We start from the raw sequence: 72,089 nt of genomic DNA on the forward strand, positions 1-72,089 counted from the left end.
AGAAACCCATTCAGGGCCACACGTTGACGACGACTAGAGAGGAAGTCCGCCAGCCATGCGTGGAGATTTCCATGGACACCAAAGGAGGAGAGTTTGGTGAGCAGAGCGGGGTGCCAGACCGTGTCGAAGGCACGTGATATGTCGAGGGAGACAGCTCTAATTTCCTGTTTGGCATTGAGGACCTCCATCCATTGTTGAGACAGCAGAAGCAGCATGTCCAGAGTAGAGTGACCTGGTCTGAAACCAAATTGATGATCAGAGATCAAGCCATGGAGAAGAGGAAAGATTTCATATCCGAAGCAATGATGGATTCCATGACTTTGCTGATAATTGGGAGAAGGCTGATTGGTCTGTAGTTGCTAGGATCTGTTTTTGCACCTTTTTTGTGCAAAGCGGTGATGTTGGCTGATTTCCAAGCAGATGGCAGTTGACCTTGAGCAAAAGAGAGGGTGAAGAGAACAGAGAGAGGGTGAGATAGAGCAGCAGAGCAGGATTTTAGGACCCGTGGGCTGATGCCGTCGGGTCCAGTTGCAGAATCAGAGTCGAGGGTTGACAGAAACTTTTCCACCTTGTCAGGAGGAAAGGACACGGAGTCCAGGAGCAGCAGGGTACGACTGGGTATGGTGGGTACAGAGAGGGATGGGTTTGGGACACAAGATTTAGAGGCAAACACAGAGTTGAGGCATTCAGCTTTTTCACGTGCGGAGTCAGCTGTGTAGCCGTTTGAGGTAAGGGAGGGGATGGAGGGGGAACAAACACCAGAAACGGATTTGACCAGACGCCACCAGGATTTGGAAGAGGGAGACAGATAAGAGAGTTCGGTCTTGAGAACGGAGAGATATTGTTTCCTGGCTCTCCAGAAAACTCAGTGATACTTCTTTGTCAGACTCTGAGATGACAACACCAAATAATTCAAGAGATCGACTTGTGATGTCGGTGTCCACTGAGTCAGAAAGCCTGAAGGCTTTAGCATCTATCCTATGAAGATTGTTTGGCTTTGGAGCCCGCTTGAAGTTCTACACCATCTTTGCCTTTGTCTCATCATCCACCCGGCTATCAAAAAGAGCTAATGCAGCAAGGTGTTCTGACAAATACCAGAGGTGTCTAGTGAATGCTTTGACAGCAGTTTCACGGACAACCATATCTGGGTAAGAATCAAGGGTTGAAAGAAGAAGCAAATCATAGAGGTGCCTTTGTGGGTAGCGGTGCCTCATGCCAGAATCTCGCATACACAAGTGCAACAAAAAGAGCAATCTGTGTGATTCCCTTCAATTCACGTGATGTTAGCTTTATTTGGTCTTTGAAGAGAACCATCTTGAGAGCATACGTATATGGCTTTCATCATCCAGCGGGCATTGTGCATAGCTCCTGGGGCATGGAATTTCACCTCTCTGGCCTCACATCCACTCAGAAATGTATGGCATAGTCTTAGAAGTTCTTCATAGTCATCACGTGGGTGTTGTTCTTTGAGTGCAAATGCATAAAAATGTATCATATTCTGACGTTCAACAAGGTTATCGGAAAATATTTTATTTTCTCCTACTTGGAACCTCTTCTTGTCAATTAAAGGCCACCGTTTTTGAAACCTCTTGAACAGTCTGATCTCAGGCCTGCTAGTGGGTCCTATGACTTTAGTTGTAACATCAGAGAGCATTACTTCAAACATGATGACGACATGCAATCCAGACAAGCTTAGCATCCAAAGCTGCTTCAATGAGGGTTCATGCTCCGTTTCTCAGCCCTGTTGTGGATGCAGTGGTGTCAAACACTATGCCTTTCACCAACTGTTTGACATTCCACTCCTCAAGAAGTTGTATGCATGCATTTGCTTGTGCTACACCAGTGCCTCGGGGAATTTTTGGGACTCCAAGCAACTTCTCGGTATTCATACCAGTTACAAGTATCGCTACCTGATCAACAGATTCTTTGTGATTGCCAGTATAATCAGGGAGCAGTTTCCCATCCCAGTGTAGTAGGAGTGGGCTATTACATGAGAAATTTGCCTTTTCTTCAGTGGCCATTATTTCCCTTCCACGAATTCGAGCACGACGAATTCCACTGCATGACAGAGAAATGTCTTCAATGGTATGACCAAGAGATTGTGCAAAAGCACTGGCCACAAACATAGCATGCTGATCTGAGAGATTTACTCTGTCCAGAGTTGCCACTATTGCTGGAGTGATCACCTTGATGGGAGCCTTTTTCGCCTGTTTGGCAGAAGATGGACTTTGGAGTTTGAATTCATTGTCTTATTTACAAAATCCATTTGGAAAAAAGATTTACTCGGGGTGTCTGATACCTTTAAATTGTTTATTCTTAATCTGATTAACAGGCCTGCTGCTTTCTCCTGAATCAGCTCTCTCAGTTGAGCCTTCTTTTCAACCAAAAACCTGTGGTCTCTTCTGATATTATCTTTAGCCAGTTTACACTCTAACCGTATAATATCAGCTTCTAAACAAGCCATTGTTATATTTTTTACGTCAGTATCATTTGAAACAAACTGCTGACAAAACACTCTAATCTGAGCTTTTGTGTTATCCCACCATAATGCTAAAGAAGAGAAAGAGGGCTTTCTTGAAAGTTGGATGACCCAAAAAGCACGGAAGGCATCTTTAAACAAAGCATCTTCGAGAAGACTGGTATTGAATTTCCAGTATGCACTTTTGCGTAAGGGTTGAGGGAAAAAGAGGCCCATGGTAACTAAATGATGATCAGAAAACAAAGATGGAAAATGATTTGGAGAGATAACCGCATTCCTGAACTGTGAGTTTATGTACCAACGGTCAGGTCTAGCGAAAGTCATTCTCCCATTGGCACATCGTCCCCAAGTATACTCAGATTTGTTGGGGTAATGCAGTCTCCATGCATTAGCACACCCACTGCCGAAAAATAATTTAACAAATCAGTACTACCTTCGGGATGAGGTTCTGCTGTGTTTCGGTCTATACTGGGTTTAAAGGTGCAATTAAAGTCACCCCCCATGCAAATACAATTATTGAGATCTATCGACTGCATGTGTCGAATTAAAGATGAAAAGAAAGCTCTTCGTTCCACACTCTCACTTGGTGCATAAACGTTGAATAGTGTAAACCGAAAATTATTAATGACCAGTTCCAATGAAATAAACCGGCCTTTAATCACCTCCTGGAAGAGGCATGACTCAGGTACTAGGCCTGGTCTGAGTAAAAAGGCTACACCAGCAGAAGAAGAAGACATGTTACTAAAAAAAACATTGTCCTTTAAAGAGGCGACACCAGTCGTACTCCCCATTTTGAATTATATGGGTTTCCTGGAGTAAGAGTACATCAATTTTCTTGCACTCAAATAAACTTTTCACCTGAACCTGGCGGTTTTGGCTTGCACCTCCGCCATTCATATTTAAGGTTCCAAAGGTGATTTTTTTCATGGATTATCAAAAGGCGTGAGCGGTTCTTGGGAAATCTCGCTCCCTGCTTTTGTAACAGCCTTTCTAAGCCGATGAAACAGCGACCTTGTTAAATGAAATTCATCCGGCCTCCTAATTATGTCCTTTGCAGCCTGGATGAATGAAATTAAATCAGGAAAATGATCTTTTACAATCACATTTCGGTGTCGGTAGGTGTCATTCAGAAAAGAAATAACGAGTTGAGGGGCTATGGATGACTGATCTGATGAAGATTGAGACAACTCAGTCATCTCAACTTCATCCTCTGAATCTGACAAATCAGAAACAGCTCCGCCCGGGTCACATATATCAGTCTGCCCAGTCCCCATTTTGATTCCAGCCAAGTCCGAAGATTTGCTGGAATGTTCTATGGTAGAGTCATCCTCACTCTGGTACCCGGGACATTCAGCAGGAGCTGAAATCTCGGCTTCACCCTCCTGCAGGGAGATGTTCACTGGCTCAGTTGACGAACCAGTGTCATGATTTAGATTTTGCAGGGGTAAAGAGGAGCTTGGGGCTGAGACATTCCCAATCCGCTCGGTCTCAGCAGGTAGTGAAGGTGGCGGCTCACTAATGGGCTCACCATCATCTTTAGTCTCACCATCTACTTTTTCTCCCAGGTTTTCGGTGCTGCCCGATAATGTTTCAGAATTAATTAATTCAGGTTCCTTCTCCCTGGTGTCAATACAGCTTGTGGACACCTGAGAAAGACGTTCCAGGGCGTCTGCACCCACACTGTCTTTATCCAACACTACCTTTTTCAAAGTAATGTTGGAGTTACAAGCACCAGGTGCTCTTCGTTTCTTTGTCACCACAATGGGATTTTCTTCCATCTCCTCACTGCACGTAGCATCTGCCACCACAGGTTGGTTATCTGGGGTTATTTCATTATTTACCGAATCAGCGGTGTTGTCGTTTTCACTAAGACGAACAGGAGTATTATCCCTACTTCTCGAGTGCGAGGGAGCGGCGGTAGGAACCGTTCGGGTATTTCGGTTTACGTTGTTTCGTACGTTAGAGACCGGGGTGTTATCTCTTTTACAATCAGCGTCACTATGACCTGCTTCACCACACCTTACACACGATACCTTCGGACAAAACCTTTTCACATGGCCAAAAGCTCCGCACTGAAAACATGTTAATGAGGCCGATGACGCATACATCTGGTACTCATGGTTGTTCACCTTTACCTTGAACGTGATGTTTAACCCCGTGTCATCGCCTCGATCCGGAAGCACCATATACACCTGCCGTCTGAAGCTCATCACGTGTTTAACACGTTCATCCTGAGACCGGAGCGGAAGCATTGTGATTTTCGACACAGCTGTTCCGTATCGGGACAAAACGGACATCAGCTGGTTGCAGGTTATAAATGGGGGTACGTTAGATATGACGACCCTCATCGACGGAGTGTCCATAGGTGACGCCAAGACAAAGAGACCTGTCTCTGTGGTTAAACCCGCACTAACAACATCGTGAACGAATTTTTCATCGGACACAAATACAACAACTTTTTGATTCATTCTCGACGCTGCTCGTACATTTTCACAACCGATTATTTTCCCCACCGACAAAACAATGTCCTCAGTGTAAGTTCCTTCGGGTGGAACACACACAAATGCATGCTTCCTTGTTAAGTTTTCGAACGCCTCTAACCGAGAGCGTGCATTCGCCATCCCAGCGAATTAACACCAGCCACTTGTCCGAACCGGACAAGTAGGTACCAAACCGAAATAAATCAAACTAGAATAAATAATAAACGTGCATTACAAGCACAAAAAGGCTTACAAAGCGTCGTCGAAGCCGGTAGGCCGCACCCAAAATGGGTCCGCTCTCAAACCTCTCTCTCTTGAAGACAAAGGTATAGAAAGGATGAAAACAAAATACCAAAGTACACAGGATGGAAAGGAGAGGGAGGGGGGGGGGGGCAGGAGAGGAGGAAAACTCACAAAGAACTCACTAAAACACAGAGCAGTTGCTCACAGCCGCCATGATGCCACGCCCACCACAAACGGCCTGCAGGGGGCGAGAGAGAGAGAGAGAGAGAGAGAGAGAGAGAGAGAGAGAGAGAGAGAAAGAGAGAGAGAGAGAGAAAGAGAGAGAAAGAGAGCGAAAGAGAGAGAGAAAGAGAGAGAGAGAGAGAGAGAGAGAAAGAGAGAGAGAGAGAAAGAAAATAGGGAGAGAAAGAAAATAGGGAGAGAATAGGGTTCTAGACTGGGGGAGAGGTGGCAAAAACAGAGTTTTACAGGTGGACATGACCTCTGCTCATTTGGTCCTCTTCTTACATCTGTGAAACGACATTCCTCGGTATTTCCTTTTATATTCTTCCATCGAGTCCATTCGTATGGTGACGCACTGCTATCCGATATATCAGCCCTCCATCCCGACTCTTGAGTTTTTGTTCTCTCTCCAACATTATCTTGAACGATTATGCCCTAAATATTTTATTACAGGCAGCAACGGAGAAGCTAAAGGAATGTGATAAATCTGTCACTGCGAACAAGATGACGTTGGTCGAGAAGGAGACTGAACAAACGAGTCGACATCATGGCATATGCCCTGCAAGGGTGTGTGTGTGTGTGTGTGTGTGTGTGTGTGTGTGTGTGTGTGTGTGTGTGTGTGCGTGTGCGTGCGTGCGTGCGTTCGTTCGTTCGTTCGTTCGTTCGTTCGTTCGTTCGTTCGTTCGTGTTCGTGTACTGAGGATCCTGAGCTCATATACTGAGCCAAACTAACACATCCGCCAAACTAACACATCCATCAAAGCAACACACCAGCCAAACCAATACATCCATCAAATCAACACATCTGCCAAACAAACACATCCGTCAAAGCATCACATCCGCCAAACCAACACATCCGCCAAAGCAACACATCAGCCAAAACAATACATCCGACAAACTAACACATCGGCCAAACCAACACATTCGTCAAACTAACACATCAGCCAAAGTAACACATCCCCCAAACCAATACATCCCCCAAACCAATACATCCCCCAAACCAACACATCCGTCAAGAGAACACATCAGCCAAACTAACACATCAGCCAAAGTAACATATGCCGCAAATCAACACATCAGCCAAACCAACACATCAGCCAAACCAACACATCAGCCAAACCAACACATCAGCCAAACCAACACATCAGCCAAACCAACACATCAGCCAAACCAACACATCAGCCAAACCAACACATCAGCAAAACCAACACATCAGCCAAACCAACACATCAGCCAAACCAACACATCAGCCAAACCAACACATCAGCCAAACCAACACATCAGCAAAACCAACACATCCGTAAAACGAGCACATCAGCCAAAGTAACACATGCCGCAAACCAATACATCCCCCAAACCAATATATCCCCCAAACGAATACATCCCCCAAACCAATACATCCCCCAAACCAATACATCCCCCAAACCAATACATCCCCCAAGCCAATACATCCCCCAAACTAACACATCAGCCAAAGTAACACATGCCGCAAACCAACACATCCGCAAAACCAACACATCCGCCAAACTAACACATCTTCGAAAACAATACATCCGCCAAACCAATACATCCCCCAAACCAACACATCCGTCAAGTGAACACATCAGCCAAACTAACACATCAGCCAAAGTAACATATGCCGCAAATCAACACATCCGCCAAACGAACACATCCGCCAAACGAACACATCAGCCAAACCAACACATCAGCCAAACCAACACATCAGCCAAACCAACACATCCGTAAAACGAGCACATCAGCCAAAGTAACACATGCCGCAAACCAATACATCCCCCAAACCAATACATCCCCCAAACCAATACATCCCCCAAACCAATACATCCCCCAAACCAATACATCCCCCAAACCAATACATCCCCCAAACCAATACATCCCCCAAACCAATACATCCCCCAAACCAATACATCCCCCAAACCAATACATCCCCCAAACTAACACATCAGCCAAAGTAACACATGCCGCAAACCAACACATCCGCCAAACTAACACAGCTTCGAAAACAATACATCCGCCAAACCAATACATCCACCAAAACAATACATCTGCCAAAAAAACGCATCCACCAAACCAATACTTCCGGCAAACTAGCACATGCGCCAAACGAACACATCTGCCAAACTAACACATCCGCCAAACTAACACATCCGCGAAAGCAATAAATCCACCAAACAAACACATCCACCAAACCAATACATCCGCCAACCCAACACATCCATCAAATCAACACCCCCCCCCCCCCGCCCCACCCCCCCTCCCCACCCCAAACCAACACATCCGACAAACTCACCAAACCAACACATCAGCCAAGCCAATACATCCGCCAAACTAACACATCCGTCAAACCAACACATCCGCCAAACTAACACATCCGTCAAACCAACACATCCGCCAAACTAACACATCGACCAAACCAACACATCCGCCAAACTAACTCATCCACCAAACCAACACATCCGCCAAAGCAATACATCCACCAAACAAACACATCCGCCAAACCAATACATCCGCCAAATAAACACATCCGCCGAACCAACACATCCGCCAAACCAACACATCCGTCAAATCAACACATCCACCAAACCAACACATCAACCATTCCAATGCAGCAGTCAAACTAACACATCCACCAAACCAACACATCAGCCAAGCCAATACATCCGCCAAACCAACACATCCGCCAAACCAACACATCCGCCAAACAACACATCAGCCAAACAACACATCAGCCAAACTAACACATCCGCCAAAGCAATACATCCGCCAAACCAATACATCCCCCAAACCAACACATCAGCCAAGCCAACACATCCAGCATTCCAGTGCATCAGTCAAACCAACACATCCACCAAACTAACACATCCCCCAAACCAACACATCATCCGAAACAATTCATCCGCCAAACTAACACATCCGCCAAACCAACACATCCGCCAAACTAACACATCCGCCCAAACCGACACATCCGCCAAAGCAATACATCCGCCAAACCAACACATCAGCCAATCCAACACATACAGCATTCCAATGCATCAGTCAAACCAACACATCGGTCAAACTAACACACCTGTCAAACAAACACATCCGCCAAATAAACACATCTGCCAAATAAACACATCCGCCGAACCAACACATCCGCCAAACCAACACATCCACCAAACCAACACATCCACCAAACCAACACATCATCCGAAACAATTCATCCGCCAAACTAACACATCCGCCAAACCAATACATCAGCCAAACCAACACATCCGCCAAACTAACACATCCACCAAACCAACACATCCACCAAACCAATACATCCACCAAACAAACACATCCGCCAAACTAACACATCCCCCAAATCAACACATCAGCCAAACTAACACATACGCCAAACCACCACATCCACCAAACCAACACATCCACCAAACCAACACATCCACCAAACCAACACATCCACCAAACCAACACATCCGCCAAACTAACACATCCACCAAACCAATACATCTGCCAAACTAACACATCCACAAACCATTACATCCGCCAAACCAATACATCAGCCAAACTAACACATCCACCAAACCAACACATCAGCCGAACCAATACATCCGCCAAACTACACATCCACCATTCCTTTGCATTAGTCAAACAACACATCCGCCAAACCAATACATCCGCCAAACCAACACATCCGCCAAACCAACACATCCGCCAAAGCAATACATCCACCAAACCAACACCAAATGTTTTATTTTCTTTTTATTTCTGTCGATTTTTTTTCTTTGCTATCCTTTTTCGATCCAAGTCGATGCTCATGGATGTGTATTTGCTCAGAAAATGTGAATCATCGATCCTATTATTTGGCAGAATCCCATACAAGTGATGAATAATTTTTTTCTTTGCAAAAAAAAAACAATTGGGGGGCGGGGGGTTCATGTGCAATGTGTTATGGGGTGGGGGGGTTCAACTCCTTTTTCTCCAAAAAGTTGAGGCTCATGGAGGAGTATTTGCTCAAAAGAAATACGATTCACATCCTTTTATTTAGAATGTATATGTCCACAACATTGTCAAAAATCCTATACCAATGCAGTCCTGGGAGGCCCGGGAATTTTATTTACTTATCGTAAAATGTGTAATTTGTAATTTGTAATGGGTAATGTGTTGTGGGTAATGTGTTATGGGTAATGTGTTATGGGTCATGTGTAATGTGTCATATGTAATGTGTTATGAATGAAGGTTTGTTATGAATGAAGGTTTTACGTCGAATCAGAACGAAATATTTTTATATTTATTCCATCGAATTATTTATATCCAAGTTTATCACATGCTTGCATTTATATCCAAGCATACAAGAAGGCTCATGCAAAACAAAAAAAATTATATAACATGGTTATAACACAAGAAAAATTATGAGGCACCTCTCATGCCCCAGGCCTGCATTAGTGTTATGATATGAATGAAGAATTAAGCTTTTCCCACGAACCTGAATGAAAATTTTCATATTTTTGTCACTGTATTATTTGTAACCAAGTTATCGGAGTATATAATGAGGCTCATATCAAGAAAATAATGATATAACATAGTCGTACAACAACATTTATGCCTGGTCTGTAAGGCTCTGGCCTGCATTCGTGTTATGAGTGAAGAATGAAGATTTTCCCACAAACCTGAATGAAATTTTCATATTTTTGTCACTGAATTATTTGCAACCAAGTTATAGGAGCATATAATGAGGCAGCCGAACTAGGCTGTTTTCTAGGCTGAACTCGGCGAACTAGGCTGAACTAGGCTAACTATTTTCATATCAAGAAAATAATGATATAACAGTCGTACAACAACATTTATGCGGGGCCTCGAAGGCCCCAGGCCTGCATTCGTGTAGGATTTTTGTGTTATAAGCGAAGAATGAAGATTTTCACATGAGCCTGAATGAAATTTTTTTTTTTTAATGTCATTACATTTTGTGTAACAACATGAAAGTCGGTGAATATGAGGCTCATTCAAAAAAATAAAAAATAAAAATAATAATAATAATAATAAAAAATAATAATTGTACAGCATAGTTTTTGCAACCAACAAAAAAAACCTTGTGGGCCTCCAAGGCCCAATCACTGCATCCAAGGGTTAATAAAAACTTGGCTTGTTTGGCGTTCCCATCTGAGCACTCGTGAAACTGAGATCCTCATTTCAAATCCCATGTATTATGTCTACTGATCATTTGTTTGTTTGTTGATGTATTTGTTTCCACCGTACCAATGAAGGATGGAAGTTAGGTTTTCACCCCTGTCTGTTTGTTACTTGTGAAAATCCAGGATTTTTCAAGTATATTGGTTGGTTGTGTGCATTATTTTGTCTGTTTGTCTGTCTTTTTTTAATGTCTATCTGACAAACGGGTCACAATTTAAAACCGGTCTTCATGAAACTTCACGAAATGGAATAGTTGGTCATAAGAAAGAAGCCTTTTGAGTTTGAGGTCAAAAGGTCAACACAGGCCAAAGGTCGACAACTTAGGCACAATTTCTAAAATCTTCAATTTTAATCCGATGGACTCAATTTGAACAGGATTTGGATATTTGGTCTTTGCATACAACCGCCAATTATTTTTTCGGATTTCGCCAGTATCTCTGCACGACATATTTCCTGTTTGTTTGTATGTCTGTTTGTAAAAAGGATATCTCAAAAAGTTGTGGATGAATACACCCGAAATTTGGTGGAGAGGTTGGGTGTGTGACAAGGACGATATGATTATATTTTGGTGAAGATCTGAATCAGGACCTGGATCCGAGAATTTTTAAAGTGATTCTTCACCATTGAGCAATAGGGCAAAAAACGATATAGAGCACGGCATCCCAAAAGTTTTTGACCAAATCCAGATGAAACTTGGTGAATTGGTTGGGTGTGACGAGGACAAAATGATTCATTTTTGGTGAAGATACGGATCCGGATCAGAGGGTTGTTAAAGTAATTATTCACCAGTGGTAGGGCTAAAACCGATATATCAAAAAGTTGCAAAGGACTTGTAACAAAACTAGGTGTACGACTTGGTTATGCGAGCGGAACAAGCCAATTAGATTCGGGTTTTGGTCCGAATCCAGATCTGGCCTATCAGTGGATACAAAACATAAACTGTTGGCAGATGTTTGCTCTCTACCGAGTGCCATTCTAGTTTGTTACTTGCGAAAATCAAAGATTTTTCAAGTATATTGGTTGGTCTTGTGCGTTGTTCTGTCCGTTTGTCTGTATGTATGTCAGTTGCCTACAGGTCACAATTTTCAACCAATCTTCACGAAACTTCACCAAATGGTAGAGTTGGTCATAAGGAAGAATCCTATTGTTTTTGATATCAAAAAGGTCAATATAGGCCAAATGTCACCAATTTTGTCAAATTTCTAAAATCCTCAATTATCATCCGATTGACTTGAAATTTGAAGAGGATTTGCATATCTGGTCACTGAATTCAACCAACTATTTTTGGGTTCAACATAGGCCAAATTTCAAAAATCCTCAATTTTCATCTGGTTGACTTGAAAGTTTAAGAGGATTTGCATATATTTTCTGAATTCAACCACCAACTATTTTTCAGGTCAACATAGGACAAAAGGTCAACATAGGCCAAAAGGTCAACATAGGCCAAGTTTCTAAAATCCTCAATTTTCATCCGATTGACTTGAAAATTTCAGAGGATTTGCATAGCAGGTCATTGAATTCAACCACCATTTATTTTTGAGGTCATCATAGGCCAACAACGTATTTTAGGGATTTCACAAGTATCGTGTTATGCACGACATATTTCTTGTTTGTGTGTTTGTTTGACTGCTATGCACTCCTGAACTCCTGCATGCATGGAACGAGTTGAAACTTGGTGGATGCATTCACAGGGTTATGGGGACGGGAGACGTTAGGTGGTAAAATTATTTTAATAGTCCCGGGAGTTCAGGGTGGGGAGTGGACCCCAATTCTCTGGATGTAAATGTGTATCGTATATCGCCATCTGGTGGATGCCGCTCATACAATATGGCGCGATGTCATAAAAGTGGGGCAATTAATCTGTTCGGAAGGATGGGTTTATTTTCTAGTGCCCTTTGTAATTCCTGTCCGAGTACACTTGTGCCTCCAAATGTCTGGTGTTTCATGTCTGTACAGGATCCTCCATCTCTAAGCCTTGGATCCTGGGGAGAGTAAAACTGCTTTAACGCTTTTGTACATCATGTTGCACAGTGATCGCCTTTATGATCCCTTGCTTCCGTTCAATGTGAGGGTGCTGCATCCATCACATTACGACCTCCCAGGAAGCTCATTACCAACATAAAAAATATACTGTGACTTATCTTGTCAAAAACCCATTGTGGATTCGTCAATTAAAGAACCAGAATTGTGCAATCATGAATCTGATATCAGACAATGGCAATGGCAATAATCATAAATTGATTACATAAAGATACACAAGGAACCTTGGTGCAGGAGGAGACCATTCAGCCCATAATGCCTATACTGCACCAACCCCAGTATCGTTACCCACCCGCATACAAACTACCTCCCACGCACACAAGCTAATATCCCCATACTCCTCCTCTACAATGCATCCAGGTACCCATCTAAATCCCGTTTAAACTTATGTACCTCCCCCACCATATTGGGATTGGTACTCAAAATAGGTCTAACACAGACCTCCCCCTAGTGGGCTTTTGTACAAATTGGGTTGAAAAGCAATACTGGACTAGGTCGAGAATAACCTCATCTGCTCTGCCCTTTCCATGTTCCTGGACCGAATCTATCCCAGGCAAGTTCAAATCCACCATCATCAAAATTCTTCCCTTATCACATGCCCTTCTGAATTATTCACACATCAATCTTTAATGTTCTTCCTTCACACCAGGAGCCCAAGCATCCGACAAGTATCTTACTTTTCTTACAATCTCCAATCTGTATTCACACAGACTCCGCTCCATCAATTGCCTGCTCAATGTCGTGCCTTTCTCTCGATACAATAATGTCTTTCACACAGAACGTGCCGCTTTGCGGGGAAAAATGGCCTCTAAACGGTGGGGGGGGGGGGGGGGGGGGGGACACAGATTGACACACCTCCTCCCCTTTTCTCTTTCCTTTCCTGTAAACCCCTGTAGCCTTGAATGAATGTCCTCCAGTTGGATTGCTCACTACGCCACGTCTCACTTACAGCAACTATGTCGTTCGTACCCCTCGCCATCCATCCTAGCTTCCAGCTCTTCCATTCAAGCTCCTGGCATTCATGCACAACACCTTAACCTTTCCCTTGCATTAACCACCTCCTGTTGCCCCAACCCTCCAACCTCATCCTCGGTTTATATTGTAGAAAAAAGTCCTAATTTTATTCTCAAAAACAGCCACAAGTCTTACCGCCCCTTCTATTAAGCGCCCGACCACCTGACTGCCATAAACTCACTATGACCATGCATGGAACCTCAAATATTCACAAACCCAAACCCCTCCAACCACTGGTTTGCATCCATCACTCTACTACAGAAATACACACTGACTCCTGAAAAAGATTATTTCACACTCCAAATTCTTCAAATGCTCCCCCAAAAATTACACCTCTTCTTTAAAGGTTTAGCGTAGACCCTCATCACATGGTTACCCTCCGGATGCACCACTGCCAATGTTCCCAGCCCACAAACCAACAACACGTCATCCAACATTCCATTAATATCCCCCACGCCACCCCTCCAAAACAACACAAAATTATATTTTTCACATCATAGTGACAAAATGGAGAGTCCACATATTCAATACCCTAACTCCGGTCAAAAACTATATCAGTGGTCACACTCCCTTCCCTCCCCATTTGACGCCCACCATCACGCGCACATGCACCATCGCTCGATCATCTGCACGACCATACTCGTGCACACTCACAGAACTCCCATCACTTCTTCCACCCACAGCATTCATAACACCGACTGCACCAACCACAATAACCACACCCCAGGTTTGAACCTCTTCTCCCCCCACAACCATAGTACAGCACACAAGCACAACAAGCACAGCCCTGCACCATCACCCACACTCTCACCTGTCTGTACCCATCACACCCAGATTGTCACAAACCCCCTTTGCACATCCAACGCCAGCTGCACCCTCAGTACTTCCATCATCACTCGCACACTCCACACCAGCCATACCACCCCCATGCCACCCACACCCACAGCAACGCATACAGCAGCACCTATCATAGACCCACCTAACAAACACAATGGACTTTCTTCATCCAGTCCCCACCCTCTCACAAGTATAGTAAAGATGTTAACCCTTTCCTCATTTTATCCACTAAAGCTCTTAACCCTTTGAGGACCACAAGGAGATAAACCACTTTAAGGTAAAGGGACACATGTGAACCTTGGTCCTTAAAGGGTAAACGTGCCACCTCCAAGCATTTGTAACAGGAAGGACCCCTTCCCCTCCACCCTCCATAGCACCCCGACATCATCAAAATTCAAATAATATTAATCAAATTATAATTATAATTAAATAATGATAATTATTTAATAATATTAATTAAATATTAAATAATCAAAATTCAAAATTCATCATCAACACTAACATCACCCACTTACAACATCCAATACATTGATGTACTGGTATTAATAATCGATTGGTCATGTATTTAAGATCAATCCAAAAAATTGATTGATAACACTGGTCTGCGTCATTTCAGAGGTCTAGGTTTTCTCAACGGTCCTTATATGCTTTTTGCATGCTGAATTTAGAAATGTATCTCATTTCGTTCAATCAGGTCAAGTTTTTAATTTTAAGGAAAAAAATAATCAAAATTTTTGTTTTTTTAATTAGCATTTTTTAAATTCAAAATCAGACTTACATTGACAGAAAATGTACAAACTATATATAAAATGACGCACAAGTACCGATAATGTGAAATTCAACATTAAAAAGACGAAGGAAAACAATTAATGCGGAATAAATGGCTTTCGCAAAGATTTTCGTCTGTGTGTCGCATCTGTAACATCTCTCTTGAGGCACCAACAGTAGTCTGCAAGCATGTTGACATCCCATCGGCCCTGGTACCTCTCTTCCATCACTCGAATATCCTGGTGAAACCGTTCTCCTTGCTCCTCGCTGACATCACCACAGTTTTCCGGAAAGTAGTCTAAATGCGAGCTGAGAAAATGCATCTTTATGGACATGCGTGCACCAAGAGCCTGGAAGCTCTGCAGGAGCCCTTCCACAACACATTCATACTCTGGACTTCGGTGATTGCCCAGAAAGTTCGTCACAATGGATTTGAATGAGAGCCAGGCATTCCTCTCATTGCTCTCCATACTTTCGTCGAATTTAGGATCTTTCATAAGCTCCCTGATCTGAGGGCCATCAAAAATGCCTGCTTTCAGTTTGGCCTCACTTACACGAGGAAATTTATTGTTCAGGAAAGCAAAAGCTCGACCTTCTTTGTTCAGTGCTTTGACAAAATTCTTCATAAGTCCGAGCTTGATGTGCAGTGGTGGAAGTGGAATCTTCTGAGGATTCACAAGAGCGTGTGACACAACGTTGTGGGAACCTGGTTCCAGGCCAGATCTTTCTGGCCAGTTGCGTTGTACATCGTGCTGCTTGTCTGCTCGGCTGTCCCACAGACAGAGAAAGCAGGGGTATTTGGTGTAGCCGCCTTGTAGACCCAGCACCATGGACACAACCAATAAATAAAAATAAAGAACACACATATTTGTTTTAAAATTTGTTATTCCAGTTTATTAAAAATATATATTTTAATCCATGTTAAGAATATTTCAATAAATAAAGCAGAAAAATATATGTAACTAGGTTGACACCAACATACCTTTAGGTCTCTGCAAATCATCCAATTGTGATCTTTGTACTTCAAAGCAGTTAGCAAATGCTCCATGTTACTATAGTTCTCAGTCATCTGTACCGAGTGACCCACTGGAACAGACGCGATCTTGTTGCCATTGAAGAGTAGTACTGCTTTCAAGCTTTTACTTGAGGAGTCGACGAAGAGCCGCCATTCTGTAGGATCATATGCTAAACCCATAGCTGCAATGAGGCCGGTGATGTTGCTACAGTAAACCAGAGAAACTTCATCGTCCGAAATAAAATATTCTCGAAACTCTTCTTCACGGCTGCGGTACCAGGAGAATGTAGTTTCAGGAGCTAACAAACGATTTTCACGAAGTCGTGACCCAAGCAACTGAGCAGATTCTTTGGACAAACACAAATCTCGTGTCAGATCGTTCAACTCCGCTTGGCTAAAGAGTTTGGGTTGACTTGTCTCGCCCATAGGTTGATATGTACCAGATATGTCACCATCTTCCATTTGTTCATCGGAATCGGACGCCGAATGTCTGCAATTTTCGGGCGGTGCTGGAATTGGAATTCCTGGTCCATGAGGCATTGGTTTAATGGCAGATGGTACGTCTGGATACTTTAAGTGTTGCTTGTTTTTTCGATTTATGCCTAAAATGAAAGAGATAGACATACCGTCAAGGGGGTGACATGATATATAAAGTTAAACAATTTAGAATGTTTGGGAATTTATTAAACATAAAGTTAAACTCAAACAAAATTGATAAACTCACCTTGTAGGTTTGTCATACAGAAATAACAGTCATTAGTATGATCTCTTCCCTCCCTCCACACCATTGGGATACCAAAAGGCAGACACTCAATCTTCTTGTGGCTCCAGCGCCGCAGACTCTCAACGCACGTTTTGCATCACATTCAGAACTCCGCTGCCCGTCTACTCACCCATTCCCGGACCCGTGACCACATCACCCCCGTCCTTTACAAGCTTCACTGGCTCCCCATCTCCCAGAGAATCCAGTACAAAATCCTCCTCTTGACCTACAAAGCCCTCCATAACCTGGCCCCATCCTACCTGGCTGACCTCCTCTCCAGACACACTCCCACCCGCAACCTCCGCTCTGCTGGTACCAACCTCCTGACCCCCCCCCCCCATCCGGACCAAATTTAGATCCTGGGGGGACAGGGCCTTCTCCATCGCTGCTCCCACCCTCTGGAACTCGCTACCTCACACCATCAGAGACTCCTCCTCACTCACCACATTCAAAACATCACTCAAGACCCACCTGTTCAACACTGCATTCAACATTTAACCCACAGCATCTAACCCCTGACTATCTCCTCTCCTTCTCCCTCCTTTGTGCTTTGAATATTTCCCTATTGATTCTTCTTTTTTTTTGCAATTGTTTTTATGTTTTGCTATGCATTATGTTTTGCACTCTGTCAAAGCGTCTTTGGGCTTCCTGAAAAGCGCTATATAAAATAAATGCATTATTATTATTATTATTATTATTATGTGAGGGGCAAAGGCTTTGTCCTGGTCACCAAGTTTCATTCCAAAGTATGCGTGATAGCTTTTTCTTACAAAACGTGTGATGTTAGACTGCCGGTCTGGCATGGTCACTTTACCACAGATATAGCAGAACTCGTTTGGGTCATTCTTGCACTTTCGATTCATCGATTCATTTGGTTTACATGGTGTAAGGCTTGTCGTGCAGCTGCGTACACAAATCACACACGCACACAGCATGAACAACTTGATTTTGAACCTTCAAACAAACAGCCCTTGAGCAGTGGGAAAGTGACGTCACTTCCCCCAAAGCGCTCGAGGTATCAGCAAGGCCATCGGTTTTCTGTCCACACTGTGGGGCAATTAAGGAGAATTTCAATCCCATAAATCCTGAAATTGCTGAACGTCACGCAAGGAAGTAGCACATGCACATTCAGAAATGTATCAGTGATGGATTAATCAGAAAACTCATCATTTTTTAATTAATGAATCCAGAATCATTAGTGCTTAATGTGATATCTGGCATTATTTAATTAAATCGGATATCTATTCATTAGTTCAAGAATCAAACCCCAACCACGAATCATAAATGAGAATTTCATTGACAGAACAAATATTTTAATTGAATAGAGTACAGTACATGTTCAGTCCCCTCCTGGCTTCACTGGAGGGGACTGACTACAAGTTACACTCGTGGGGTGGATTGTTTAATGATGGTACACTCGTGGGGCTGGGCTTGCAATGACGAGAAGCTGTGATCGTTAGGGTGTATCTTATGTGAAATGCCAGGCAGGCTGTGAAACCAGATTTGCTCTTTTCTTTTTTCCTTCCCTTTCGACTTTATTTTTTATTCTTTTGTTAAAAAACAAACAAAGATCTTCCTTATCGACCTTCTCCCTCCCACCGGAGCTCTACATAATTGAATAGAGAAAGAACCTCTGGGGAAAAAAAGAAAGAAGAGGAGAAGAGGAGGGAAGAAGAGTGCGTCGGTGGAAAAAGGCGAAACCGAATGCAGGACGCGCGGTCCAGGTTTTGACAAGAAACTCGGCCTGTGTGAGCTTTTTGAGGCTTTGATTAATCTCTCTGAGGACTGCCTGTTTGAGGGACAGTCTGTGCCGGAGAGATTGGGGTGGAGGGGGATTTTCTCGGTGCATGTGGGATCGTGAGGAAAAGTGAGAGAGGGAGCAGAAGCGTTTGCTCCTCATCAAGTTTCGTCTGAGCCGACCGGAGACAACGTGCGGCTTCATGGTTTTGCAGAAACTGCTCTGGGCAAGTCGTTCGTGGAGTTTGAGGACACCCACTGAGAAAGAGAAGAGAAGAGTGGAGGGGAGGCGCCATCCTCGGGACATGTGTCTGGGGCGAGGCAGCCAGAACGCCACCTGAAACAGGCCTGAATTTCCCTCCTCCTCTCCCGGTTTTATTTTACCTTTTATTTTTTTTATAATCTGGCGAATATTCCTTTGTTATGTTGCTTCCCCTCTCTCCCCTTTGGGATTAGCTAGGGATACCGGGTGGGTCATTTAATTGTCTCGTCTGTTTTGTCTTGGTGCCTGTCTGTACTTTAATTACTTGATCTTTGCCGCTGCATATCAGCGGGATGTCTTTTCCTTATGATTGATCTATTCCTTGGTGATGTACCCTGTGTTTTTTTTTCTGGATTTTTGAGTAAAGGATTTGCATTTATTCCACTGTTTTGAATTTGCACTGCATATCTGGATTGGCATACTGTGTGTTGAAGAGTGGGGGTGTAAAACTGTATCAGCATTTGGATGGCAACTTCGCTCAGTCACTTCTGACTGCTTATATGGCGCGACCCGCCCGCGGGGAACGTATTGGCCTCCCGAGCACATTGATTATGATCTCCAGAGCAATAGGCAGTACCCCGAGCCCTTCACACAGGGGCCAGGTCGTAACATGTAGGGTTACTCCCTGTATGTCTGTCCATCCGTCGGTTCATCCCACCTGTGGTTTTACAGACTTTTTTCCCTTACCCTTTAACATTGAACTGAAACTAGGTACATAACTCTGTTATGATAAGTTACCGAACAAGTTCGAATTTCAGGTAATTTTGTCAATGTTTAAAATTTCTTATGGCTTTACTATGCAAAATATTGGGACCGGTAGGGGACATATATTGCAATGCAATTCTCTCTCTTGTTGTTGTACAGTATATTGGATGTTGTTATAAAAGTTGCACTTTTTTTTATTTATAAAAGTTGCACTTTGCATTTGTTTTGCAGCTGAGATAAACCACTTCCACAACAGCCGTATTTATGATTACAGGCAGGCCATGAAGGAATTCCTGAGCAAACAAATTTGCTTCCATCGGAAGGTAAGGTGACGGAAGAATAATTTGATCCGGTCACTAATTTATAATTGTGGATTGACAGGTTGCTTTTGGTAAGTTTAATAAAATGCCGATGTTACACCTTATAGATCATGTCTACAAATTTATTCTCAGATTTGCACATCCTATTGGAGAGCCTGGGTGTGGGGGGTGTGGGGGGGGATGGAGGAGGGGGGGGGGGGTTGTGGTCTCTGCTGCACCTGGTTGAATGCTATGTCGGTATGGTTTACAAAAGGTGTTTGTGTTTGTCATTTTAATGCTTGTTAGACCGTCCCTTGCATAGCAGAAGAAGGGATATTGTAATCTCTCGTGTGTGTGTGTGTGTGTGTGTGTCCGTGTCCGTGTCCGTGTCCGTGTCCGTGCCATAACCTTTTTACCATTTAAGCTATTGTTATCAAATTTTCAAAAAAGCTTTATTATAATACGGAGAAGGCAAATTAATAATTTTGTCAAAAGGTTAAAGGTCAGCATCACATAAAATCATTAATATTCATCCAATTGACCTGAAATTTAAATTTACCATATGAGTTTTGCCATCAAATTTTCAACAAAGCATTATTATGAGAATATGGAGAAGACAAATTAATTCTTTTGTTAAAACGTCAAAAAGTTAAAGGTCAGCATCACATAAAATCATTAATTTTCATCCAATTGACCATTTGAGTTTTATCAGATTTTCAACAAAGCTTTATTATGATAATACAGAGAAGTCAAATTAATTATTTTGTCAAAAGGTCAAAAGGTTAAAGGTCGATGTCACATAAAATCAATTTTAATTCAATTAACCTGAAATGTAAATTTACCATTTCAATTTTGTCATCAAATTTTCAACGAAGCTTTAATATGAGAATATGGATAAGGCAAATTAATAATTTCGTCAAAAGGTCAAAGGTCAGCATTACATTAAATTGTCAATTTTCATCTGATCGACCTGAAATTTTAAGAATTTGCATATTGGGTCGCTGAGTTGGTCCACCAATCAAAAGCAACAAGCTGATTGTTTTTTCAGATCAAAAGGTCAAAGGGCAAGGTTGCGTAAAATCACTTTTCACCCAATTGACCTGAAATTTTATGAATTTGCATATCGGGTAACTGAATTGGTTCACGAATCAAAAGGTAGGAGTCTATTGTTGTTGTTTTTAGATCTAAAACTCAAAGGTCAAGGCTGCATCAAATCATCAATTTTCATTTTGTATTAAAAAACCTTTTGTTATTTTGAGAACACAGAAGAAGAAGAAGAAGAAGCAGAAGAAGAAGATAAGAAGATGACTGAATACAAACAGACGTGGACGGGCTTTGCATTTTCACATGCTTTCTCGTCTTATTTATTACCTTGTGGCGGACACAAGGCATTTTTGCCTGTTCAGCACCAGTGATTTTTTTGGCCATTTTAGCGCATTGAGTGGGAACTAGTAAATGCTTCGAGGTGTAGTTGCAAGGTTTGAAACGATTCGTGTACAAATTAAGATAATCCTTAACCCCCATCCACAAATCGATTGCTCACAGTCTGAATATAATCTTCCTCTATTCCCTACCCAGGTTGCAGATATGTTGGAAGAATCGCTCAGCACTTACACATTCCCAACATAATCTGTGCCGCCGGGCCGCTCCCTCCAGGTTTGAATCCAATAAAGACATCCCTGCACCACTCCGGCTCTTTGCAGGAATCTCCATCCACATTCGTGCCTTACAAAGATATGTTTGCTATAACATATATTCAGATCATTCATTGCATGAAGTTCAAGCACATGTGCAGTTGATTCTGTGACCAACCATCCCATGTTTTACGGGATCGTTCCGTTTTATACCGAAGTGTCCCATTTCCCTTCATACCTTCCCCAGATGCCATTCGGCCCATATTCATCCACTCTGTAGTTTGGCTTATTTCTTTCATGGTGCCAATTATCATGTTGCCGCTGGCCTTTACATGCGCAATGTGACTTTAGCATGCTCTAAAATCCATTTTGGGCATATATAAATACTTAAGACCACATAGCTCATTTGAAAACTTAAAATATTGTTACCAATCGCGGATTAAGATGTTAGGTACCGAGCGGTTTGGTATTTCCGCGACCGTTACAGGATCCCTGACTCACCCGATTCACCCAGAACCTTGGCCGTATCGCACCCTAGCTGCTCAATGATGGAAAAGACAAAACGACGCAATGTAAAGAGGAAAACGAAGGCCAAGAAAGGTTTGAAATACTACTACATTTATTTACTATTTACACATAAGCAAAAAGAAACAATTACGTTTATTTACAAGTACATGAGACGCAGGTGACACAGGGAAGTACTAGCTTATCTTTATACAGACTTAATTAACCCCAGGACAGCACAAACAAAGACGACTCACACGGGGAATTGCAGAGTGGATTGGCTGGAAGGAGGTGCGTGGCTGGAGCCACCGATCCTGTCGTGTGCGCGGGATCACGGGTCGGATCACGGGTCGGGTCACGGGTCGGATCACGGTCGGATCACGGGTCGGATCACGGGTCGGATCACGGTCGGAGCCGACGCGCTGGTGGTGGGTCTGGCGTGACGGGTTCTCTCCTCTCTCCTTTGTTTGTCCAACCACCCTTGCTCCAACGCAACCACTGAACGCAACCACTGAACGCAACCACTGAACGGCAACCACTGAACGGCAACCACTGAACGGCAACCACTGAACGGCAACCACCTCTGACGACCCAGCTCTTTCTTCTTCAAAGCTCCACTCTCTCTTTCCCACCGACTCCTCACCGCAACCAACGCAACCACTTGACCACCACCTCTACTTGCAACCAACCTCCTGGCAACCGACTCAGACCAACTCTCTTCCGTGCGCGCCTTTTTATAGCGCCTCCGGCGATTAAGCCGCCGGCGTTTTGGACACGCCCATCGGGGTGCTCACGTCGGCCCTGGTTGGTCGCGCGACCCTCTACTCCGCCCTCGATGACGACGGGCGGGTGCGCCCCTCCTCCCCTCCATGACGAGGTGGAGACACGCCTTCCTCCCCCCAACCCTGCCTCGTGGTCAATGGCGGATGAAGGGAAAACCACCCAACATGCAGTTGGCAATGCGAATTGCAATTGACGAAAAGGGGGGATGGAGGTTTTGGGAATGGGAATGGAAGGGAATCTATCTCTTTCACTGGTGCAATGGAGTACTTTCAGTTACTGGAAGACACAGCCTTATCCTAATACACAGAATAAGATATAACTATTGAACATGAATATCCTATGATTGGCTGACGTGTATGCTTGTGGACTATGGGACGCCCTTTTGGTCTTACACAGCTCCGGAGGCAGGAGGCACAGCACAACAACAACACCAATAATAATAATAATACAGCACACAATCAAAAAAAATATATACAGTCCTCATATCCACAACACTGCACTCTCCTCCTCTTAGGCACGTCCCGGGCCTACAACTTTTATCTTTAGCGTGACACGTAGGTGTAGTTCCCTCTATTTTTAACCTGACCCTGAGTGCGACAGTTTTAAAACATAAATAAAGGTGTCCCGCTGCTCCATTGCACCCTGCCTAACAGACTTACGCCCACAGTTAACCGAATTGCGGAATGGTCTTCAAACTATACACTGACGGTGGGGAGCATTATTTACAGTTGACACTATTTTTATTTACAAAACTAACCCAGGACCTGTAATTGTTCTTTCTGGGGGGGGAGACAGTCTGCTCTGCATCAATGCACCATGAAAGCACCTATAACGCACCAACACACCCTCAAGCACCAATCAGTGCAGTCACCACTGTTCATCAATAAAATAAATTCAACAACCCCTAACCCTGCAGGTGTCTCTTGCTCTTCGGCTCCCTCTGCTGGTTATTATTATTTCTTCCAGTTGTTGTCATTCCTTTGCTTTGCTTACTGGCGGCCTATTTGTAATAAAGTGTGCCCAATGTGTCCTTTTTATTTGCTTTATTTATGGCCCACAGGGCCGACTATGTGTGGTTCACCTGTGGGGCATCGGTGCCCTGTGGCCAAGGTCCGCCAGCAAGATTTCGGGCCCTCATGGCCGGTTCCAGCAGAGGGGCCATGCCCCAACCCATGGGGTCCATAAGTGGTGCTCGGCCACAGACATGTGGTCCATAATGTGGTGCATCGATGCAGACAGCTGGTTCTGGGAATTTCGGGCGCACAATGGCCGACCCACGCACGCTCCCCTCGGCGCCCAACGGCGCTCAGGTCCTCATGTGGGAGACAAAAAGGGGGGGACAAGACAGATGAGCGAGGGGTAAGGTCTCAAGGGTACACATCAAAAAGGCAATGCAAGGCGAAATGCGTATGGAGGGCGAAGTGAGAAAGCTCGTCCCTACCGTACGTCACCCCCCTGTTACCTAGCCCACCCTTGCCCTTACCCCATATGTACAAAATCTACACATTTACAAATTCGTCACTACCGTCACGTCTTCCCCATATTTCTCTTATACCAAATTCGTCTCCACAATCCCTCTACTTCAAAATTTGCCATCACCAAATTCATCATCAATCCTCATAAGGAGGAAGAGATGGAATCGCAAAGCACAATGTCACACCCACGTCATGATGCGTCTCACAATCCAAACATTTGCATCATAAAAAATAATCAAAACATGGCATGGTGTGGAGTACCTGTCACCTCAGGTGAGTGGATGCAGATGGTGTGAGGAGATCCTTCATCCTAACTATCCTCTAAATGATTTTAACACACTTTACACTACCCGGGGTCTTTCCCTGCCAATCCATTGGCAATCTTACTCTATGTGGTTTTAAAAACCAATTCCCATTGACCAAACTGTGGTGCTTCTCAATTTGGGGTCTCACTCCCCCGATTCATCTCCCTGTGCCCTCGCACAATTTCTGGGCTGCGACGTGTAGCTCTCCCAGCAGGTCTACCCACCTGCACACCTCCACCACTGCAGTTGCCACCCGAGCTTACCTAGCTCCTCACCCTAACCTATCTAACTGGGGAAGACCCCTCTTGGATCTGTCACCCCACTGGTGCCCTCTGGCACTGGGCTACCCGGGTCCGTCCTCCGGATCCTCGGGCCCCATCCACAACAACTACTACCGGCTCCCAGAGCCCACCTGCGGCCTCACCTGGCCGACATCCTTACAGTGGTGGAGTGCCCAAACCAACTACACACACTAACAGGCTACACGCCCAGCCATTTCCACAACACTAATGCACCCATCCAAACATCATTCTTCCACTCGCACCACAGATGCCAATATCCAACCACAATTTACCTATACCCTCTACCTAACACTTACACTACCCGCCCCGGGTATCCGTGATGGGGGTCCACTCTTCCCCCATTCACACCTTCGCACCATCCACTCCACTCCACAATTTCCACCATACTCACTCCACGACCATCCATTCCAATACTCCATATATTCTACACTACCATTTATTCCACACAACCATTCTCCATACCTGTTGGTGCACACCTGTGCACTCACACCTGGTGCCACCTGCACCCTCCTTTCTTCCTGGACCACTTGGTCATCACAATACACAATCACCATCACTCACTCATACACTGCTCCATCCACCTGTTCAGTTGCACACCTGTGCAATCACACCTGTTCAATCACACCTGTTCAATCTCACCTGTTCAATCCTCAAACACACGGCATCATCTCAGCTAACTACTCCCCTCTGAAACTTGCGCTTCCCAGTCGTCCCTTTAAACTATTGCGCTCCCACGTCATTATCATCCACACTAATCTACCTGCGTCCCCACGACAGGTATCAGTCACTAACTAAACTTAACGTTACCTAATGTCATCTTCGCTAGATCCCTATCATTATCCAAGCCCTCCCTGGCTCGGTTGTCATAGCCACCCCATAAACTATTGCGCATTTGCCCCATGTCTGTGAGGGATGGTGGATTTGCCATCCCACCACATCGGGGGCCTCTCACTATAAATTTTGTTCGTCCAAATCCAACAATCAAAAATTTTTCATTTACTGCCAATTCTACTCACTTTTCTAAATTTCGTATCAAATCACTACTATCATCATCACAGTCCACTATATCCTAGCCTCGGTGCGTCGTGACATCATTAAACTCGGTTCGTAAAGCCGAGCAATGAATTCGGGTGGTTTGGTTGCCTGCAGGTTGAATCCGTCCGGCTTTCGGTTCAAGGGAGGTGGTTTGGTTGGACCGAGGCTCCACGCACCATCTCGGCGCGGCACCTTGCGGTCCCGGGCCCGATGGCTCAATCTCCCCCGGTCGGAACCCCGTCCCCACGAGGGGGCACCGTTCCGCCTCCTCCCACTCGCCCTTGAACCGGACCGGTCGCCTCGCCCGCCAAGGCCCGGACTCGACCGTGCGGGGCGGGGCCAAGCCCGAATCGGCAACGACGCTTCGAAGCGAAGCGACGCAGCATCGACCCGCGCCGGGCCTCGCACCCAACAAAGCACCCCTCGCACCGAGTGCTCGCATCGGCTATCCGTCGCACTAAACGCTAACCCAGTTACCGTCGATGCTTCACCGGCATGCTCACACGCATACGCTACCCCTTTTACCCTCACAAAACCCGGCGTTCCAACGCCGTCCGTACATTCCACCAACGCTCTCCCTGTTACACACCACACCTCTCGCGCACACTGCGTACACCCCGACGTGCATTCTTGCTCGCACTCGGTTTCACACTCGCGCTCCGATGTGCCCTCTCGCACCTGCGCCATCACCAACTCACTATTCGTGTCACACTCCGTACATCCCGACGTGCACTCTCGCTCGCACTCGGTATCACACTCGCGCTTCGTAACACGCTCACCCCTTGACGCACACTTTTTTTTCACATGCGTGCCATTTCCATTCACACGGGACCCTTCACCAACGCCCGGGGGCCATATTGACCCCAATCGCGCGACAATTCTCTTCGCGCCAAACCCCTTACAAAATCTCCCGGCACCACACACAGCCCGTCTCACCTTCGGGGTTCTTCTTCCTCCCTGCACCGACACCTGCAAATCTTTATAAGGATTAGCAAGTACGGCATCAGGATGTGCATTCAGACTTTGAGCAATTTCCATTCCTTCCTCCGACTGTTGCTCTTCTCCGTCTGTCGTTTCTACAATTTCAATTATACCCACTACTGTTTTTTCTTTATTCGCCTCAACGACCACTGGCTTTAATAAAATTTTCTCTCCTACCTCAGCGGTCGCCGGCTGCCCCATACCCCGGGTCGCGATCTCTATACCCGTCACTGTACCCCCGCTTTCCTCCGCTTCGCTCAACCAGCGCTTTTCAACCCGCGTTACCTCCTCGTGCACCCCTGGGACCCTTTCGCCCACCATGCGATCCATGGTCTCCCCACATTTTTGCATGCGGTCACCGATTCTGTTGGTTATTGCTTCAATTTGGTTTCCCCATTGTTCCATTTTGCCCCCCATTGCCCCCATTTGGCCCCCCATTTCGCCCCTCATTGCCCCCATTTGGCCCTCTATTTCGCCCCTCATTGCCCCCATTTGGCCCTCTAATCGCTCACTCTGAGCATCCATCCGGTTCCCCATTTGCTCACTATTCTGGGCCATAAGGGCCTTCATTTGTGTAAAAAAAAAGGTTCAAATCCATTGGCATCTCCGGTTCCACTACCGCGACTATGGGCGTGGCTAAATTTGGTGCCGCTGTAACCACGTGCGCGAGAGCGCCATTTTGTGCGCCTGAAACCTCCTCAACCACCTCCTCCATATACATTTCCCCGAGGTCCTGGGTCGATTCTACCCCGTCTATCTCTCCCACCGGCATCCCGTCGTCTTGGGCAGCCATGGCGCGATTTCAAAATTCGGGCTTTGCTTTAAAAAAAAACAAATTTCGGCAGCTTTATAATTTCGAGCGCGTGAAACGCGCTCCGGGACCTATCCCACTTCCCGACACCAATTGTTACCGCCAATAGTACAATTGGTGTCCAAAATTTGGGCTAAATAAATTTAGTCCCAGGTTCGAATCCCAACTCCTGACTACCAATTGTTACCAATCGCGGATTAAGATGTTAGGTACCGAGCGGTTTGGTATTTCCGCGACCGTTACAGGATCCCTGACTCACCCGATTCACCCAGAACCTTGGCCGTATCGCACCCTAGCTGCTCAATGATGGAAAAGACAAAACGACGCAATGTAAAGAGGAAAACGAAGGCCAAGAAAGGTTTGAAATACTACTACATTTATTTACTATTTACACATAAGCAAAAAGAAACAATTACGTTTATTTACAAGTACATGAGACGCAGGTGACACAGGGAAGTACTAGCTTATCTTTATACAGACTTAATTAACCCCAGGACAGCACAAACAAAGACAACTCACACGGGGAATTGCAGAGTGGATTGGCTGGAAGGAGGTGCGTGGCTGGAGCCACCGATCCTGTCGTGTGCGCGGGATCACGGGTCGGATCACGGGTCGGGTCACGGGTCGGATCACGGTCGGATCACGGGTCGGATCACGGGTCGGATCACGGTCGGAGCCGACGCGCTGGTGGTGGGTCTGGCGTGACGGGTTCTCTCCTCTCTCCTTTGTTTGTCCAACCACCCTTGCTCCAACGCAACCACTGAACGCAACCACTGAACGGCAACCACTGAACGGCAACCACTGAACGGCAACCACTGAACGGCAACCACCTCTGACGACCCAGCTCTTTCTTCTTCAAAGCTCCACTCTCTCTTTCCCACCGACTCCTCACCGCAACCAACGCAACCACTTGACCACCACCTCTACTTGCAACCAACCTCCTGGCAACCGACTCAGACCAACTCTCTTCCGTGCGCGCCTTTTTATAGCGCCTCCGGCGATTAAGCCGCCGGCGTTTTGGACACGCCCATCGGGGTGCTCACGTCGGCCCTGGTTGGTCGCGCGACCCTCTACTCCGCCCTCGATGACGACGGGCGGGTGCGCCCCTCCTCCCCTCCATGACGAGGTGGAGACACGCCTTCCTCCCCCCAACCCTGCCTCGTGGTCAATGGCGGATGAAGGGAAAACCACCCAACATGCAGTTGGCAATGCGAATTGCAATTGACGAAAAGGGGGGATGGAGGTTTTGGGAATGGGAATGGAAGGGAATCTATCTCTTTCACTGGTGCAATGGAGTACTTTCAGTTACTGGAAGACACAGCCTTATCCTAATACACAGAATAAGATATAACTATTGAACATGAATATCCTATGATTGGCTGACGTGTATGCTTGTGGACTATGGGACGCCCTTTTGGTCTTACACAGCTCCGGAGGCAGGAGGCACAGCACAACAACAACACCAATAATAATAATAATACAGCACACAATCAAAAAAAATATATACAGTCCTCATATCCACAACAATATCATAGCTTATTAAAATATTAAAACTTCCTCGCTTCAGGGGGCATTGCCTTCTGTCCTGCGCAGGGGATGCTGCCCCTTCATCCTGCTCAGGGCTTACGGCAGCCCCCTTAACCTCCACCTGAGTGTCCATTATTATTATTTTTATGAGAGCTGGTCACACTGGCAGTGGTTGTTTTAAAATGATGATGCACACAAACTTTCAGATGATTAGCCACAGAGAGTGGAAGGAATTGTGAACGTGCTGACAGACATGAGACATGGACGAACCATTGCCTCGAAACCCAAAAGGAGATGGGTAGGAATTAAGAAGTGTTCCACAGGAGGGGTTCTAATGTACTTTTAAGGGAAATGTAACATTGTTTAAACTCATGAAGAGAGATGCCGTTAGTATATCCACGTTGTATTTTTTATTTTTTACATTTTACTGTGACTTCAAACGAATGCAAGATGATGTTGAGTGAAAAATAGTTGGATGATGTCGAAAATGTAATTGTTGGTTCTCTCCATGTGCTGTTGTGTATTACATGGGGACCATATGAGTGATTTTGAATTATTTTGTGTATACAGTATATTATTAAACTTGAAAATATTTTTTCTGTGTACTACTTGATTTGCACGCTCATGTTTGTCATACATTCGAAGAACATTACATTCTCACAGCAGCCTTTCAAGTTCTGTATATTCGGCCCTTTACGGATGCTCTGTTCGGTCATACGATGAGCGTACATCGCTTGCATTGATATTTTTGAGTTTGAGTCACGAAGTCTTGAGTCTGAGTCGTGGTCCCTCAATTATTTCATTAAGAAAGCAAATTTAAGTAAACTAGACATAATATTGTCACCCACCTCTGGGCGGCAGATTGCAATGCTCTAAGGGAGGATCTCTTATCAATGCAAGCTTGGACGGTTAAGCGGTAGGAAACTTATTCTTTTAACATCCAATACCACAATTGCACCACAGAAACAAACGAGTAACACTACCGTGATTAACAAATAATTTATTTTCAACAAACAATAATTCAGAAACTAAATAAAACAGAAGAACAAGTAACCAATGGTAATCACAAACTATAATGCTGTGGGCCAGTAGGGGAAGCCAGAGGGCAAGGTAAAGGAATAAAATAAAATGTGGAAGAAGTATTAACAAGATAAAATAACGAAAGGGTGTACAAGTTATTAACACTTGATAGGAGGATGGATTGGTGGGAGGAAACTGGGAATGAGAGCCAGAAAGAGCAAGTCGAGGGATAGGTGACTGTTAGTAGCCAAGGCTGCCGAAAGAACCATTGTGGAGATGATGAGCCACAGATATAGTCGGGAGAGCCTGGGGAGAGTACACGGCCAGTACACTCTGAATCTCCCCCCAAACCCAAAATCACTCTCCTCTCACTCCCAACTGGCCCACCAATTTTGGATACAACATTGATGTTCTTGGAAGAGCGAGTTGACAAATGGCAAATGGGCAATGTAGTTGTGACAGTGGAGCCACTGTGTGATGCAACAAGAAAGGGCATGAACTTGCAAAAAAAAGAGGAGAGAGGAGGATATGCAGTAACCTACAAGTAAAACAGTTGAGTGATGAAGAGTTAATGAGGGTAGAAAATATGAGTAGCAATGGGAGATGACGTGAGCTAGTGCTACACCTCTTGCTTGAAGACCTGAAAAAAACAGAGATTTAACTGTTTTCAGAAGGCAGGACCATAAACATGCAAAAAGAACAACAAATGTGTTGAGGTGTGCGGTAAGCTGGGATTTGGGGATTTTACCCAGGATGGGGTCACTGGAAGAATTTGTGCATCCTGAATTTGCTGAAGAGGGTCGGATGACAGAGGGAGAGCAGAGGGACCAAGACAGGAGAATAGGTGGTAAAAACAGGGGCCACCAACTTTCATTGCAGGAGATGCCAATACTTTTGTGAGCTTTAGATTCCACATAATCCATGAGATAGATGTGATACTGGAGTGCCAGTCCTGAGGAGAGAGCGGTACTCCATTGGGCCATGGGAAATCTCCATCTTTTTTCAGGTGTTAGGTGCTGCCAAAGCAGTTTTAAGCAGGGAGTATTTCAGGTGATTTTTTATTGCCTTCCAAATGGTAATTACGACCGCAACTGTGAATGTTCCAAATGGGAAAGATCAGTGTCTTCGTTTTATTTCTAAACTGGAGAGCTCACAGTACACCATACCCCATGCAAGTATTGAGAGAAAAGAACATGTGCGAGGTCTGCGAGCAGCAAATTTGGGTCGAGATGTTGTAAAATGGCGTAATATTTTGTCGAAGTACTGTCAAACGAATGGTTTATAAAAGTGCCAAGAAGGCAATTTGTGTTCTACATAATTCAAGTATATAATTCAATGGAAGTTAAAGAAATTTTAAACGTTGTAGAAAATGTATTTTCAGAAGTTTACCGCCATTAATGTAGCGTCTTTTACACCACCTTAGTTAACATGTTACATTGACAACTATCGGAGACGTCTCTTCACAGTGGCTGTTACCCCCCCCCCCCACCCCCCAACACAAGTCGGGGACCAAATCTTCCACATTCTTCCTTGCTGCCCGGATTCGTCAGGGCAGCATGGTCATGCTCAGAGTACCGAGATCGGGCCCCATGGACCGGCCCTTTCCCTTTCTCTCTATCGCCCCTGCTGGCCGTTTGTGTTGGGCGTGGAAAGATGGCGTGTGCTCGTGTTCGTGTGTTGTAGCTCCTGGCTCGTGTTTGTTTCGTCCTCTCCCCACCCCCTCTTTTTACCTCCCCTTTTCCCTTTTTTTCCATTTGTACCTTTGTCGTGTCTGTTGACCTTTCCTTCCTTCCTTCTTCGTTAACACCTGTCCCTCTTTTCCCTTCTTTCGAGACAGAGAGAGGGAGAGCCCCCCCAAATAAATTCAACCCACAGTATGCCAATCGAGATATGCAATGCAAATCCTTTACTCAGAATCAAGAAAAAAAACACAGGGTACAACACCAAGGAAAAGATAAATCATAAGGAAAAGAAATCCCGCTGATATGCAGCAGCAAAGTTCAAGTAATTAAAGGACAGACAGGCGCCAAGACAAAACAGACAAGACAATTAAATGACCCACCCGGTATCCCTAGCTAATCCCAAAGGGGAGGGAGGGGGTAGCAAAATAACAAAGAAATATTCGCCAGGATATAAAGGAAATAAAAGGTAAAATAAAACCAGGAGGGGAGGAGAAGGGAGGAGTGGAGAGGGGAGGGGTGGAGAGGGGAGGGGAGGGGAGGGGAGGGGTGGAGAGGGGAGGGGTGGAGAGGGGAGGGGAGGAGAGGGGAGGGGAGGAGAGGGGAGGGGATGGGGGAGGGGAGGGGAAGGGGAAGTGGGAAGGATTGGGGGGGAGGGGGGGAAGGATTGGGGGGAGGGGGGGAAGGATTGGGGGGGAGGGGGGGAAGGATTGGGGGGAGGGGGGGAAGGATTGGGGGGGAGGGGGGAAGGATTGGGGGGGAGGGGGGAAGGATTGGGGGGAGGGGGGGAAGGATTGGGGGGAGGGGGGAAAGGGAGGGGAGGAATTCAGGCCCGTTTCAGATGGCGTCCTGGCTGCCTCGCCCCAACCACGTGTCCCAGGGGTGGTGCCTCCACTCCACTCTTCTCTTTCTCAATCTCAGTGGGTGTCCCCAAACTCCATGAACGACTTGCCCAGAGCAGTTTCTGCAAGACCATGAAGCTGCACTTTGCCTCCGGCTGGCTCAGACAAAATTTGACGAGGAGCAAAAGCTTCTGCTTCCTCTCCCACATTTTCCTCACGATCCCACGTGCACCGAGAAATTCCTCCTCCACCCCAATCTCTCCGGCACCGACTGTGCCTCCAACAGGCAGCCCTCAGAGATATTAATCAAAGCCTCACAAAGCTCACACAGGCCGAGTTTCTCATCAAAACTTGGACCGCGGCTCCGGCGTTCGTTTTTGCCTTTTTCCACCGACCTGACGCGCTCTTCTTCCTCCTCCTGCTCCTCTTCTTTCTTTCTTTCCAAAAGGTTTTTTCTCAATTCAATTATGTAGAGCTCCGGTGGGAGGGAGAAGGTCGATAAGGAAGATCTTTGTTTTTCTTTCAACAAAAGAATATAAATAAAGTCGAAAGGGAAGGAAAAAAGAAAAGAGCAAATCTGGTTTCACAGCCAGCCCGGAATTTCACACAAGGTACACCCCAACTATGACAGCTTCTCGTCATTGCAAGCCCAGCCCCACGAGTGTACCATCAACCATCATTAAACCATCCACCCCACGAGTGTAACAGTAGCCAAAGGTCTGCCGATCGTGTTACCGATGAGGGTTTATCGCGTAAGCACGTAACCTTGTCCCGCCAGAGGGAGTTGAAATGGATGACATTTTGCTCGCGATTGGGGATTTGATCGACGTGAGTAACATTCGTGCAGCGTCCCGTATGAATCACAAAATTGTGGTATTTGTTTCGCAAGTAAGTCTTGCCGACATTGTTGTGCAGACGGTTTGAACTTGGGAGACGATCTGTTTGTTCCTGTGTCGTCGATGGACACGCCGGCAGTTAAAGTCATTCTGAGCAATGTTCTGCCTTTTCTGGGAAATGAGGAAATCCTACATAAGTTAGGTGAGTTTGGTACTGGCGTCTGTCGAATCATTAGAGTTCCTCTACATACGAGAAACGGCAGATTGAAGCACGTACAATCGCCGCCCGTGGAAGGTGGAACTACGTAACTTCCGGTTAGTGCACCCTTCGCGACAACAGTCACGTGACGGATACGCGGAAAACAAACCAGTGGCGTCACTAGGGTTGGTGTCACCCAGTGCGGTACCTCATGGTGTCACCCCACTCCCTCCCCTCCCCCCCCCCATTAGTCAGGTTCACTATGGTAACAAATATAATTTCGTTAAAAATTTTGGGAGATTAGGAAACTTGTACATTTTTGGAATCATCAGAGCATGGAGAATCCGAAAATCAATGTTGGCATTTGCACAGACACAGATTTTGGATTTTCAAAATGGCCGCCATAAAATACATACTTTGCGTTATCTCGGCTTCTAGTCAACCTAGAAGCTTAATTAAATACGCTAATCCTATGTTTTCTGGGTCAAGGAATCCAATAAAAGCCTCAAAATAGTGCCCAGGATTATAGAAAAGCAACAAACAAAGGTAATTGAATACCATTGTCTTTATATTTGTGATATTGTAGCGGTTACCAGAAGCATGACACAATCACCTTGCACCGGCCGATGACGTAACCGGCGGGCGGTTACTTGCCCGGACTCGCCCGGACGTGTCCGGACTTGCCTTTCCCGGGCGGACTCTCGATTTGCATACCACGCCCCGTTGAGAGGCGTGGCTGACTTATTTGCATACCACGCGCCTGAGAGGCGTGGCTTTTGTGTGGTGAACTTTTAATATAAATTTCCGCCCGTGTTAACGGGCTATTCAGTGCTTTTGAGTTCTTTCGAGTTGAGCTAGAATAAATAGCTCAGTGAAACTTCGTTCCTGGTGTCGTCCATTTTGTCCGGCTTTATCGTGCGAGCATAGCTCCACAATTGGTGACCCCTTTTCAAGAACATGGCGATGGAGTCATCTGTAGCTTTGAAGCTCCCTGGCTTTTGGGAATTGCACGCAGCCATCTGGTTCGCCCAAGCGGATTCTCAATTCGCCTTGCGGAACATTACGGAGGACACGACACGCTACCACCATGTGGTCTCCACGCTCAACGCCTCCACCACTGCCCGGGCCCTGAGCTTCCTACAGAACCCGCCGAACGCCGACAAATACGGCACGCTCAAAGGCCTACTCCTCGGTGCGTTTGGATTCACGGAGACCGAACGCGCGCGACAACTGCTCGACCTCCCGGAGCTTGGTGAGGCCCGTCCATCCGAACGCATGGACCACATGCTTGCTCTACTCGGTGACCACAGCCCAGATTTCCTCTTCTGCGAGCTGTTCCTCCGGCAGCTACCCGGGCAGGTACGATTAGCTTTGGCTAATTCGCCCATCACGGACCCTCGCGCCCTGGCCAAGGAGGCCAATAAATTTTTCTCGGCCAGGCGACACGTCGGAGCGGCCGCCTGGAACCCTGGGCCGACCGAGGCAATGCCCGCGCCATGACCGGTGCCACCACCGGCCGAGTTAGCGCCACTGGCGGCAGCGGCCGCCGCGATGCCCCGTCGACCGAACCCGACGTGACCACCGGAGCCTCCACCAGAGCGGACCATGTGCTACTACCACGCCAGGTTCGGGCAGAAGGCCAGAACGTGCCGCCCACCGTGCACTTTCGGCAGGTCGGGAAACGACCAGGCCGGCGCTCGCTGCCTGCCATGAGCATCGGCCATTCAGGCAGCCTTCTGTTTATTACGGACACAGCGTCCGGGCGGCGTTTTTTGTGCGACACCGGCGCTCAGCTGAGCGTGATACCCGCCTCGGTGCAGGACAAACAGGCCGCGCTTTGCGGCCCCGCCTTGGTCGCCGCAAACGGCTCCTCCATCTGCACCTTCGGTTCGTGCAGCGTCACATTCTGCTTCGGGGGCCAGCGCTTCAGGTGGGACTTCATCACGGCGAACATGCCCATGGCCTTGCTGGGTGCAGATTTTCTGTGCACGCATGTGATTTAGGTGGATGTCAAATGGCGTCGGCTCATCAACGCGGAGACCTTCAGCTCGCTCGCTTGCTCATTGAGCGGCTCCGCACCAACCAGGCTAGCCTGCGTGCTCCCGGCCGCGGACGATTTCACTCGTCTGCTCGCCGAGTTTCCCGCCCTCACGCAGCCGACGTTTTCGGCTGTCGCCATCAAACACGGCGTCGAACACCATATCCCGACCACAGGTCCACCGGTCTACGCCAGGGCTCGTCGCCTCGACCCGACCAAACTCGCCGTGGCGAAGGCGGAATTCGATGCACTGGAGCGATTGGGCATTGTGCGGTGCTCGAATAGCGCGTGGGCCTCGCCCCTGCACATCGTGCCCAAACCGGGTGGTGGATGGCGACCATGCGGCGATTACCGCCGCCTCAACGACACCACCACCCCCGACCGGTACCCGATATCACACATACAGGACTTTTCCGCCTGTTTGGCGGGGCGGGTGATCTTTTCCAAGGTCGACCTCATTCGGGGCTACCACCAGGTACCCGTCCGGCCAGCCGACGTGCCGAAGACATGGTAATTACACCTTTTGGCCTCTTCGAGTTCCTTCGCATGCCGTTCGGCCTTAAGAATGTGGCCCAGGCCTTCCAGCGGCTGATGCACAGCGTGCTGCACGACCTCACCTTCCTTTTTGTCTACTTGGACGACATTCTCATCGCCAGCACTTCCCGGGCGGAGCACCTCATCCACCTGCGCACGCGTTTTGAGCGCCTCGGCCAGCACGGCCTCATCATCAACCCGGCGAAATGCCAGTTTGGCGTAACGGCCGTCGACTTCCTGGGGCACCGCATCACGAAGCGCGGGGCCGTCCCGCTGCCTACCAAGGTGGAGGCAGTCACAAGTTTCCCGCACCCCCGCTCCATCAAGGCCCTACAGGAATTTTTGGGGATGGTAAATTTCTACCACCGGTTCGTGCCTCGCGCCGCCAAACTCATGCGCCCCCTGTACTAAGCCCTCCGGGGCAAGCCGGCCAAGCACGACGTCGCCTGGACCAAAGAGATGGACGTGGCGTTCATGGGCGCTAAGCTGGCCCTCGCCAACGTGACCATGCTGGCGCACCCGGCGCTCAACGCACCCATTGCCCTCACCACGGACGCTTCCGACTACGCGGTGGGTGCCGTGCATGAACAGTGAGTGAACGGGGCTTGGCAACCGCTGGCCTTCTTCAGCCGGCAGCTTCGCCCTAACGAGCGCAAGTATAGCGCTTTCGAGCACGAGCTCCTCGGCCTTTACCTGGCCATTCGCCACTTCCGCCATCTTTTAGAGGGCCACCAGTTCACGGCGTTTGTGGACCACAAACCCCTGGTCTTCGCCATGGCCAAGGTTGCAGAGCCGTGGTCGGCCCGCCAGCAGCGCCACCTCACTGCCGTGTCCGAATTTACGACAGACATCCGGCACGTCGCGGGCAAGGACAACGCTGTGGCCGATTGCCTCTCCCGGTCCGGTGCGAACGCCGTCCACCTCGGTGTGGACTTCGCCCGCATGGCGGCTGACCAGACCGCCGACCCCACGGTGCAAGCCCTCCGGACAGCGGACACAGGCCTGCGGTTGGCCGACGTCCCCTTCGAGGACACAGGCACAGTTCTCCTGTGCGACGTTTCCCTGGGCCAACCTCGCCCCATCGTGCCCACCGGATGGCAGCGGCACATTTTTGACGCCCTCCACGGCCTTTCCCACCCGGGCCGGAAAGCGTCGCAGAAGCTCCTGGCAGCAAAGTTCGTCTGGCACGGGCTCCGTAAGGACGTCCGCGACTGGGCCAACACCTGTGTCACCTGCGCGCGAAGGTCCACCGGCACACCCAGGCCCCGTTGGCACCATTCGACGTGCCCGCGCGGCACTTCGACCACGTCAATGTGGACCTGGTGGGACCCCTTCCCTCCTCACGGGGCTTCACCCTCCTCCTCACGATGGTGGACAGGACCACCAGGTGGCCGGAGGCTGTCCCGCTGGCATCAACAACATCCCCCGACGTGGCGCAGGCCTTCATTGGCACCTGGATTGCCCGTTTCAGCGCCCCCTCGGACATCTCCTTTGACAGAGGCCCGCATTTCACCTCCGAGCTTTGGCGCGCGGTCGCCCAGGCCTTGGGGGTCAAGCTACACCGCACCACGGCCTACCACCCCCAAGCCAACGGCTTGTGCGAGCGGTTCGACCGCTCGATGAAGGCCGCTCTCAGGGCCAGCCTCCAGGACGACGGTTGGGCCGACAGGCTCCCGTGGGTCCTATTGGGCCTCCGATCGGCCCCTAAAGAGGACCTCCAGGCTTCCACCGCCGAGCTGGTCTACGGCCAGCCACTGCGAGTGCCGGGCGAGTTCATCCCTGACGCCCCTGGTCTGCGGCTCGCCAACGCTCGGTCCTCCAGGAGGCCGCCAGGAGACTTGCCCCCATGCCCACGTCCCACCACAGCTGCCCCCAACCCCACGTCCCCCCAGCACTTTGCACTGCGGAGTACGTTTTTATCCGGAACGACGCACACCGGGGACCGCTCCGGGCACCGTACGATGGACCTTTCCGGGTCCTGAAGAGGGACGACAAGTCGTTCATCATTGACATCGGCGGCAAACTGGACAGCATCTCCGTGGACCGCCTCAAGCCGGCCCATTTGGACCTCGACCAACCTCCACGGTTGGCCCTTCCTCCACGACGGGGCCGTCCCCCATCAACCAAGCCCCCCGCCCGACCATCCACCGCCACACCACCTACCACCCCCACACGAATCGCCAGGGGTCGTTTCGGCCGGGTCATCAAGACCCCCCTCAAACTGACTCTCCCGGTGCAAGTTAATTCTGGGGGGGCGCATGTAGCGGTTACCGGAAGCATGACACAATCACCTTGCACCGGCCGATGACGTAACCGGCGGGCGGTTACTTGCCCGGACTCGCCCGGACGTGTCCGGACTTGCCTTGCCCGGGCAGACTCTCGATTTGCATACCACGCCCCGTTGAGAGGCGTGGCTGACTTATTTGCATACCACGCCCCGCCTGAGAGGCGTGGCTTTTGTGTGGTGAACTTTTGATGTAAATTGCCGCCCGTGTTAACGGGCTATTCAGTGCTTTTGAGTTCTTTCGAGTTGAGCTAGAATAAATAGCTCAGTGAAACTTCGTTCCCGGTGTCGTCCATTTTGTCCGGCTTTATCGTGCGAGCAGAGCTCCACAATATAACTGTATTACATAATACATGATATTGCAAGTCCTTTGAAGTTATAGGTATGGGTTTATAAAGCAAGAAAGCAGCCTTGTTAGTATCAGATTGAACTATAAGTCCTATACACAGGATCTACTAGGTCTATACCGTTCAGGAATATGCTTTTACACATCTTCATCACTGTCCTGAGTGTCATTTTCGCAAAGGTGTCAACGCAAATGTCAACATTAACTTTTGGATTCCTCATGCTCTGAATATTCCAAAAATGTATAGTTTTGCTAATCTCCAAAAAATTTGAACGAAAAAACAGTGAACCTGACTACATGGACCTCCTCCCGTACCAGACCATGCAGAATCCTTAGTAATGTTTGTTGTACTAATGTTACTCGTAAATCGTAATTCCCGTGTATCACTGAATGTAATGGCAATAGTAGTGACATAAACAACGAGCAAAATTAAAATTACACCTTTATATTACAATATCTTACGCACAGCCTAAATGTATTTACATTTACATAGTTTCATGTGGTTAAAGTGAAAATTCGGTAAGAAAACAATAGAATTTGAAGTAAAAACATTTAGGAACTACATCAAAATTATGTTGATTTTAACGTTAAACTTTATTGTTTCATGAGATACATTAATGGATTCGGTTTGCATAATCAATAACGGCCCAAATAATGTAGAACTTGTAGACAAATGCATATGGAAATATACTCATAAATGAAATAATACCATAAACATAAACAGGAACATATACACAAGCATTTCAGCACTTGGTGAACATCTCGACTAATTCAGAACTTTCCTTTCCTGGCCTTCAAAGCTGCGAACTTGTGAATCACTTCATCGAAATCAATGCCTTTCGCCAACTCACTTTCAATTGATAATATCGCAAGATCGGAAAGCCTTGACACTGCAAAAATTTGTTGTCACCCCCTCTGATAGTGTCACCCGGTGCGGTCCGCACCCCCCGCACCCCCTTATTGACGCCAGTGAAACAACCCACAAAAGGGCACGTGTTACAGCCGGAAATTATGGAAACGGTGTCGGTTATTTGATCATAACTCGCTTAATTACTGTCTGATCTTTAAAATTTTAACTTTCCGACAAGCTAGAAGTAATTGTCTTTCTAAGAATATAAAGTTTTATGAAAAATAATACGAAATGTTTGGTTTAGGCCCCTGTCGATAGCTGTCAGCCATTTGTCTCTTCTTTCAGGGCTTTTTCCCGTTTAGGAAGTTCAAAATAATAGTCAGGTTCAGTATGTCCAGATTTAAAGTTCCGTTGGATTTTTTGGGGGATTTGGAAAACTATATCTTTTTGGAAACTATATTGTATAGTCAGTCAGAAAACCAATGTTGCTATTTGCACAGACTCCTGTATGGCGGCCATCTTGGATTTTCAAAATTGCCGCCATAGAACTAATTTTTCTGAATATCTCAGCTTCTAAACAACATAAAGCTTTGATTCTAACAGCTAAACATACATTTTCAAGGGCCCCGAATCCAATGGTAACAAGTTCGATAAGCTAGACATGACCATAGAGCTCCTATGTGGCGGCCATCTTGGATTTTTCAAACTGGCCGCCGTAAAATTGATGTTTCTCAGGATCTCATCTTCTAAATAAGACGGAGCTTTGATTTTTCTAAATCCCAAAAACAATCCAACGAAATCTAAAATCTGGACATGCTGAACCTGACTGTGTTGACTGTAATGAGAAATACTATTCTACTGCGAGTGTTTTGCCCTTTGTGGGCCTTTGTGGCATACTGCCAAATAACACACAGATACTCCTAATGTTCATGAGAACTTAAAATCTGTTTATGGGTGGACAAGCTACTAAAGTAATAAGTTTGATCCCCAGGGTACAGCTGAGGAAAATAATATCAGGATGCTGTTCTATCAATTCTTTGCCATGGACCGGATCAAATACAAGCGGCTCTGGCCCCGATACATCGCAGACATGTATGACCTAAGAACCAATCACCCTAGGACCTGGGAAGAACTAGGAGCTGGCAATCTATCAGTAACCAAGAATGACATCCCGTTTGTATCCATTGGACCAGATCATGCATGTGAACATCTGAACAAGCTGATGAAGATTCACTCTGGACTGATTGGCATCTCTAACAATGCCAATGCTAGACAGAGATTCTTCATGGTTACACCAGAATTATCACGCCTGTCAAAAGACTTCAAGAGTCAGTTTGGCCTGGAAGGTGACAAGATCACAGAACATCATGACCTTGGTCCAAGTGTAGTCAAGAGGGAGCATGAAGCAATCAACAAGATCAAGGCTGCGATACTGAGTCATGGGAATCCATTTGACACTGAAGGTGACAAGCTGCACAATGTGATAACGAATGCTTACATCCCAGACGAGTATGTACCACAGATCTTGAACATTGATGTCACTGGTCAGAAGTTGTATGAAGACTACGTGTCGGAGCGTATCAATGGAGATGTTAGCCTCTGGGCACCAGTCAAGAAGGAGAACAACAAGATGTTCACGTCTGGGAACAAGAGAACCACAGTGAAACTCAGAGACAGGACTGTGGATCTGAAGGAGACTAAGGAACTGTACGGAAGGCCCATGGTCCTTGCCAAGTCAAACAGAGACGTCAACCAGAAATATGCCATCGGAAATTACGAGTTCACTGTGACACCAAGAGCACTGTTCGCTCCAGATGGGACAATTCTTCCATGCACTGACAAGTCGAAGTTAATTCATCTCCTCGACAAGTTAGCAAGAGCAGAAATTCACCCCGAAGATCAGCAGCAGACACCAGCTGCAAGTGTTCTACAAGAAGATCCAATGGACACAAGAACTATGGCATCCACATCTAGTAAACCTACAAGTCGGAAGATTGCACTGGTGGATGGGATGGTACTTGTGCATAAGCTGACAAAGAAACCAGCCACTGTAGTGAAAGTCAACGATCTGGGTGAATGCTTCAATGACAGACTCATGTCTCTAACAAAAGATTGTGATGAGATCATACTGGTCTTTGACACGTACAAAAACGATTCTCTGAAGAGTGCTACCAGGGCTAAAAGAAGGCAAGGAAAGGATGCAGTACAGTATCAAGTCAGAGATGACACCAACATCAAACACATCCCAATGAGCAGATTCCTTTCTCATGACAAAACAAAGGCTGATCTGACTGACTATCTGGCAGCGAAAACTCTAGAATACAACAGTCACTCATCCAAGTTGATCATCACGTCTGCTTCAGGGCGTACTAGGAGCAACAGTGACCTGCTCTTCGAGGACAACAACCATGAAGAAGCTGACACCCTGTTGATCCACCAGGCCGTGCTGGCATCCCAGCGAAACCCACATGATGGGCAGTTGGTGTTCTTCTCTCCCGACACAGATGTCCTGGTACTAGTCATAGCAAACTATGACCTACTGCTGAGGAATACATCCATTTCCATGGCCTCTGGAATACTTCAAATAGAGCCACTGTGGACAGCTCTAGGGGTCGAAAGAGCAAAGGCGTTGCCAGCCTTTCATGCTTTCACAGGGGCAGACAACACTGGGAGGTTCTCTCGAATAGGCAAAGCAACCTGGCTGCATGTCTACCTCAAAGCAAGTGAAGATGTCAAAGACACCGTGCGAATGCTTTCAGATGCAACTGAAGTGACGGAGGACATGTTGTCCACACTAGCTAACTTTGTATGCGCTGCTTACTCTCCAAATGGCATCCACATCGACAGCATCCCCGAACTACGATGGTATCTCTGCAAACACATGGCAGAAAGTGACAGGCTTCCTCCTACTCTTGGAGCTCTCAAGCAGCACATCCTTAGAGTCCATATCCAAGCCAGAGTGTGGGGTCAGGCAAGCATTGCTCAACAGGATCCTCAGCTGAATCCCCTGCAAAACGGCTTTTACAAAGACACGGATGGACAAGTGAAACCAACCACAACTGAGGAGCCTCCAGCCCCCAAGGCCATCATTCAAATGGTTAGATGTCAGTGCAAAACAGACTGTTCTTCATCTAGATGTTCCTGCAGAACAAACAACTTGGCTTGTACAGACCTTTGTCAGTATGACATCCAGTGCCAAAATGATGAGGACTCTCAAGATGTGATGAATGAAAGCGATGATGAGGATGATGATGACTTTACTCAATGATGAATCAAAGCTCTGTGCTCTTTAGAAGGTGAGTTACATCAGTTTTACGGCGGCCAGTTTGAAAAATCCAAGATGGCCGCCACATAGGAGCTCTATGGTCATGTCTAGCTTATCGAACTTGTTACCATTGGATTCGGGGCCCTTGAAAATGTATGTTTAGCCGTTAGAATCAAAGCTTTATGTTGTTTAGAAGCTGAGATATTGAGAAACATCAAGTTTACGGCGGCCAGTTTGAAAAATCCAAGATGGCCGCCACATAGGAGCTCTATGGTCATGTCTAGCTTATCGAACTTGTTACCATTGGATTCGGGGCCCTTGAAAATGTATGTTTAGCCGTTAGAATCAAAGCTTTATGTTGTTTAGAAGCTGAGATATTGAGAAACATCAAGTTTACGGCGGCCAGTTTGAAAAATCCAAGATGGCCGCCACATAGGAGCTCTATGGTCATGTCTAGCTTATCGAACTTGTTACCATTGGATTCGGGGCCCTTGAAAATGTATGTTTAGCCATTAGAATCAAAGCTCTATGTTATTTAGAAGCTGAGATATTGAGAAAAATGAGTTCTACGGCAGCAATTTTGAAAATCCAAGATGGCCGCCATACAGGAGTCTGTGCAAATAGCAACATTGGTTTTCTGACTGACTATACAATATAGTTTCCAAAAATATATAGTTTTCCAAATCCCCCAAAAATTCCAACGAAATTACATAGTGAACCTGACTATAAGATTGTGTTGCAGTTTTTAGAACCTTCACTTTATCAAATTTAGTATTAAAATCCCTTATAAATAACCCCTGTGTACATTTCCCTTTAATTGGCTGTTAATTGAAATGATCGCACCTTAGTTCGTCCATGTACAAGCACATAGCCAATCATAGAACCTCTCTATAGTTATATCGTTATTCTGTGTTCTAGTTAAGGCTATGTTCCCATGAGTCGATCTTACGTTGCACCAAATCAAATAAGATAGATCCCCTTTTCGATAGCCCCGAAACTACATTGCCAGCAGCGTGCGCCTACATTTCCAACAGCATTCAGACTCCATTACGCACGCGGTCAGCTCGGAGAAGAAGGGCGTGGCCTGCCCATCGTCATCAAAAGGTGGAGCCAGAAAGCCCCTACTACCAACCAGGAATCGGTGGGCATGGCTTGGTAGGGCGTGACCAGAAAGATCGAGCAGGTTCGTGAAGGTTCCAGGGCGTGGCTATATAACCCGTTACGGGAAGCCCCCACCGCCAGGTGATTGAGGGAGCGCAGGCGATTGAGGGAGGCAGATGAGTGAGGGAGTGAAGATGAGTGAGGGAGCATGAACCAAGCAGTTCTGTGGAGGGAGGCGCTTGAGTGTTGACCAAGTTCGGAGTTCTGTGGAGTGAGGCACAAGAGAGAGACGCTGCTTCAAACAGCCCCTGCTGCGTGCAGCTTTAACACGCTGCCGCGAGCATCGCCGCCGTGTGAACCAGAGTGCGGGGAGTCAGAGGCCGCTCACCTCCAGCCCTGCCGTTCTGCACGGACCTGAACCTCATCCTTCCAGCCCTGTGGTCCCACCTTCTCATTCCTCCATTCGATTCCTGCCTGCAATCCCCTTTGTGTATGTGAGTTTGTTCTGTTCGTTCTGTCCCTGGGGTATAAGTAAGCTTGTTTAAGGAATTGCTCTGTGTCCTTCTGCTCCTTCCATTTCCTGTATATTACTTTTATTTCTTCTCTCTTTCTTTGGGTTTTTGTACATAATTAATAATAAATATCTGTTCCTTCTTACCTTTGGTTTCTTCTTTCTCGTCCGATCGCTTTCGTCCCTTCTGTCAATTGAGTTCCTGTGGCGCGATTTCGGCCAACGCTTTAGAATCGGGTTTAGTCTTTGCTAACGGCTCGAACCGCGGACTGCTAACCCGCTCGGCAAATACCATCTTGTCCATGGTTTCGAGCGGTACTTGTCTCCCTGTTTTGCAGAGGGATTGGTGAAGGTATTCGGGAGAACACCTTGACCAATAACCCTGATCAGTCCCACCTCGCAAAGGAGCGTTACAAGTACCAGGACCAGAGATGGCCGGCCCAACAGGCCAAGGGGATTAAACCCCCCTTGCTAAGGGGAGTGCCGTCTCTGAGATCCGTAACAATATTTTCTCTCCCGGTTTCCGGTTGTGGTTAGTACAACTGTTACGTGGTCCTCCCGGTAACTACCTGGTCTTGGTGACCCCCCGGACCGTGGGAGGAACCCCGCCAGAAAGTTATATGATTTATACGCTTTCGTAATGCAATCAATATGAAAGACACAAACAATTCAGGTCATCATCAATAAGCATCATCAATAAGCCCCAAATCATCAATAAGCAACCCCACACCAAGGATCCGGATTAATTAATAATATATTCTCAATCCATCAACAACAATCAACAATCAATCAACAATATTACTAAGATGGCCATCTCATATATTTTCCCCCCTTGCCCCACTCACGACCCTCAATAGTCACTGTCCCTCACAATGTCTCTGGGCCCCTCCAGACCAAGGGGAAGGTCGACTTCTCCGCACACGGGCGGTTGAACGGACCCCTGGCTGGCGTACTCCAACCGTGCACGTCCCGTACCGGGAACGGCTGTTGTAGCGGACACCTCCTCGGCAGCCCGCCGAGGTCGGTGCTCGTGATCGCGGCTTCGGAGCTCGCAAAGCGCGCGAGGCCCCAGGCGCCTCCCGTATGCGTCCTTGTAGACGTTGAGGCGAACGGTGCCGGACGCTTGGTTCCGTGCAGGAACCCACGGCAACTTGACGCGTAACCGGTAATTACCCCGCGCAGGTAACTCCTCTCGCCAGACGGGCTTTGCGAACTCCGCGTTCCAAAGCCGGTCAAGATCGACTCAGCGTGCGTCGGAGCTCGGCGAGGAAGAAGAAGATGGCCGCTTTCTCCCGGACCTCGTCTCACTTTTTCTCTTCCGGTTTACGATCCCGTTTCTCGTCTTATTTTTACCAGAAGGGTTCCTAACCCTTTTAACCACAACAAGCTTTAATATAATATCCATTAATAAGAAATGACCTGGAATTCGTAACACTCCCCCCCTTCAAGAAAGAAAGTTTGAACACCGCGAAAACTTTCTTTGCAGGCCAACTTTGATAAACAAACCAAAATAACTCACACCCCAAATCATCAGTTCCCCCCGGGCACAATTATCACATCTCCAAAATAAAGCAACAAACTTTCACAAAACCCCCAGAGATTCCAAAGGTAATTCCCTCTGGACCAAGCGTCAACAACTTCTAGTTTCTCTTGGATGACGGTTAAGGGGTGGTGACCAAAGCCCCAAAGTTACACAACTCGATAGCACTTTTTCGGGAGGCCCAGCTGAGTACTCACTACATGGACGCCTTAAGGAATGTGGAGTTCACGGTTAGTCCGGGGAGGAAAGTTCATTACATGGACGCCTTTAAGAACGTGGAGTTCACGGTTAGTCCGTGCAGGAAAGTTCCCTACCGGGACGCCTTTAAGAATGTGGCGTTCACGGTTAGTCCGTGTAGGAGCCCAGGCTCGGCGGCTCCGCCGTATATAGAGTGCTTCAACTTCTCCGGACTCCTAACAGTTACGGTGGGACCCCTTGTCCCAGCAGTCACCTGACTGGCGGTCTCCGTCTCGGCCAGTGCTCTGACAATCATTCTTTCGGGAGATGCCGTAACTCTGGGAGCCTCCATAGTAATATCGGCCGCTGCCAACACCAACTCTACCGCCAAGTTGTCCTCTTCTGTAGACCTCTCGACGCCTACGAAATGCCTTCCCTACTGCTATGGTCCGACCCTCCAACTCCTTACCATTCCAATTCTTCTCTGCCTCCCTGGCGTCTTTTGTGCTTGCAAACGTGACAAAGCCGAACCCTCTTGACCGTTGCGTTTCCCTGTCTTTTACCAACCGCACTTCCACCAGCGGCCCATATCTGTTGAAGACAGAGGTCAGAACTTCTTCCTCTGTTTTGAAGTTCAGTCCCCCTACAAATAACTTGGTACTTTTGTCACCATCCCGAGCTGGTGTGGTGTTATTTTCCCTGCTGTGCTCTTTACCAACCCTCGGGTTACCATAAATTTGCCCCCCGGCCAAATCATTCCCGATAACCACAGATACTCCCTCTACAGGAAGCATGGCTTGTAAACCAACGGTGACCGGTCCTGACACCAAATCGGATTCCAAATGGATGACATGAAGTGGGGCCCTAACACAGCCACCGATCCCTTGTAACCGAACACTATCACCAGTTGCGGTACTCTTTGACAATGGCAAAATGCCTTCAAGCATTAAGGATTGATGGGCTCCTGTGTCCCTCAATACCCTAACAGGTCTTGGGTTAGTCAAGTCTCCCTCGAGTGAGACAAACCCCTCATAAATAAATGGTTGGTAACTCTTCTGTGGGCGATTTCTTACGCTTGCCATCGCATTCGGAGTTGTAATAGTCAGACTCCGCTCTGGGTTTTCCCTTTTCATGAGGTAACAACTGGACATCAAGTGTCCAAGTTTCTTGCAAAAAGCGCAAGTAGGCCCGGAGGAAAAACTCGTGGTCTGCCTCGGGCCGCCCGGAAAATAAGTTTGTCTTGGGCCCGTCGCCCTCGGATTTCGAACAGTTCGGGTATCAGCGTTGTCCCCATAATCATCTCGAGGCCGCCGCCATGTATTGTCGTTCTCCGCACCTGCTGTTCCACAACTCCCCTGCGGAAATCTAGGTGAGGAGTTAGGTTCGTGGACCCCTATCCGGTGTGTTAAGGCATAATCATCTGCCATGGTGGCTGCGTCCCACAACTTCGGTACTTTCTTTTCCTGCAGGTACACTTTGATGTCCTCGTGGACACACTGTTGAAATTCCTCCACCAGGATCAAGTCACGCAATGCTTCGAAGTCGTTCCCGACTCCTTTTGACTCACACCACCGATCTTTTCTTTCACTGTTTGAAAACAAACATGTTTTCTTTCACTCTGGCAAACTCCACATGGGTCTCACTCTCCCTCTTCCTGGCATTCCTGAATTTTTGCCGGTAAGCTTCAGGAACCAAGTCATACGCTTTGAGAATGTGCTTCTTCAATACCTCATAATCTGCACATTGGTCCATTGCTCGCGCCGAATAAATCTCTTGAGCTTTACCCACCAGCACACTTTGCACTAGTATGGTCCAGGCCTCCTCCGGCCAGTTTAACTGTCGAGCCACTTTCTCAAAGTGTGGAAAAAATTGAGTGACTTCCTTTTCACTGAAGGGTGGAACCAGCCTCACATGTCTGCCCACCTCCCAGGTGTTCTGGCTAGGTGTCGACCCCGTCAGCAAGGGTGGTACCTCTCCCCGTTCTCTCATTAACTCCAGCTCCTTGAATTTAATTTCTTGCTGAAGCTCCATGTCACGTTCCTTCAACTCCCTTTCGGCTTTTCTCTCCTCTGCTTCGAGTTCCCTGGCAGCTCTCCTCTCCTATGCTTTTCTCCCTTCTAACCTTTCCTGGAGTTCTCGTTCCACTCTCCTTTCCTCTGCTTGTTTCTCTTCTCTCCTCTCTTCTGCTTTCCTTTCTTCTTCTGCTAACCTTTCCTGGAGTTCTCGTTCCACTCTCCTTTCCTCTGCTTGTTTCTCTTCTCTCCTCTCTTCTGCTTTCCTTTCTTCTTCTTTTCACCTTTCCTGGAGTTCTCGTTCCACTCTCCTTTCCTCTGCTTGTTTCTCTTCTCTCCTCTCTTCTGCTTTCCTTTCCTCTTCTGCTCTTTCCTTTTCTGCTTTCCTTTCTTCTTCTTTTATCCGTTCCTGGCTCCGTAATTGCAACTCCAGTTTCCGGAGCTCAACGTCTTCTGGTTCTTCGGGTAGCCACTGCCAGGCTAACTCGTCCCATGTTCCTAATCCCACCATAGATTGTATCACCGTGGTCTGCAACTCTGCCTTCCTCAAATTAGTTCGGACCTCCAAGTTAAAATGTTTGGCCAATTTCAAGAGGTCCGCTTTTAGTAACGCTCGGAACTGTGCCTCACTAGGTGTTACCGCAAAGTTCTGTGCAACAAACACCATGGTGACTATCGTTAACACCTGTTAACCTTCACCCAAGACTTTACCACAATTTCTCAAAAAATTTCCAATTAATAATTAATTAATTAATTTTAATTAATAAAAATTATTATTTTATTATGTTATACAATTTTAGATCCCGGACGAGCCCCCAATTCTGTTACGTGGTCCTCCCGGTAACTACCTGGTCTTGGTTACCCCCCGGACCGTGGGAGGAACCCCGCCAGAAAGATATACGATTTATACGCTTTCATAATGCAATCAATATGAAAGACACAAACAATTCAGGTCAATAAGCAACCCCACACCAAGGATCCGGATTAATTAATAATATATTCTCAATCCATCAACAACAATCAACAATCAATCAACAATATTACTAAGATGGCCATCTCATATATTTCCCCCCCTTGCCCCACTCACGACCCTCAATAGTCACTGTCCCTCACAATGTCTCTGGGCCCCTCCAGACCAAGGGGAAGGTCGACTTCTCCGCACACGGGCGGTTGAACGGACCCCTGGCTGGCGTACTCCAACCGTGCACGTCCCGTACCGGGAACGGCTGTTGTAGCGGACACCTCCTCGGCAGCCCGCCGAGGTCGGTGCTCGTGATCGCGGCTTCGGGGCTCGCAAAGCGCGCGAGGCCCCAGGCGCCTCCCGTACGCGTCCTTGTAGACGTTGAGGCGAACGGTGCCGGACGCTTGGTTCCGTGTAGGAACCCACGGCAACTTGACGCGTAACCGGTAATTACCCCGCGCAGGTAACTCCTCTCGCCAGACGGGCTTTGCAAACTCCGCGTTCCAAAGCCGATCAAGATCGACTCAGCGTGCGTCGGAGCTCGGCGAGGAAGAAGAAGATGGCCGCTTTCTCCCGGACCTCGTCTCCCTTTTTCTCTTCCGGTTTACGATCCCGTTTCTCATCTTATTTTTACCAGAAGGGTTCCTAACCCTTTTAACCACAACAACCTTTAATATAATATCCATTAATAAGAAATGACCCGGAATTCGTAACACAACCAAAAACTACACAGGTTTTGGGCATTTTGAAGCGAGAAAATAGCGTTAAAATGGTGTTGAACAGTGCAGTGCAGCATAGCATTAACCTGTCAGACGGGTTTTGTTTTCAACGGCAGCGAGGTTGCTATGGTCCACAGTGCCCGGATGTAGCCCCACTTCCGGTAGTCTCGCCCTCACCTATCGTTTAGACATTTTTGTTTTGTTGTTCTAAAAGACGCAGCGAAACAGTTGAACACCTCCCACACTTTTAAAGTGTACGAGCATGAATATAGGATTTTCATGGCTACCGAGACCTTGATCTGCTACGGATGTGGAGCACATGGACACACGAAACAGTATTGTCCAGACGCCAAGAAGACTTATGCTACAGCAGCTGGGTCGCCCCCCCCCCCTGTGACTGATGCAGTGCCCCCTGTTAATGAGCCTGGTGGGGTACAGAGATCCGCAAATGGTGGCGGTGTTGCTGAGGTTAGTGCAGCAGCGGAGCATCCAGTCGATGTGGACAAGAGGCTACAACCTCAAGACAATATGGTCTATGAGGAAGTATTGATGAAAGGCACCGAGGCTAAGAAGAACTTAAAACGTACCTTTTTGAGCACCAAAATCAAAGAAAAATGTAGCAAAGTGATATTCGTACAGGCAAACAGTATCTCAGACTATCCTGATGATTCTTGGCAAGATGGACAAGGTGGTGATGAAACAGAGGAGAGTAGAACTTCACCCCTTGCTCTTGTTGAAGAAAACCAAAGCACCAGTATTGGTTGTGATGGTGGAACCACTGTACCCTGTGACAACGAGCAGTCTCGGGTGCTGAGTGACAATGGTTGTTGCTCACATCCGGTTGTAACGACCAAGGATGATGGTCTAAGCAGACCGATAATAGGCAACAGTGGTGGCACAGATGTGTCCCTGGTGATGCAACAGGAAGAATGCAGGGTTGATGACACAGAAGGTGTGCAAGCACCTGACACACAACAAAGGAATTTCAATGTTGATGTGGTTAGGGAGCTGGATAAGGAAGCTCAAAGCCTTGTTTCTGTGAACAATCATCAGGAAGAAGAACAAATGGAAGTAACAAAGGAAAACGTCATCAGTTTCCTAAACGAGACGTTTAGGCAACCCTATCTTGTAATCAAAGATCATTTCCCCGATGTGAAAACTTTCATCAGGGCTGCAAGACCCCTCTTGCAAAGAAATGACCCAATGGAAATCTCGGAGGCCCAATTTCAGCGTCTTCGGAAAGCGGTTACAAAGGCGAATAAGGAATTGCAGGAGGAGGGTGAGTTACCTTTGTAAATGGCATTGCGAGAGATATGTATCGCATCCCTGAATATCAATGGGGGTTGTACCCCCTTACGAAAAATTCAGACAATTCAGGCAATGGAGAGAGTGAAAGCCGACATCATCTTGATACAAGAGACCCATGCCCCGAACACCCTGGTTGCTGAATGGGGTAAACTTTATCGAGGGTAGTGGTGGTTGAGTGGTTTTACCACACCCAAAGCTGGTGTTGCCATCGCCTTATGTGATAGAATCCCTGCTCGGAAGATTGTCTTTAAGGAAATTTATAAGGGACATCTGATAACGGTGGAATTCTATTGCAACACACAAAAGATCATCATTGTGTGACACCCATGGGGAGTCCAGGGCTCCTGGGAGTGTGTCTACAGACTACACCACTCCCCCCATATGGGGTAGGAGACCCTAAATAAGTCATTCAAAAGCAATTCCCCAAAGGTAAGTGTTCAATTAACTGAACAAACAGAGATTTGAAATTATTAGAATTTATTTGAAAGTTTGGTAGGAGAGCACAATACAACACTTTATTAAACTTGAGAATATCCCAAAAGACAAATAGCAGCCAAGTAATAAAACCTATCAAAAGAACAGCAGCTGACAGCACTGAACAAATATCCTTTTCACAAGCGATCAGAGGTTACCCAGAACACGGTGGAAACACTCCACTGCACCTCTTCGTCTGCCGGTTACATGCATACACCCACTGGACAGCCAGGAATTCACTGGAGAGTACCAAAAACTCGGAAATACACTTCTTGAGCCGATGCAACCAAGCACAGCACCATAGCTGTGGCAACCAGGAAGTACTATCGCAGACGACCCAAGCAATAGTAGTCTCCCGATATGCCTACACAGGTAGCTTATAAAGCCAAAAGGGGTGGAACCAATATAATTATCTCTGACGGTGACTAATGATTGGTCCCACAGGCTACAATTGTGAACGTGTATGCACCAAGTGAACCCATGGAAAGAAGGGTGTTCTTTCGCACTCTGCATGATTTTGTAAAAGGGCTAGATACAACTGCTTTCATCTGTATTCCTGGCGATTTCAATTGCACTATCAATCCTTCCGTAGATGGAGTATTTCCAAGGAGAGATGCAGAAAATAGGGCAAAAATGGAGAAGATTGTCATGGGGACCGCAAGGCTAACCCCCGCTCTAGTAGGGAAAATGGCCTTTTAAATGCATGTTGTTGTGTTTTGTTGTATCAATCCTTCCGTAGACAGGACCGGTCATGAGCCCCATCCGGCTTCAACGAAGGTTTTGGAGAGCATCATCAAGATTCATCATTTGAAGGATGTTTGGAGGTTGCAACATCCAACTTCACGGTGCTATACATGGTGCAGATGCCATGATGGGAGGATATCAATGGCAAGGCTAGACAGATTCTACGTGAATAAGCCAATGCTAAATGTGATGGCCACAACCCAGATACTCCCAACTGGTTTCACAGACCATTACCTGGTTTCAATGGGTTTTACTTTGTCTCTGGCCTCAGGTGGTAGTGCGTATTGGTCACTTAACACCCACCTGCTGAATAATATGAAATTCAAAGATGCTTTTCGAGCCGTTTTTTTTTTTTGTTTTTTTTTTTGTATACTGAATCGAGGCTCGTGAAAGAGCTAACATTTACTTCACAAACAAATCAACCAGACAAACAAAATATATAAAAAGAGGGAGCGGAAAACAAGATGGGGAGAGAAGGGGAAGCACACAAACACAACATTTGAGAGCAGGGAGATGTGTGGAGGGAGAGGGCTTGGGGGGAGGAGGCGTGGGAAGGGGGGGGGGGGAGGGAGAAGTATAAAACACAAGGACACCAAGGACTTCCAGGACAGAAGTTGGTATTTCAAAAAAGTGGAATTGGGGTGAAATTAGCGGGGGTAGAAAAGATCAAGGTTTTGGATGGGGGAAGATAAGAGATGGTGGTGAACAGCTGTTTTAAAGACCTGGAGGGTGGAGTGGGATTGAAGAGAGTGAGGGAGTTTGTTCCAGAGGCAGGAGAAAAGAGGAATGAAGGAGTGAAGGTGAGCAGAGAGTCTTGATTTTGGCAGTTTGACCATAAGAGGGTTGCAGGCAGATCTTGTGCGACCTGTAGGAATATTTGCGGGGCAGAGCCCAGAGAGAGCTGGGGGGGCAAGGCCAGAGAGGAGTCGGTAGAAGACGGAAAGACTACCAACCTGCCTGCGGTGAGTGAGTGAGAGGCGCTTGGAGTTAGCTTCATCGCGGGAGATTCCAATGATTCTGAATGCTTTGGTTTCAACAGCGTGAAGACGAGCTAGGTGTGAGGCAGGAGCACCAGCCCAGAGGGGAGAGCAGTATTCCATTGAGCTGTGTGGGAAAGAATTCGGTCCTCCAAATTTGAGCATGCTAACCTTCGACTGTGCTGGGACCTCGCAAAGGGTCAGGTCAAATCGTTCTGTCAACAATATAGTCTTTATGCCACTAAATTGCAAAATCTCTCAATTGATTCATTAAAGGCTGAAATTGCAGCCCTAGAGGAAAACATTAACAGGGCTGGGAAAGACATTACAGGTGACCGGCTGTTATGGACTAAAAAGGCAATCTTGACTGAATTGGTATGGCAGCGGGCAATGGGCACCCTGGTGCGCATGAGAATGAGTTATTTAGCGTTGGATATGCCAAATAAGGCCTTGTTTGGTTTGGAGAACTCTGTGAAAAAATCACAACAGATTCACGGGCTACGTGCTGCTAATGGGTCAATAGTGACTTCCCAACAGGAGATTAAGTATGTTTTGAAGGGTTTTTGTACAAACTTGTACTCCCCCCAGAGCATACGTAATGAGACCTTGCAGGAGCTGACTACTGGGCTTCTGAGACTTGAGGAGGACCAGCAACGCACACTGAACACGTCAGTTTCGGCTGATGAGCTTGAAACTGCTATGCGGAGCTTGAAGGATGGTAAAGCCTCTGGGATTGATGGTTTGCCCGGAGAGTTCTATAAGACTTTTTGGAACCTTGTGGGACCTGACCTGCTTGAGGTATTTGATGAATGCCTTCATGTTGGAGAGCTTCCCCTGTCCTGCAGAGGAGCAGTCATGTGTCTGTTGCCAAAGGCTGGGGACACTCAACTAGTCGAGAACTGGCGGCCTGTCTCATTGCTGTGAGCGGATTACAAGATTTTGTCTACGGTTTTAGCAAACCATTTGGGAACTGTGATCAGCTCTATTGTGCACCCTGTCCAGACCTACGGTGTACCAGGAAGGTCAATTTATGATAATATATTTTTGATAGGGGATATTATCTTACTATAATTCACCAAATGTCCGTCCGTCTGTCTGTCTGTCCATTCGAAGGTACCGTAAAAACTGCTGAACCGATCTCAACGATATTTTGGGTGGATAATCCTGGGATCTCCAGGAGTAAAATAGGCTATTTCGTTTTCCCAATTTCAGCTTTAGTCTCCAGCATTCTCAGGTTTGGACTCCCACATAACATTCGCGTTCGTATAACGTTCATTGTGACGATGTTTTCATTGTGACGATGTTGTTTTCCCGGGTGCCGCACAAACCGCTGCACCGATCGCTGCTGCACAGCTGCACCGTTCGGACTCGGTGACCTCGGACAAAGACCTTTTATAAGGCCACGGGTTGAATCCCTGCTTGAGAGAATTCTAACCCATTTCAACTGAAGGAAACACGTATTGGGAGTACATAGGACATAGTGATTGTGAACACGATTATCGATCACGATTCACGATCACGATCATCACGATCATAGTGTATCGATCACTGTGGGACATTTGGTGAATTATAGTAAGATACTGTTTAGATTTTGATGATTTGCGTGTGATATGATTTAACGGATGTTTATATGAATCGTTTAAAATAAAAAAAGCCTTCAATTTCTGATATTTTACCTTTTCATTTGGGCCTCCCAATTGAAGTCCCACCCGTAGGGTGGGTACCGTTGCTGTTTCTTGTAATAAGTACTTGTGTGCCAGTTTTGGGTTGTTTTTTCTTGACCAAACAAAGGCTTTTGATCGAGTTCATCACACATATTTGTTTTCTGTTCTGGAGCAGATGGGTTTTGGCAAAACTTTCATTTCCTATGTCAAGCTGTTATACACTAATACCTTCTGCATGATGAAAGTAAACAACCGTTTATGTTCCCCTTTTCCTTTCCGACGAGGTATCCGTCAAGGTTGTCCCCTTTCTGGACTTCTGTATATAATTGCCCTTGAACCACTCTTAGCATCCATCAGGTAGCGAATAACTCAGGATGTGGGAGCCGTAGTTGGTTCAAGATTTGTGGTCACAGCTTATGCTAATGATGTTTGCGTTCTGATTAAAGGCCCAAGTAGTGTTGCTGCAGTGCAGCATTGCTTTAAAGACTACTCTGCGGCCTCTTCCGCCGAAGTAAATTGGAGCAAGAGTGTAGCCTTATGGTGCAGTTCAGATAACCTTTCTTTAACACTGCCACCGTCACTCCCACATAATTTAGAGTGGAAAACAGATGGGGTCAAATATCTTGGTGTCTATCTCGGTAACTGGGAAGTAGAGATGAAGAACTGGGAAGGAATGATTGAACAAATTACACATCGGTTGAAACGATGGGAAGGACAGCTGTGATCTCTTTCTTATAAAGGCCGCACTCTTGTCATCAATAACTTGATAGCAGCAAGATTATGGCATAAACTAATTGCCTTGCAGCCACCCAAGGAGTTGATTCAGGCCATCCAGCGGGTCTTGATAAATTTATTTTGGAATGGATACCACTGGCTTCGGCCTCACAATACTGTACCATCCTCGGAAGGAGAGTGGACATGGAATTGTGGATGTGTCCGCTCGGCTTATGGCTTTTCGCCTACAGTCTGTGCAACGTCTGTTGTATGCTGAAGAGCTGCCCTGGTGCCCCTTTGCACTTTTTTTTGCTGCAACAAGCGGGAGGCCTGTGTTATGATAGGCACTTGTTCCTGGTGAACCTTGACCGTGTCAGTTTAGTTTCAATCCCAATTTTTTATCAGGGTTTGCTGAAAGTTTGGAAAGGCTTTGGGGTTCATCGTTGCCTTGAGGCTTATAATTGCCGGATGTTTATCCAAGAACCTATTTTCTATAACGGGTTTTTTCCATGCATTCCTCACAGTCAGACTTTGATTAGGAAATTTACTCAAGGAGGAATTGGCAAAGTTTGTGACCTGAGGGATACATCTATGGCAAAATGGATGTCTGCTGGCAGGGTGGCGAACATTCTTGGTTTAAGATCTGTGCGTGTTGTCAGCCAAATTATACGCATCGTCAAGAGGAAGTTTAAGGAGTTAAATATTGGCTGGGAAGGTGTCAACAATGTCGAGGATTTTCGACTGTCCTTCCCTGAAATTAAGGTGCTCCCAGCTCTCCAGTCGAATGGTGAACTTGTATCTCATTTTCATTTGGTAACAAAGGCGGGTATTCACAAGCTCATTCGAGAAAACCAAGCACCACCCTTCTCTGGAGTAACAAGAGTGGCCTTTTGGTCAGAAAGGTTAGGGCCAGTGTCTCCTGCCACGCCACTGTGGCCTAATATGTACAAACTACCTATTTATGGGTTCCTAGCAAATATCCAGGGGAGATTAGCACATTGGGCTCTTCCTGCGAACACCTTTGTTCATCACCTTGACAGCTCAGTGCCAGTAGCATGCCCCTTCTGTGAACAGGAGGAGGATCTTTTTCATGCCTATGTGAAATGTGAAAGACTAATACCTCTTTTCTTTATTCTCACACACCTTTTTGATCAGTTGTCTTTTCCTTTTACTTCCCATTCTTTTATTTTTGGTGGACCTTTCAGACCCTCCTGCACAGACTCTGGTATTCTCCTAAACTTCTTAGTCGCTATAGCAAAATATGCAATATATAAATCAAGGAAAATTAAAATTGGTAATGGGCATGGGTTTGATGTTGTTCCTATGTTTAAAGGGCTGGTGTCTGCAAGAATAAGATTAGAGTTTGATTATTATGCGGCGAATGAAAATGTCAAACTCTTTGAGTGCAAATGGTGCATTAATGAAGTCTTATGTGTTGTCAATGAATTGAATTTGGTCTTTCTTTTCTAATAACTACATTAAGAACTGTGTTGTTTTTTCTATTTTCTCTCCTGTAAAACTTGACTTGACCTGGTTTATTTTTGTGAAATAAATGGTGTTGCAAATTCAAAAAAATGATCTCTCTCTCTCTCTCTCTCTCTCTCTCTCTCTCTCTCTCTCTCTCTCTCTCTCTCTCTCTCTCTCTCTCTCTGTGTTTGTTAACAAGGTTACAAGTTTTTTTTATTTGTTACAGAGCTTATTACATAAATATATAGGAGGAAAATAAAATTCCATTCAAGGTAGAAAATTTCCTTCTTTGCTTTCATAACTTTATTTTTCTATCTTATTACACTTGGTCATATCACATGACTCAATTTTGTGATGTTGTACATCTAATTTGCATATTAATTATCGACTTAAAGAAATACACTCAATCTCCTCGGTTTTGTCGTAAGTTTTCAATGCATTATTCAATTTAGTTCAGATTTAGAGTATACAACAACAACAACATGCATTTTAAGGCCATTTTCCCTGCTAGAGCGGGGGTTAGCCTTGCGGTCCCCATGACAATCTTCTCCATTTTGCCCTATTTTCTGCATCTCTCCTTGTTAACCCCCTTGCCCGCATTTCTTCTTCCACCATCTTTAGCCAAGTCTTTCTCGGTCTTCCCCGTCCTCTACTTCCTTCTACATTAACTTCCATCACTCTTCTCAACCAGTCACTTTCATCCTTCCTCAATACATGACCAAACCATCTCAACCTGTTTCTCTTCACAGCATCAATCACAGGCAATATTCCCATCATCTTTCGCAATTCATCATTTGTCTTCCTCTCTCTCAACGATACTCCGCGCATCCATCGAACCATTCGCATTTCCACCCTTTCCAGCCTTCATTGCTGCTCTACGTTCATTACCCATGTCTTGCTCCCATAAATCATAACACTTCTCACACATGCAGCATACACCTTTCCCTTCAGCTTCAGCGACACTCTCCTCCTCATCAGCACGCCACTCAGTTCCCGAAACTTCTTCCATGCACATCTCACTCGAGCAACCGTTGCCGAGTCTGATCCACCTTCTCCATTCAGCATGTCTCCGAGGTAGCAAAATGTTTTCACACCTTCCAGCTTCACGCCGTCTCCAAGATCCAACTCAACATTTCCTCCATCGGCAGCTCCCTCTGTGCACACCTTACATTTGAATGTAGCTGCCACACTGGTAAATGACCCTCTCAGACCACTACATTTTTGATGAACCCACTCAGCACACATTGTACATTGAATGGAGTTCACTCCGACACCCTTCCTGCACACAGCACACGGCCACTTCCCAGTTCTTTACACCTCACCACATGCTTTACCACTTGCCATCACCTTTGTCTTTCCGATATTCACCTTCAGACCTTTTGTCTCCATACATTCCTTCCACTTGTTCATCTTTTCCTTCAGTCCATCCATACTTTCCGCAATCAACACCAGATCATCTGCATACAACAACTCCCACGGTAAACCCTCCTTTACGTTCTGAGCCAGCACCTCCATCACAGCTACAAATAGTAGTGGACTTAGTACCGACCCCTGATGCACTCCCACCTTCACCTCAAACTCACCACTGTTTCCGTCCTTCGTCCTTACAGCTGTGCGCGCTCTTTTGTACATTGCCATCACTACTCTGATCAACCATTCCTCCACTCCTAACTTCCTCAATGCCCATGTCAATACTTTGCATGGAACCCTATCGAATGCTTTCTCCAGATCAACAAACCCAAAAAACAACTTCTTCCTCTTATCCATGTACTTCTCCTGCAACTGCCTCACAATGAAAAGCGCATCTGTCGTTCCTCTTCCTGGCATAAATCCAAACTGCATTTCGTCGATCTTCACTTTCTTCCTTATCCTCCTCTCCAACACCCTTTCCAATACCTTCATTCCATGCTCCAATAACTTTATCGCTCGGTACGAGCCACACTCCAGAGGGTCACCTTTCCCCTTGTATAGAGGGACGAGGGTACTCAGTTCCCAATCCACTGGAATGCGGCCTTCTTTCACCACCAGATTACAGATCTCTGTCATTCTCTTCACACCCCAACTTCCTGCTGCCTTCAACATATCTCCCACAACTCCCGTCGGCCCTCCCGCTTTTCCACTCTTCATTGCTTTTATCGCTTCCTCAACTTCCTTCTCAGTTATCTTCTCTGCCGGTCCTAAAACTGGGTTACTCTCTATGTTGCCATCCCATTCATTTTCTGTATTCAACAGCATTTCCATATATCTTTTCCCTCTTCCTTTAATTCCATCTGGGTCGACAACGATTTGTCCCACTTCATCCTTCAAGCAACTCACCCCCATCACATCACACCTCTCTTTCGCTATGTGCTTTGCAATCCTGAATACTGCTTTCTGACCCTCTTCCGAATCGAAGCGTTCTCTGAACATTTTCCTACATGCCTCCTGCGCCTTTGCTACCTCTTTCTTTGCAGCCTTCCTGGCTGCCTTATAACTTTCATGCTCTGCTGTTTCTGCTCCTGTACCCTTCGCCTTCTGCCACTCTTTGAACTTCTTCCTCTTCTCGTCAATCCTCTTTCCAACTTCAACATCCCACCACCATGTTTCCGAGTGCCTCGGTGGTCCTTTTGTCCATCCACATACCTCACCAACGGCTCCCAACAGATTAGCTTTCATTGACATCCAACCACTTTCAAGCTCAACCACATCATCCTCTACCCTACTCAGCCTCTCTTTTAATGCCTCCCTTACTGTCACCTCTTTCAACCTCCACACCTTCATTCTCGGTTGGTACTTCACCCGCCGAGCTCTCCTCGCACCTTTCACCCTTATGTCGCAGACAACCAAGTGGTGCTGTGAAACAGCCTCCTCCCCCCGGGATCACCTTTGTGTCCCGGAGGTGCCCCCTATCTCGCCTACGCACCATCAGGTAGTCAACGGTTGTCGTCGACCCACCTGACGTGTATGTAACAAGCTTATTGTCCTCTTTCTGGAACTGAGTATTACAAATCAACAAATCAGCTCCATCAGCAAACTCCAAAATCCTTTCACCTTCTCCATTTCTCACACCATATCCGTAACCCCCATGAACTCCCTCAAAACCATCCATACTCCTTCCCACATGTCCATTCAGGTCTCCTCCCACTACAACAACTTCCTCATCTTTCACGTTTTCCATCAGCTTCCCTATCGCACACCAGAACTTGTCCTTCTCTTCATCGCTTCGACCAACCTGCGGAGCATATCCCGAGATGACGTTCACCAAGAGCTTTCCAATCATCATTTTCACCATCATCAACCTATCACTCACTCTAGTCACACTCACCACACTGTCTACAAACTCCTCAGAAAACAGGACACCAACACCATTCACGCCCTCTGGGCACCCTTGCCACACAAACTTGTATTTCTGTCCCTGCCTACCCTTCACCATTCTCACACCACTTCCCTTCCATCTCGTCTCTTGCACACAACATATGTCCACTCTTCTTCTGACCAATACTTCCACCACTTCTCCTGATCTCCCTGTCATTGTCCCTACATTCCATGTCCCAAACCTCAGAAACCGATCTCCACTTCGGGCTGCACCCTGCCCATATGTACTTGTGATTGTCATGGTTCTCTTTTTGAGGCAATGTTTTTATGGCCAGATGCCCTTCCTGACGCCAACCCTCTTAGTCGTCTCTTACGACACGCAGGGATACGGTGTACCTATTCTGACCAGGGTACACACTGGGAAACGTTTAAAACATGGAAATTCGGGGGGGGGGGGGGGGCGTCAGCATCACGGCTGCGGTTTAAACATATTCCAACAATATCCAAACAGAACCATGAAAACCATGTAAAACCAATCCGGGAAAAGTCTCCAAGTGAGAACGTGGATTTGAGAAAGAAGGAGCAGAGGCGTCAGAAAACGAGATACAGGGGGCGGGGCACAAGGCGAGAGGAGGAGGAGAGCGAACAAGCACGTGTCCGGGAGGAGAGAAAGAATCAATATAGAATTCTTTGTCTCGGGAGGTGAGGTGAGGGGGAGAAAACAAAATAAAAGAAACAAGCAATACAGCGAAGGAAATAACCCAAACCGACAAAACACCGAAGGGGGGAGGGAAGCCCCAAGTCACCAGGCCGCGCACGAGGTACGACCCAGAAAACGATTAATTACACACAAGTTTGCACGAACCACAAACCAACACCAACTAGAAACACACAATAACACGTACACAGCAAAATAACCAGTGGAAATTTGACAAAGACAAGAATGGGAAAACACTCAAACTTCGATGCCGTGGAGAGCTCGAAGCACGCCTCACTCGCCCGAGGAACCGGAAGTCAGTCTTCCCCTTCTTTTCTTTAGAGTATGTCCCAGATTTAGAGTATGTATTATGTATTTTAAAAGAGCTATATACAGTGCCTTCAGAAAGTAGTCACACCCCTTGACTTTTTCACATTTTGTTGTGTTGAAGCCTGAATTTAAAATGGATGAAATAGCGATTTTTTTTGTCACTCATCTACACATAATACCCCACAGGTCACTCATGTACAAGTGGATTTTTAAAAGATTTTTTTTTTTTTACAAAATAATTAAAAATTAAAAGCTGAAATACATTGAGTCAATAAGTATTCAACCTTTACTATGACACTCCAAACAGAGCTCAGGTGCATCCAATTTCCTTTGATCATCCTTGAGATGTCTCTACAACTTGATTGGACTCCACATGTGGCCAATTCAAATGATTGGACATGATGGAGAAAGAAACACACCTTTCTATATTAATTAGGTCCCACATTTGATCGTGCATGTCATCGTGAGGGTCATTAACCAGTGTGGCAGCTACATTCAAATGTAAGGTGTGCACAGAGGGAGCTGCAGATGGAGGAAATGTTGAGTTGGATCTTGGAGATGGCGTGAAGCTGGAAGGTGTGAAAACATTTTGCTACCTCAGAGACATGCTGAATGGAGAAGGTGGATCAGACTCGGCAACGGTTGCTCGAGTGAGATGTGCATGGAAGAAGTTTCGGGAACTGGGTGGCGTGCTGATGATGAGGGGAGTGTCGTTGAAGCTGAAGGGAAAGGTGTATGCTGCATGTGTGAGAAGTGTTATGATTTATGGGAGCGAGACATGGGTAATAAACGTAGAGCAGCAACGAAGGTTGGAAAGGGTGGAAATGCGAATGGTTCGGTGGATGTGTGGAGTATCGTTGAGAGAGAGGAAGACAAATGATGAATTGCGAAAGATGATGGGAATAGAGCCTGTGATTGATGCTGTGAAGAGGAACAGGTTGAGATGGTTTGGTCATGTGTTGAGGAAGGATGAAAGTGACTGGTTGAGAAGAGTGATGGAAATGAATGTAGAAGGAAGCAGAGGACGGGGAAGACCGAAAAAGACTTGGCTAAAGATGGTGGAAGAAGAAATGCGGGCAAGGGGGTTAACAAGGAGAGATGCAGAAAATAGGGCAAAATGGAGAAGATTGTCATGGGGACCGCAAGGCTAACCCCCGCTCTAGCAGGGAAAATGGCCTTTAAAATGCATGTTGTTGTTGTGTTGTATTTGATCGTGCATGTCCAAGCAGAAACTCTACCCTGAAGTCCAAGGAACTGTCTGTAGAACTCCAAGATAGAATTGTGAGGAGGCATAGATCTGGGGAAGGGTAGAAACCAATTTCTAGAGTTGAAAGTTCCCAAGGGCACAGTGAGCTCCATCGTTAGGAAATGGAAAGAATATGTAACTACCCAGAATCTTCCTAGAGCTGGCCGTCCGACCAAAATGAGCAACCAGGCAAGAAAGACCTTGGTCAGGGAGGTGACCAATAACTCGATGACCACTTTGACATAACGACAGAGTTCTTTGGCTGAGATGGGAGAACCTGCCAGATGGAAGTCACCCCTGAGAAAAAGTCACATAACAGCATGCCTGGAGTTTGCAAAAAGGCATATGAAAGACTGAGAGCATGAGGCAAAAGATTCTGTGGTCTGATGAGATGAAAATTGAACTACTTGGCCTGAATGCAAAGTGCTACGTCTGGCGGAAACCGAGCACAGCTCATCACCCTTCTAGCACCATCCCTACTGTGAAGCATGGTGATGGCAGCATCATGCTATGGGGATGCTTTTCAGCAGCAGGGGCTGGGAGACTTGTAAGGATATAGGGAACAGTGAATTGTGCCAAATACAGGCAAATCCTTGAGGAGAACCTGCTTCAAATTGCGAAAGGCCCTAGGCTGCGGCAAAGATTTACATTCAAACAAGACAATGACCCCAAGCATACAGCCAAAGCAACAATGGAATGGTTTCAGAACAAGAACGTGAAAGCGATAGAATGGCCCAGACAAATCCCAGACTTGAATCCCATGGAGAATCTGTTGAAAGACTTGAAGAGTGCTGTTCACTGACACTCCCCATCCAGCTTGATGGAGCTTGAGCAAATCTGCAAGGAAGAATGGGATAAATAGATGTGAAAAGCTGTTACCGACATACCCAAGAAGACATGAAGCTGCAATTGCTGCCAAAGAAGCTTCTAATAATTATTGACTCAAGGGGTTGAACACTTATGTAAATTAGCAATTTCTGTATTTCATTTTAAATTATTTTGTAAAAATTTCTAAAAGCAAAATTCCACTTTGACATTATGGGATACTAGTTAAAAGCCCATTAAAAATGATGGGTTGAAACAGTTTATTCGATGGTGCAGCCTCGTGAGTGTTCCAAAGTCTGAAGCTTTGGCCTAGTGTTAGGTGTGCTTATATTTTCTTCATTTATTAGACATCCTATAGTGTAAATGAACACTCGTTTTACTCCATGTGCATTGCACATCACATGCAGTGAATTTCACCTCCCTGTGCCTTGTATTTATTGTTTGTCTTTTAATGCTTCTGTACACCGCCGTTGAGGCTTGGCTTGCAAGCCACCGTCTACATTTCCAAGAGAAGAGACATAATTACTCTTTTATGGAAAATGTTTTTCGAGTTTGTTATATCTTCAGACCGTAGTGAACACACATTCGTGTTAAAAGATTGGCCTTTAAAATCCGACTCAAATTGTCTGTATGAAGGGGGACAGACATCTGTACAAACACACAAACAAAGAAACACACAAGCTGACTGTGTTTTATATGGTCGACTATGTGTAGATCACTGACAAATGATCTCAATGTAATCCATTTAAAATTCAGGCTGTAACACAACAAAATGTGAAAAAGTCAAAGTGTGCAGTGAATACTTTCTGAAGGCACTGTGTATCATGAACTAACCAACATGTACAGAACCATAGCACCATATTTACCACATAGAAGTACCACAAAAGCTCATAGTACCACATAGAAGTACCATATTTAAAGATTAATTCAGCATTTTGTAAAATTAGCTTTATCGCATCAGAAAAAAAATCATAAAAATAAGTTAGGTACTGGGTCTCATTCTTAATAGTTAAAGACATTTGATCCACTGCAAAGAGGAATTGTGCCAAATTTGAAGTACACTGCTCTTCTTCAAAATTTATGATAAAAAATCCATAAAATGGAGATTCTGAGATAAAAACGTTTAAAGTTTCACTCACGATATACACTCGGAGGTGTGCCAGTCGGAAACCTTTGCTGTCCAGAAAGAACATCAGGGCAAGACTAAAGTTTGCCAATGAACACCTAGGCAAAGACCAGCACTTCTGGAACAATGTGCTCTGGACAGATGAGTCAAAGGTAGAGCTATTTGGCCACAGTACCAGAAGACATGTTTGGCGAAAACCAAAGACAGCATTTGACCACAAGAACCTGATACCAACTGTAAAGCATGGTGGTGGAAATATTATGGTTTGGGGCAGCTTTGCTGCATCAGGGCCTGGGCAGCTCACCATCATAGAATCCACTATGAATTCTTCATTGTACCAGAGGGTGCTTGAGGACAATGTGAGGCCATCTGTCAGAAAGTTGAAGCTCAACCAAAGGTAGACCTTGCAACATGACAATGACCCTAAACATACCAGTAAATCCACCAAGGAATGGTTGAAAAGAAAGAAATGGAGGGTTCTGGAATGGCCAAGTCAAAGCCCGGATCTAAATCCCATCTAGATGTTGTGGGGGGATTTGAAACGAGCTGTGCATGCAAGAAACCCCTCAAACGTCGCACAGCTGAAAGAATTCTGCATGGAGGAGTGGGCAAAAATTTCTCCCAGTCGATGTCAGAGACTGGTAGACAGTTATAAGAAAAGCCTACTTGAGGTTGTTTCTGCCAAAGGGGGCAATACCACCTATGAGAGCCAAGGGTGTACTTACTTTTTCCACATGCGAAATTTGCATTCATGTTTATTTAAATTATACAATGGATTACAAAATGTAAATGTTTCATGATATTTGTTATATTATATCACGTTTATCTATCAATATTGTTGAAATGAAGATCAAATAGCTGTATGTTGAAATATGTTGAAAAAGTCAAAACTTTACATGGGGTGTACTTACTTTTTCACGTGACTGTATGAGTGCGGAATCATATGTGCTTCCAAAATAAAAATGTTAATCATGAATTTTGTTTGTACACAATTTGGTGATGCACTGTACACAATTTTCCCATAGACATAGCACATATAAGACATAGCACATATACTGTATGCATTGTTGTTGTGAGTTGTGCACATGCTATAAATAGCCCAGAGGGTGGTGTTGAGCTGCTCCAATTGCAGGTAGAGATATCACCTTCAGATTGGGAGGCAAAACAATTGAACGTTTTGCTCATAATGGTGTAGAAATGACAATGTTTTGAACGAGTGCACACCGTTGCCGTGGTGAGCAAATGAATCCAAATGTACATATATGCTGATTATTCCAAAAAAGATAAAATAGTATTTCAACATATTTTTTTCTTTTTTTGAGGTTGATTGTGATTCCACACACTCTGATGGGTAATTTAGTACTAGATTTGAATTTTTTTATTGTTAATAAGTCACTTGTAACGTTACACACTCAGACATTTGAAACCTCATTCACGTCCATTGTACACATTTTCGCACCAAATATTTCTGTATGAGAAACGAATGGATCAAGCAGGATGATGCAGAGGTCATACACTTATCTTTGGTCTTTTTAGCCTGAGTTCGACCTCCCACCTGACTACAAACTGTCAGATTGATCAGATGCTTTCCAGGCCATGGTGTTGCATCACGAAGTGCGCAGTCCCTTCAATGTCTGCACCTGAGTGGATCATTGAGCCATCAAACTTCAGTCACCCTGTCTATCTTTTATATTTCCTTATGTTTTGACAATTCACCCACAGACAGTCAATTGTTTTGAGATGCATGTCAGCATAATAAATTGGAATAAAGAATTTCAGGAGACCCATTGTCAGAGATTATTTGCAACAGCTCCAGCGGCGGATCCAGGGGCGGGGGGTGCATATTGTGCGCACCCCCCACCTCGATTCAGGAGGAGGGTGCACCAGGTGCGCCCCCCCCCCATCCGGATTTTTGATAAATTATAAGCTCTGAATATACTGGAACAGCCCTCGTGTCTAGATTATTTTGATCAAGGAACGTTTCAGGCGGCTTACCAACGCTCAGAGGTTTTAAATCACTGTTGATTGCAACTCAAATCAAGCTGCAACGCGACGGCACGGATGTGCTGGAGGCATACTCTACATGGATGTGCTGGAGGCAAACTCTATGATTGACGACAAGAAGGACGGCCTCACTCAACTACGGTCAAATGCTGAAACTGAATTCTCTCTGTGGTTCGATCACGCTCAGCCCAAGATAGAATCTGTAGGAGGTGACGTCACAATGCCGAGAGTTGTAAAACGACAAATCCATCGTCCAAACACTGCCGCCAATACTCCCTTGCTCTTCTACCTCAGAAACATGTCCATTCCATTTCTCGAACACCTCAGCCAGGAAATAGACACCCGATAGATTGTGAGCGGAAAATCGGGAAGGTAGTGATCTGTTTGTGCTGATGCCATCTGCAATAATCGCCGATACCTGCGACATTCCAGCCCTACATCAGAAGCTATTGGGTTGGAAAAACGACATGGAACATCCTGCAGGACTGATAAATGAGCTTAGAGACTGCAGATGTTTTGGAGAAAGAAGCCCAACAACACGCGTCCAAGCACATTCATGGATTGTTGTTTCTGCGCAGTAGATTGAGACGAATTTCCATCCATCAAAGTCCCACTCCATATTGGATGCACCCTCCCTGTAGGCTCCTGTGAGGCCGAACGCTCATTTTCTTGCCTGCGTCGTCTGAACACCTACCTAAGAAATTCCATGGGAGAAAGTCGGATGGCATCTCTGGCCCTCATGAACATCCACCTTGACGTCACCATATCCCCACATGATGTGTGTGACATTTTCATTCAGAAACACAAGCGCCGTCTATTCGAAAATAGCATAATTTACGATTAATAAAATAATTCACATTCCGCTGTTCTATCTGATTTTTTTGTGGGGAGAACCCCCCTGCCTTGAGCTTCACAACCTCGGCGCATGGTCTAGTTGCCGCCCCTATATGTCCTGTATGAGACCCTGCAATGTTAACTACTGCGAACTTTTTTCACGGAAATGTGTTCTATATAGTTAGGAGAGTCAAATTAGCTTGGTTGCTACTTGTGCAACGTTGAGCATTTCACAGAATTCAAGATGGCAGCCGCAGCTATCTTGGATGTTGGCCAATTTTCAACTTTTGATCTCGATGACCTAGAGGGTCTTGTAATACCTCTTTCTAGGGGTTTTAGAGTACGGGGAGTCCATGTTTGGAGTTATTTTTTGGATACGGGGTCAATGTCAAGGTCAGAATGAAGGTCAAAGGTCAAACTAAGAAACTTTAATGTATTGTTATTGTTCATAAGACATGACGACGGAACCAGAGACATGTGACGCACAGTACCATGACCTCTATAGAGACATTGAGCACAGTATTACCAGCCATCAGCGGTCAGAATCCTCTACTACTCTTCATCATCATCATCATCATCTACACCTAGCTCCCCTTCGTCGTCTTCGATGTCCATCTGCTTGCTGGTGAAACGACTACAGCAGGCGACTCCTCCCTCGCACTTGCAGTAGTCCGTGCATGAAAGGCCTGCGCTATTGCAGCTGCAGCATGGACCGCTGGATGCCTTGCCCTCTGCGGTGCAGCTGCAGCTCACTACATCCAGGAGCGCTTGGGGAGCAACTGGCGCTGTTGAGACGGCAGGTGTGATGGTGGAGCCTTCGATGCTCCAGCCGAAGTTGGCAATATCTCGAGCTTCTTCGGGTGGGTCACGTTGGTACGCTGCCTTCCACAGTAGCATCTGAAGGTGAGCTAGGAGCATGTGCAGTTGCAGGTTGACAGCAGTCGGCGGCAGTTTCTTCAGTGGCGGAGGCTTCTTACGGCCGTGGTAGAAGCAAGCACGTGCGTCATTCATTGTCGTACAGCTATTCTGTCCGTAGAGGGGTAAGAAGAAGCTGTCTGCTGTCGCCTTGAGCTGAGCGTGGGTAGCACCAGGCTGTCCGAGCAATTGATCGAGACATGGGATGTCTATCTCCAGGAGCTTGAGCGCTGACTTCTTTCCCTTTCCGCAGGGGTACGACACCGTATCGTAGCCCGACAGCGCGTGGACACCGAGAAGCTGGCTGCACTTTCTGGGGCCTAACCGCTCGACGGTTTAGTTGACGTCCAGACCATCGCCATTCCACTTTTCCATTTGAATCTTGGCGACGACCCGCATCCTCGATGTCCAGTACACTAGGAGGACGAAGACGTCGGTGTTGTCACTGAGGATAAGGATGGTCTGGGCGCCATTCACCGCCGCCTTCAGCATGTAGCTGCAGAGGGTGACATCTGCCTCAGCATGGGTGACGACACAGTCCAGCTTGTTGACAAGCTGGATGTTGTGTGGAAGGGGGGTAGCCGCATAGGATGTTGTTGAGCAGACTCTTGTTCGTGGCATTGTGAAGATTAGCTTCTCGGCATGGAAGGGGGGTGTTTGGGGTCAGCCGGACTTCCTTGGCTCTTCATCTTCTCGTCCGCTCATGGTCCTTTGCGCGAGGGGCTTCCTGATCGTACCTGTCGAACAGGACGATTTCATGGAGCCAGGAGGGTAGTGGGCCAGTCGAGCGCCGAAGCTTGCAGCCAGGTCTCCTGCGGTCCCAGCAACTGGCCAGACGACGTGGTACAGCAGCTGGCCGGCGTCAACCAGCACCATGTCTGGAGCAGGTGGAGTCGTGAGAGAGTGACACCGAGACACTTGATGAGCACGGCCTTGTTGCCCTTCCTCAAGCAGCTGTACTCGTCGATCAGGGCTGGAGGGACTGGACTTAGCTCGAACTGGAAGATGTCGGCTACCTCCCCGCTGTGCTGCTGCCCCATTACCAACAGCCGACTGAACAGCGTCTCAACGTCGTAGATGGCCTTCCCCTTGACAGTGACTGCCTTCTTGAATGCCTCCATTGATTTTACCTTCTTCTTTATGTTTGTGTGGAAGTTACTGCTTAGCAAAGTGGAGAACTGCTTGCTCTGCTCACTCCCGATGGCCAGTGCATCCTGAAAGTTCACTGTGTCGGGCGCCACTTGGCCGTTGCAGATGTTATAGACACCTGGATGCTGCTCGTTGAGGGGGTGAGTGTACTTCTCCAGCTCCGCCGCGATCTTCCTCCGATCCGCCTCGTCCAGTCTCCTTCTTCCCTCTCATTCCTCCTTGTGCTTGTTCATCTCCTCCCCGTCCGCTCCACCATGTGGCTTCTCCTCGTTCCCAGCTTCATTGTACATATATTCCATGGCAATGTCGAGGTGGGCGCACACACTGAAACTGTTGACCCACACAGCCACTTGCTCGGCACTCGTCAAAATGTCCTTCATACCTCCAGAACCCTTCCCTTGCTTGATGTACGTCTGCTCGCCGAACTGATCTGCTGGCACTGCGGTCCCGCCATCCGAGTGCCGACAGACGTGCGCGCCTGCCAGTAGGTCCTCCTTGGCACGCTGGGGAAGGTGCTCCATCTGTCGCACATACCAGCTCAGGTAGCGGGCATATTTGTGGTGACCTGCCGCGAAGAAATACGGCAGCATAGCCTTGAGACAGTGCTGCTGGAGGAGGAAGTCACCGTTCCGCTCTCCGCGCAGGAACATGAGCACCAGCAGTGTAGGCTTGACGAGACAGTCCACCCATTTGACCTCGACATTGACCCCGTATCCAAAAAATAACTCCAGAAATGGACTCCCCGTACTCTAAACCCCCTAGAAAGAGGTATTACACGACCCTCTAGGTCATCGAGATCAAAAGTTGAAAATTGGCCAACATCCAAGATAGCGGCGGCCGCCATCTTGAATTCTGAGAAATGATCAACGTTGCATAAGTAGCAACCAAGCTAATTTGACTCTTCTAACTACATAGAACACATTTCCGTGAAAAAAGTTCGCAGTAGTTAACATTGCAGGGTCAACATTTTGGCAACCTGACAAGCATGGCGATGCCGGGCTTTGACCAGCACACAGTCTGTCATCGCCATCATTTCACACTATGGGAGTGCACAGGTCTTTTATAACTACTGGTGAGCCCGTTGGTCCAAATGGACCAAATTTTCATCGTCTTACATGGCGTCTTACACCTGCCTGCTATAGTGCTTGAGTTGGAATAAATGCTTTGTAAAATATTATCATTGTTTTTGTTATTTATTTAGTAATGAGAATGGCATGCCATGGAAGGAGCTATTAAGCTGCTCTATACACCTTAACATGGCGTGCGTTTAGAAACATGGGAATTCTTCTGGATTCTTTGTAGTTAATTAGCCTAATTAACTCAGGAGATCATAACAATCATTTCGGGAGAACTACACAAATCAGAAATTCCACATCAGAAAGCTCCAGTGGAACTACACAAAAAACATGCCGCACGCATGCACACCACAGACACACACACACACAAACACACACCCACAGACACACACACACACACACACACACACACACACACACACACACACATACACACGCACACACACACACACACACCTACAAAATTCATGAACTTATAGCAGAAGGAAGAGCTGGGCAAGTCGTTTCACCAGTTCCTCCATCTGACCATTAGTCATCGCGAATATGCTGAACTGTTGGACCAGGGAAGACACAAGGAACTGCAGAGACTTCCAAGAACGCACGAAATGCGGCTTCTGACGATAAATTCTTTAAAATTTCCTGGGGGAAGACCCTTCATCCCCTCCCCATCCCCCAGCGCTATAGTTTCATGCACCCCCCCCCTTCCCCCCCCCGTCTTGAAATTCCCGGATCAGCCCCTGAGCTCTGTTGATAGACCTTTACTGCAACAGTATCCCACATCAAATGTTTCTCTCTCCCTCCATAAAGCAGCTCCTCTGCATTGGATTGTGTATTTGTAGATTTGATATTTGCAAAAACTCCAACTGGCTGTTTTTTGATGTGTTTGGGGATGACGTGCCACTGTGCCACTGATAGAGTGC

At 46.6% G+C, this 72,089-nt stretch overlaps 1 long non-coding RNA gene across 1 annotated transcript; it reads left to right on the forward strand.

Moving 5' to 3' along the window:
• The first annotated feature begins 5,608 nt into the window (after nt 1-5,608).
• LOC144891307 (uncharacterized) lies at nt 5,609-30,005 on the forward strand. Its single transcript, XR_013622829.1, has 4 exons — nt 5,609-5,991; nt 19,987-20,078; nt 21,633-22,112; nt 29,420-30,005. It is a non-coding gene; the product is annotated as an uncharacterized LOC144891307 (long non-coding RNA).
• The last annotated feature ends 42,084 nt before the right edge of the window (nt 30,006-72,089 follow it).

The sequence above is a fragment of the Myxine glutinosa genome, chromosome 3 (assembly GCF_964187855.1).
Source record: "Myxine glutinosa chromosome 3, kmMyxGlut1.1, whole genome shotgun sequence".
In the NCBI taxonomy this organism is placed as follows: domain Eukaryota; kingdom Metazoa; phylum Chordata; class Myxini; order Myxiniformes; family Myxinidae; genus Myxine; species Myxine glutinosa.